This window comes from Cnephaeus nilssonii (assembly GCF_951640355.1).
Source record: "Cnephaeus nilssonii genome assembly, chromosome: 10".
In the NCBI taxonomy this organism is placed as follows: domain Eukaryota; kingdom Metazoa; phylum Chordata; class Mammalia; order Chiroptera; family Vespertilionidae; genus Cnephaeus; species Cnephaeus nilssonii.
Window position 1 is genome coordinate 30,732,991 of NC_137081.1, and position 71,207 is coordinate 30,804,197.

Consider the following 71,207-nt stretch of genomic DNA (forward strand, 5'->3'; position numbering starts at 1 on the left):
CCCGGACTGCCAGAGGGTGCAGGCCAGGCTGAGGGACCCCCCCGCTAGTGCACGAATTTCATGCACCAGGCCTCTAGTACTTTACAAAAAAAGTGTTCACCTAATATTTCCAGTACCAAACTGGCACCATACATAGTTATTATAATATCATTGACTCTATTTCCTATGCTGTATTTCATAGCCCCATGATAATTTTGTAACTACCAATTTGTACTTCTTAATCTCACATTTTTCTCCCAGTCCTTTATCCCCCACCCCTTCCTCTCTGGTAACCTTCAGTCTGTCCTCTGCATCTATGAATCTGTTTCTTTCCCCATTTTTAATTGGACTGTTTGGGTTTCTGTTGCTGAGTTAGAGGAGTTAGGGTTTTATTACAAATGATTTAGGGAATCATTGGAGAATGTTAAGCAGGGAAGTGATGTGACCTAATTTGGGTTTGTTTTGTTTTATTATTTGGTCACTTGGACTGTTGGGTGGAGAATGTTTTGAAGGAGAAGCGATTATAGATGGAGAGACTAGAGGCAGACTTTAAATGGAAAAATAACAGGACTTAGAAGGTGGATGCAGATTGACAGAAAGGCTTGTTTGGATTCTTTGGAAAACACAGCAGCATGAACAGGACACTAGCGGCATCAGAGACCGCCAGCTGCTCATCCCACCCGTTCCTCCTCCAGGATGTGGAGCTGAGTACATTCCCAGGCTCCCTTGGGACTCGAGTTGTGGTCATTGACCAAGTTCTAGCCAAAAGTAGTGGCCCTTCAAAAGTCCAGGCCCTTAAAGTCTGAACATTGGATCCTACTTGTTCTTTCCTGTCCACTCCCTGGATGAGGAGATTGTTAATGACCCAGAAGAGGATAGAGGCACAAAATGGAGGGGACCTGGGTCCCTACATGATCACATGGACGGCCATCTGACTGGCAACACTGATAGTAGGGAAGGGCACAGAGCTGGTTTGGTACAGTGGATGGAGCATCAGCCTGCAGTCTGAAGAGGCTGGGTTCTATTCCAGTCAAGGGCATATGCCCAGGTTGCAGGCCCAGTAGGGGGCGTGCAGGAGGCAGCCGATCAATGATTCTCTCTCATCATTGATGTTTCTATCCCTCTTTCCCTCTCCCTTCCTCTCTCTGAAATCAATAAAAATATATTTTAAAAAATAGAACCAGAGTTGTTTAATAATTATTCACCTTACTAACAATCAATGTTTTCTTACAGACCCTGGGAAACTAGAGGATGAAACAACGGGTCTCGATGGGCCCATTACTCAGAAAAGAAATACATTTTGAGAACAGATCAAGGACAGGACATGCTTTGATTTGGTCACTGTGTCTGGACCCTGACTCCCTCTGGACGTTTGCCTCAGGAATGCTAACCATTCTCTGGTCCCAGGAATGGGCTGAGCTGTTTGTAACATCAAAGAAGATTAGCCACCTTATTATCGGACTTTGAGCTCCTGAAGCCTGGACTGCAGGCACTACCCTCTCGGTTCCATGTTACACTTGCAGCTTGAAGCTGCATGTAGTTATCGTCTCCCTCATTCGTATATAATCAGCCCACTGATGAGGGGGATCAGAGCATAATTTCCAGGGTGACCGACTGCTCTCCCCATACTGCCAGCAATATTGAATTATTTTTTCATTTTTCTTGCCAGCAATATTGAAATAAACACTCATAAATGATTCAACCCTGTCTCCTGCTTAATTTGGCTTAAGTAGTGACAGGCAACCTCGGAACCATTGTGTCTGGTTTCAACACTGCTCTGAACTGTGTCATGAATGAGAAATACACTTTTACTCTGTTGAGCCACTATGACTGTGGGTCCATCTCTCTGAGGAGCTAGTTAACTTGAGACACTGGTGAAATAATGTTTTTGTATGGTATACATCACTACAGCTGTAAAACTAAGGAAGCAGCTCTTTGTTATTCATATGGAATGATCTCCAAGATAGCTTTAAATGAAAAAAAGCAAAGTACAGGGAAATGTGTATAACCTGTTAGTGTTTTGTGTAAAAAAATAGGTGGGAAAAATAATGTAAACATAATTCCTTGTTCATGCTCAACAGTGGAGGGATAAAAGAAACCAGTATACTGGCTACTTCCATACAGGGGAACAGAGGGCCAGGGGAGGGGTAGGAGACCTATCAATATGCACCTGCTGAATTTTGAATGTGAATGTGTTTCCTAACTTAAAATTTTGGTTTTAATTAGGAAATGAAAAGGAGTATGCCAGAGACGTGGGCATGTTCAGATACTGGTGGGAGCCAGTACAAACAAAAATCCCTAAAGTACAGGGAGATCGAGGATAGAGGAAAGCCCTGAAGAGCCGGGAAGAGCAGGGGATAGAGATGAGCACGGGGCAGGGACCTTCCAAGCACAGGAAGAAGGTACCTTAGGACAGGAAGGGAGGAGGCTGGAGGCGTGCAACCCCAGGTAAGTGTATAAATGCGAACAGGAAGGGAAGGTGAAAGGGTTCTTCTCAAACAGCTTTTATTTAGAAGGTGAAGTTACCGAATGAGAATGAGAGGAGTGGTAGATTTAACTTATAGGGGAGAATAAGGGATCATGTGGACAAGGGAACAGGGAAATGAAGACGTTCAGGGAGCAGTGAGAGCTGGGCCAAGACAGGAGGCATGTATTTAGAATCAGACCCCTCATAGCACCAGTCCCTCCCTTCCCCTCTCCCCCCCATCTTTCTCTTTGCTCAGTGGGGCTGATCCAGCGGAGCTTCTTCATGCTCATTAGTGGTTCCAGGACCTCTGCTGGGAGGCTGTCATCAGATATGATCTGTCTCTCCTTCCTGGGACAGCAGGGTTTCTCTGGCCTTCTCAGAACCTGGCAGGATGAAAGGGGGATCTCACCCCTGGAAATCAACCCTGTGGCTCATGTGAAGCCAAGAGAACTCACCTTGACGGGCAGAATCAAATAAATTCAGCCCTTGAAGTAAGTCACTCAGAAAGACAAATGCCAGATGATTTCTGTCATGTGGAATCTAGAAAATGAAATTAACAAGCAGAACAGAAACAGACTCATAGATACATTTTGACAGTTGCCAGAGGGGAGGGATTTCAGGTGATGGGTGAAAAAGGTGAAGGGATTAAGAAGTTTAAATTTAAAAAATAATAAATAAATAGTATAAATTGGTAGCTACAGAACAGTCAGAGATTGAAAGTATAGCACAGGGTCCTGGTTGGTGTGGCTCAGTTGGTTGGAGTGTCATCCTGTACACTGAAAGGTGGTGGGTTCGATCCCCGGTCTGGGCGTGTGTGGGAGGCAACCAATTGATGTTTCTTTCTCTCTCTCCTTTCCTTTCTCTAAATATTAATTTTTAAAAAATCTTTGAAGTACAGCTTAGGGAATATAGCCATTAATCCTATATAATAAAATGGTAATAGGCAAATCAAATGACAGAACGACTGGTCGGTGTGCTCCCATGGGGGTGGGGGGAAGTGGGGGGCAGGGTACAGAGGGGGGAGCGACTCTCAGCCAGAAGCTGGGCTGACAGCTGGGGAGTGCAGCTGCAGTGGCGGGATGTCCGACTGCTGGCTTAGGCCCTCTCCCCACAACCCACTCCCTAAGCCCGTGGTTGGCAAAATGCAGCTTGTGAGCCACATGCGGCTCTTTGACCACTTGAATGTGGCTCTTCCACAAAATACCACAGCCTGGCCTTGTCTATTTTGAAGAAGTGGCATTAGAAGAAGTTTAAGTTTAAAAAATTTGGCTCCCAAAAGAAATTTCAATCGTTGTACTGTTGGTATTTGGCTCTGTTGACTAATGAGTTTGCCGACCACTGCCCTAAGCCATCAGTCGGACGTCCCCCAAGGGCTCCCGGACTGTGAAAAAGGGCGCAGGCTGGGCTGAGGTACTGCGTCCCCACGCGCCCCCGCCCCCCTCCCAGTGCACAAATGTCGTGTAGAGGGCCTCTAGTATTGTAATAAATATGTATGGTTTCAGATGGATATTAGATTAGGGTGATTGTTGAGTTAGTTATAGAAATGTCTAATCACTGGGTTGCACACCTGAAACTAACATAATGTTGTAATCAACTATAATTGAAAAATAAAAAATTGATTTTAGAGAGAAAGAGAAAAACATCGACATGTTGCTTTACCCATCCATGCATTCACTGCCTGACTCCTGCATGTGCCCGGCCCCTGACCAAACCTGCAACCCTGGTGCATCAGGATGACACTCCAACCAACTGAGCTAACAGGCCAGGGCTAAAAAACTATTTTTTATGAAGCAGTTTTGAGTTTACTGGTGTGTGTTTTTAAATTGAATTTTTAGAAAGGGACAAATGCAGGGATAGAAACATCGATGTGCGAGACACAAATCGATTGGTTGCTTCCTGTATATGCCCTGATCGGGAATCAAACTGGCAACCTTCCAGCACAGACAACGCTCCAAACAGTTAAGCCATACTGGCCAGAAGTTAAAAAAAAATTTTTTTTAATATTATAGACTTTTGTAAAAAAACAACTGTCTTGAGCTTAGATGACTGGCAGATGTTTAGGATTTACTGTTATGTGGGGGAATGGGCGAGAGGGCAATAGAATTCAAAATGGTCCATACATAATACAGTCAAACCTCAGTTCCCGAATATCTCTCATCTTAAACAATACGGTTCTTGACCAAGTTGTTCACAGAAAAAATGTCTCAATTATAGACCAAAACTTCAGTTTTTGACCTGACAACCCTTTCCTGCTGATACCTCAGCATGACAAAATGCATCTGTCAGGCAACAAACAAAGGAGAGAATGCTTTTGTTTAGCACAATTTTAAAACATAGAGATTATCAAGAGTGCTAATGTTGCTAAAGGGTGTGAAAGTGATCACAAAACAACAACCACAGGTAATGGAATAGGTAGAAAAACTGTTGATTGGATAAAGGAAAAGCAGTTAGCTGGTGATAGCATTCCTAAGGCAGTGATATATGAAAAATTCATTTAAGGCTAGTAGGGGTTGGTTCCATAAATTTAAGAAAAGTATTTATTTATAGATTAAACAGTGCACTATATGTGTACTGTATATAAGAAAGGTTTGGCTCAGTGGATAGAGTGTAGGCCTGTAGACTGAAGGGTCTGGTTTGATTCCAGTCAAGGGCACGTACCTCAGTTGCAGGCTCCATCCCTGGCCCTTGTTGGGGGCTTGTGTGGGAGGCAACCAATCAATGTGTCTCTCTCACATTGATGTTTCTCTCTCTCCCCCCCTCTTCCACTCTCTCTAAAAATCAATGGGAGGTGAGGAATCACAAAACATCCAGGGAATCATTTGGGAATCTGGAACGATTAATTCAATTTACATTATTCCTAGTGGGGGAAAAAATGATTTGGTTTTGGAACAAATCGCTTCTCGAACAGCCTTCCGGAAAGAATTAAGTTCAAGAAACGAGGTATACTCAACCATATAAAATAATGCATAGAAAACTAAAAGAAAACATGCCTAAATATTTATAGGGCTTACCTCTGGTTGTTGAAATTGTAGGGTTTTCCCTTTATTCCCTTATATTATCCAAAAGTAAATAATATATACATATACACATGCATATATATATATGACTGCTATAATTAAACTGTTTATGTAGTTTCTGCAGCAATGAGCAGTCAAGTCCCAATTGTAGTTATGGGCCTTCTCCCTGGAAAAATGCTCATAAGCTCTTACACACATCAACATCCATTCTGCATCCCTTCAGGGTGGCCCCAATGCAAGGGCATGTCCATTTTTGCCTGTAGGAGGCAGAATGACTCCTGGGCCAGCCATGACTGTAAGCTGACCAATAATATTGAAATTTTAGCAGAAATGCGCAAATCCAAAATGGAAGCATCAATTAAGCCCATTGGCTATACCATACCAGCTTGATCCATGGAAGCAAGGTACTCTGACCTGAGCCCCACAATTGCAGCTGCAGGTCTGTGGTCCTTGGGGATAGGAATGCTCTAGGTATCTGAACATTCATTCTATCCAGCTGACTCTCTGGTTCACATCCTTGGCTCATGAGTGCCTTTAGGAAAATATGTGGCTACTTTTAGGGCAGAGGTTTATATACTTGTATAATTCTAGGGACCAGAAAGGCAAAGCATAGGAGAAATAAACTGCCAGGGTATAATCAAACTTTATTTTATGTTATAAGGTACAAACAAATGATGCCAGAGATTGTGCTTTAAGTTGACATTAGAAAAATGTAATTTGGAAATAGAAATAATTATTCAGGTTTTTTTTATTTTGTTACTCCTTAGGTTTGAAATCTAAATTTCACTGATGCCTATCAGTCAATGTCAGGTTGAGGACCTCTCGTAGCAATATGCAGGAGCAAATTCATCTTTGAATCTTTTAACTGGGAACAATAGTTTTATTTTGTGTCATATCAGAAAATAGTTGCTCACAAATATATGTACTTCCAAACATGGACAGAATCTTTGCACAATGGTTTTTATATTTAGGGTAACTATTCCCAAGATATTTGAAGAATTCTGGGATTCCAACATCATCGTATTTAGTTTTCAATATAGTGTTGTGCTGCAATTCAATAACCTCCATTTGTAGCTCTTCATTCACATTATTAATATTAATTGAGAAAGGTGAGCTGAACAGTATAAGTTCGTTTTCATAAAGTTTGAAATCAGAGAACCTTTTTTGAAATTCAGTCTTCAACTCTTTAATTTTGGGAATGTAGTTCAGTCCATCACTTTCATTTTCAGAAACTAGTCTCAGCGTTGGGAAGTGGACCAGATTGTTTCTTGCCAAATGAGTTTCCCAAAGACACAATTTTGCTAGGAAAGAGCGAACTGCATGGTACATTTGTGTAACCATCTGCGAATGCCCTTGCAGAGCGACATCCAACATGTTTACATAAGTCATAATGTCAACCAAAAAGGCTAGGTCTTTGACCCAATCTTTGTTACAAAGCTGAGGCACAGATTTTCCTTTAGAAGACATGAAAAAGTCAATTTCTTCCAACAGTTCAAAAAACTGCTTTAGCACCATACCACGGCTCAGCCACTTCAGTTCCAGGTATGACAGGTTTCCATACTGTGTGTCTAACTCACTGAACAAAGCACTGAACTTCCTGTGGGTCGAGCCATGGGAATGCAGCCAGGTTATGGTGTAAATTACTATGTCCATGACATGATCCATTTGTAACTTTTTAGCACAAAGGGATTCTTGGAGAAAGAGGCCATGCACAGATTTAAGTTCTATGTCTTTGCAAAGCCCTGACACTTTAGACTTAAGTTTTGTAACAAGTTGCTTCACACCAACCGTTGCAGAATTACCATCTGTGCTAACACTTACTAATTTTGACCAGTCTACATCAAATTTTCTAAGACTTTTCTCAATACATAAAAATAAGTCATTTCCTGATGTTGTGCCCGTCAGGGGTACCATGTCCAAAAGTTCCTCAGTCACATCAAAAGTTTCATCAACACCGCGAATAAATACAGCTAACTGGGGGGTGTTATTTATATAAATGCTTTCATGAGCTGCAATAGAGAAAGCCACAAATGATTTAGCTTTTTCTTGCAAGGTGTCCTGTAAGCTCTCAGTCACATTGGCAACATGCTGCTCAGCAATATTACCAGTGAGATTTATATTGGCAAACACTTGTCTCTGTTCAGGGCACAAAATTTCTGCAGCACTCAGTAGACATTCCTTTATAAACGCACCATCTGTAAGGGGTTTTGATGCTCGAGCAATTTTCTCACGTAACACGTAACTACATTTCATAGCAGCATCAGTTATTTTATTCACATTCAAAAGCAAATCATGTTCAAGTTTCAACCTTTTTTTCAGTTCACTGAGTTTTTTATCACGCATCTTTTCTGTATATCCAACAAGGTTCCTACTGTGGTTTGTTTCATAATGGCATCTTAGGTTATATTCTTTTGACACAGACAGACTCTCTTTGCATATTAAACACATAGGAACATTCTTTACCTCCACAAAGAAATAAGCTCTCTCCCATTTTTCTTGAAATGTGTGGCTTTCTTGTTCTATCTTTTGTTTTCCTATTTTTTGAAAGAGACAAATGCATAAGAAATGTTAAAATGTCATCTTTACTAATAGGGAAAAAAGTACTACTTTGGAAGAAAAAGTATTAACTATTTTTTCAGAGTGTAAGTGTGCTGTTCACTTGTTCAGAGTTAGGGAGAACTTAGAGAACGGTGGGGGCTGCACCAACAGCAAATGCCACAGTTAAGAGAAAACGGCTGCTTCTCTCCAGGTGGCTGCAGACAGGTAGGACTTCGGGCAGGTAGGGCTGCAGCCACAGGACGGCCAGATTTCCTGATGTAGCAAAAGAAGCTGGGAATCCCAATTTTTATGTGAAATGTCTTGATTTTTAAAAACATTCATAACAAATTGTATTGCTTTTTCCTATAAATGTTGTATAAGCCACCACGCTTACCCATCAGATTAGGGACACTGGCTTGGGGTCTCTGATTTAAACCTGACAACTTTTCTTAAAAAGAATTAAATGTCTGAAGAGAACTAAATATCAAATTCTGAAACCACAAGTTTGAGAGGTTGTTCAAACAGAAGCCTAAGGGTACCCAAAAAGGGGAACCAAACTGATGTATCTCCAAGTCCCATTTCTTTTTAATATATTTTTATTGAATGTTTAACATGTTTTTAGGAATGGAGAGGGAGAGAGAGAGAAACATAGATCAGCTGCCTTCTACATGCCTGCAACTGGAGATCGAGCCAGAAACCCAGGCATGTGCCCTGACTGGGAATCGAACTGGGGACCTCTTGGTGCATCAGATGATGCTCAGCCAAGAGCCACACCGGCCAGGCCTCAAAGAGCCATTTCTTTTACAGACATCAAGGTTGCAGTTAACTGGGACAATGCTCATTAGCTTGATATAATTATGAGGATGACTTACATATTTTTGATACAGAGAGAAAATTGTATTTAAAAGTGCCAAGTGCCCCTAACCTAATGCCAGCCCCTCCCTGGGAACCCCAGTGACATCCCTTATAAGTCTCCATCTACAGAGCTTTAGCATGCTTACCTCTCCAACTTCTGTTCTTCCTGGCTCTATCTTCTTGGCCTTGATTTTTCTCTCCAACATGCTCCAGAACTATGGCAAGCCCTCCAATTTCTGTTCCTTGCTTCTCTTCCAAGGTTCTCTCTGCATCAGCTTGTGACCTGAAGTCAATATAGGCAATCCTGCAGTTGTGGGGATGGGGTGGGGAGAGAGAACTGTCAACATTTAGTATTTGTATTTATGTCTTTTTAATTGGTAATACACACACGATTCAGAATGCAAAAAGGTAGATACCGTGAAGTCTTCCTGACACTCAATTTCTATCCTTAGAGATAATAAGCTGTACAAATAAAAGGAAATATACACATACTCTATTTTTTTTTATTATATATATTTTATTGATTTCAGAGAGGGAGAGGGAGAGACAGAAATATCAATGATGAGAATCACTGATTGGCTGCCTCCTGCACGTCCCCTACTGGGGGTCAAGCCTGCAACCCAGGACTGGGAATCAAACCTTGACCTCCTGGTTCATAAGTCGACACTCAACCACTGAGCCACACCAGCAGGGCCACATATTCTACTTAATTCACCCACTTAAAGTATGCAATGGTTTCTAGCATATTTACAGAATTATACAGTCATCACCATAATCTAATTTTAGAACATTTTCATCATCCGCAAAAGTATCCCTCAGCAGTCATTCTTCGTTCCCCCCACTCACTCCCATCCCCCAGCCACAGGCAACCACTACAATATTTTCCATAGATTTGCCTATTTTGGATATTTCATATAAATAGGATTATACAAACATGCAATCTTTTGTGTCTGGCTTCTTTCACTTAGCCTAATGTTTTTGAGTTTCATCCATGTTGTCATAGCATGTGTCAGTACTTCATCTCTTTTTATGACTGAATAATATTTCACTGTATGAAAGTACCACATTGTATTTATCTGTTCATCAGCTGTTGTACATTCTGGGTTGTTTACACTTTTTAGCTAGTATGAATAAATCTGATATGAACATTCATAGAAATGTGTAGTTATGTTTTTATTTCTTTTGGGTAGATACCTAATAGTAGGATTGCCAAACCATATGGCAACTGTATTTTTAACATTTTGAGAAACTGCAAAACTGTTTTCCAAAACAACTGCTCTATTTTGCATTCCCACCAGCAATGTATGAGGACTCCAATTTCTCCACATCCTTGCCCGAACTTGTTACTGTCTGCCTTTTTTATTATAGGCATTCCAGTGGGTGTGAAGTGGTATCACATCATGGTTTTGATTTGCATTTCCTTAATGACTAACGTTGAGCATCTTTTCATGTGCTTATTGGCCACTCGTGTATCTTATTTGAAGAAAAGTCCATTCAAATCTTTTTAAATTGGGTTTTTTTATTGATTTTACAGAGAGGGGGAGGGATAGTTAGAAACTTCAATGAGAAACATCAATTAGCTGCCTCCTGCACACCCTCTATTGGTGATCAAGCCTGCAACCAAGGTAATGCCCTTGACCAGAATAGAACCCGGGACCCTTTAGTCCACAGGCTGATGTTTATCCACTGAGCCAAACTGGCTAGGGCCGTGGTCGGCAAACTGTGGCTCGTGAGTCACATGCGGCTCTTTGGCCTCTTGAGTGTGGCTCTTCCACAAAATACCACGGCCTGGGCAAGTCTATTTTGAAGAAGTGGCGTTAGAAGAAGTTTAAGTTTAAAAAATTTGGCTCTCAAAAGAAATTTCAATCGTTGTACTGTTGATATTTGGCTCTGTTGACTAATGAGTTTGCCGACCACTGGTTGTCTTTTAATTTCTGAGTTGTATGAGTTCTTTCTATGTTCTGAATACAAGTTTCTTATCAGATACCTGATTTGCAATATTTTCTTCCAGTGTGTGGTTTCTTTTGACTTTTTGGATAGTATCCTTTGAAGTACAAATGTTTTTAATTTTTATAAAGCCTAACATCTCAATCTTCTGTTTTATTGTTTGTGCAATAATATCTTAACCAAGTATCACAAAGATTTACTCTTGTGTGTTTTTTCTAAGTTTTAACTCTTACCTTTAGATATTAGATATTAGATCCATTTTGAATTACTTTTATGATGTGTCCCCCATTGTGCTTTTTCTTTCTTTCTCTCTCTTTTTTTCTCCCATTATGTCTTTTTTAAAATGTTTTTATTGATTTTTAGAAAGATAGGAAGGGAAAGAGAGAGATAGAAACATCAATGAGAGAGAAACATCAACCAGCTGCCTCCTGAATACCCCCTACTGGAGACTGAGCCTGCAACCTAGGCATGTGCCCTGACTGTGAACTGAGCTGGCGATCTCCTTCCTGGTGCATAGAGAACACTCAACCAACTGAGCCACACCAGACAGGGCAGTAAGAATATTCTTGAAGAGAATGCACCACACTCATTTCTGACTTAGGCAATATGCTTTATTTCATATGGTCATGAATTTCTGGGCTTCTCTTAGCTCCCCTTTGTAAAAAATCTTCATATAAAGGAATTATTCTAAATATTTAAGTTTATCTAACTACAACTTAATTAAATAAAGTTAGAGAATTAATACAGCTTTTGGCAAGAATTTCTGTTTTGTTGTTGCTGACCATAAGCATGCAGAGTGCCCGCCAATCTCCTCACAGCAAACACTGCGAACAATTTGGGATTTCTGCTTTCAGACTTGTTTTCTAATTCTGCATGATTCTTTTCTAGAGATTATGTTCATCAGAATATACTGGCATAAATTGTTTTAGAGTACACCTACACAAACAAATTTAGCTCAAATGTGTCTGGAAACCTGATATTCAATTTTCATCTCACTGAAAATCCCTTCAAAGTACATTCTATTCCATCCATTCTAACTTCACCATATTCACCCTCTTACCCTATCAAAGCTTGGACACACGGTGATAATTTTCATTAACTGCTCACAATATAATTCTTTTTTTAATCCTCACCCCAGGATATTTTTCCCATTGATCTTTAGAGAGAGAATGGAAGGGAGAGAGAAGGGGGAGAGAAAGAGAAACATTGATGAGAGAGAGACACATCAACTAGCTGCTTCCCACATGCACCCGACCTGGGATCAAACCTGTAACCCAGGTACAAGCCCTCGACTAGGAATCAAACCTGTGACTATCCATCTGAAGGCCAACACTCTAACCACCGAGGCAAACTGGCCAGGGCTCACAATATAATTCTAACAGACCAATTTAATGTTCTGTTTTGGTACCTGCCCAGCAAGTCACAAAGTGTGTTATTTTACTGGAGCAAGCCCTGAAGAGTGAAGATAACCTATGAATGAATTCTTCCAATCTTCAATCTTGTCTTTGGTCGGTAAGTCTCCATTTCTCTATGATACCTCTCTATGATACCACCATAGTTTTCTACCAGGGTCTGGCTGTGCATCGTATGCCTTCTAATAACAAGGCTACTTAACTACTCTTTTGTTCTCTAAAATCAGACATCAATGATTTGGGAGAATGGAATGAAATTGTCACGTTTCGATCCAGTAGACATGTATTCTTTTCAGTACAAGGTACGAAACATACCTTTTACTTATCCCATCATTGCTCAGAAATCTGATTTGAAAAGCATCCTCAAACACTTCCTTTAGTTCATGCTCAGTGACCTTGCTAGGCAAGTTCTTGATCAAAAGTGTTTTGGCATTTCGATCTACATAAATAGAAAAGAATATTTTTAGTCTGTGTTTAGATCTCATAGGCATCAAAAGTTCTCTCCGAGAGAAAGAATATTTCACAAGAGTTGAAGAGAGGAAACAACAATGTATCATATTCCTTCAAATATTTGAACTAAACAAATATTTGAACATATAGGTTGGGCGAGGGCCTATGCTTCATGCTGGCTGTGAAAATACTGGACTGTGGTCTTGTTGGGGAAAAACCAGTACATAAACAATCCCATAATTACAAATTGTGCTAAGTGCCAGGAGGGAAAAGTAAAAGGGGAGATGAGAACATTTAGTGGAGAAGACATAGCCTCGTCTGGGGTAAGGGAAATGTTTCCGGATCTGAGGAAGTGACCTTTAAGCTGGATGGGCTGCAGGTAGCCAGGGCATGAGTCCTGCAGTGAATATGTGACAGAGAAGATAAGGTAGAAAAAGACAGACAGTAAGGTAAAGAACACTGTGACAGAGAAGGTGGGCCAGGCAGCTTGAGCACAGGGAATGAGAGCATGGCAGATCAAGTTGGTGCTGTGGAAGTAGGTGACCTGTCGGTAACTGAGGAGCATGGAATAAGACAGAAGATGATATTCCTGCCTGGTGCAGTCTTTTAGATAGGTATCTATAAACAAATTACCTTATTTGCATACCTTTCTTTGTTTCCTTTCCCTTTGGTTTCTTCAATTTAATTTCATACCCAAGGACCTTTGTCTCACTGAGTTCCAGGGCTTTTTCCTGATCGTCAACAGATTTAAAATTCACATAACCAAATCTCCTACAGAGAGAAAGAAGAAAGGAACACACACACACATACACACGTGTTAAATCAAGAGGCACAAGCCTTCTGGTTGGCTCATCACACTGGTGAATTAGTATCAAGTAAAAAGCAGTTGCCGAATTTACAATTTCAAACCAAGGTTCCACCAACTGGCAATATCAGTGCCAGGGAGTCCCCAGAGAATAGTGGTTCTCACCAGTGAGTTTGGCAATATCTGGGGACATTTTTGGCTGTTACAAGTGGGGCAGTGCTTCTATTACCTTGTGGGTAAAATCCAGGGAAGCTGCTAAACAGCCTACAATGAACTTGACAGCCCACCACACAAAGGTCAACCATGCCAAGGTTGAGAAGCCCTGTTCTAGAGCAAGGACTGGTTTTCTGTTTAATAACTGACCAAATTTAACCAAAAGCTATAGAAAACGAAGCTTAAAATGACAAGTTTTCGAACTTTTATTTTTAAGAAGCAGCCATCTGCATTTGTTTACAGGAACAAAAATATTATTCCTAATGTGGAATTGTTAACAAACTCAAGGGCTGTTACAGTAACAATTTTTTCTTAATACAAAAGGAATCCTTATTTACTGCAAATGCAACAATATTCCAAAACAGAGCTAACCAAAACTGGAAGAAGAGCCAGGGGACAGGCTCTGGAGCCGGAGTGCTGGGCTCAAATCTTGGCTCTGCCCCTTTCTCGCTGTGATACTGGGCATGCAGCATAACTTCTCTGTGCCTTAATCACCTCTTCTACGAAATGGGGATAATGACAATAATCACCACAGAGGACTGTCTTATGGAGTCAGTGAGTTACATAAATAAGAAACTAAGAGCAACACCTGGAACAGTGATCACCCAGCAAATGTTTACTAGTATGATTACCTTTCATTTCTACCTGAGAAATTCTGAGTTGTACAAAACATGCTTACACCTAAGACATATGCTTTTGATGAGAAAGAAGTGAGAAAAGATGAAATTCAACTCAGCAAAAAAGCAGAACTGATGCAACTATATTTACCACCAAAGCTGGGGGTTTTGTGATTAAATTTGTGACTTGGCTAAAATAATTCTAGGCAAATAACATTGCTCACAGTTGAAAAATCATGAAAATATGTTTCTGTAAAGACTTGGAAGATCTTGGGATTATTTTAATGATTTGTTTGGGAAAATTGGATAGTGAAGTTTAATCTTGTAAGTTTAATAAACAAGCCACTGAAGGGTTTTAAATACTCATTTTAAACTAAAAGAGACTGAGGTAAAATCCCACCAAAGGGCAAAGAGCAAGTAATAGAAAGATATGACAAAATGAAAGTCTAGTAACCCACCGTGAAACAGAAAGCGACTGGGACTCCTAAATTCTCCAGGGACAGTACGAGCTAGGCTGATAAACTCTTAACAACATTCTTAATTTACCGGTATTTACCTGGATGAGCTGACTCTGACACCAACAACTGTGAGTTCATTTTTAGCAAAAAATTCCCTGAGACCAGTTTTTAGTTCAGCAGCAGTTTTGTTGAAATTCAGGTTTCCAACAAACAGTTTGAAAGTTACAGGTGGTTCAGCTGCCATACAAAAAGGTAAAACAACAACAACACACACACAAGTCAAATAAGCAATTCAGAAAGAATGATGCTAAAAGAAAATTCATTCAAGACTGGTGTATTATAACACCAGGCGGCAATTAAAATCCCTGCTCATCGTTTAAGATTTGGTTTTCACCAAGATAAAATTCTCTATGTGTCCCTTATATTTTAAAACACAGGGAAGAGCCCTGGCCAGTGTTCTCAGTGATTAGAGCATTGGCTTGCACACCTGAAGGTCTCAGATTGGGTTCCCAGTCAAAGGCACATACCTGGGTTGCAGATTCGATCCCCACCCCTGGTCTCGGCTTGTGAGGGAGGCAATTAATCAGTGTGTCTCTCTCTCCCCCTCCCTCCCTCTCTCCCTCCCTTCCACTCTCTCTAAACAGCAATGGAAAAAATATCCTTGGGTGAGAATTAACAAAACAAAACAACACAGCAAAGGAGTTACCTTCTAATTTCTGTTTTTTGGTTTCAGGGGAAGTCTTCTGTTTGGCCATTTTCTTCTTCTGTTTATCAGGTGTTTTTTTAATATGATCTGTGGGCAAAAGCCAAAATATTGTATTTTTACTGATCTGTCTGTGCCACTAGTAAGTAAACTGGAAGCTCTTACACTGTCCACAAATATACCTGTTATGCCTATTCTTTACAAGACACATGGATTAGGTCTGGTCAAAATACTTTTAAAAGCATTTATATCGCTGATATTGGCCACCATTTAACATAGCCAATTTGGGTATTCTGACCCTCCTCCTCTCCCTCCTCCTCCTCATAGCCTTTGTCATCACAGTGGTTGTCCTGCTCATCCTCCTTGACCCCCACAGGAAAGGCTTTTCTCCCTCTGGACCACGGAGAATTCATAGCTTCTTTTTCAGAATCTAAATGAAAACCCACCCAATCAATTCCTGACACATATTCAAGTACCTCCTTTAAATAAAACTCATACCAATACACTTTAGAATCTAACTCAATTACCTTCCTCTTCCTCCACCTCCACCTCCACCTCCACCTCCACCTCATCTTCATCTTTATCCTCTTTGTCATCATTCTCTTCGTCTTCATTTTCTGTGCTCTTGGCCTTCACAGGAACAGCTTTTACAGGAACTTTCTTGCCTTTGGCTGGTGTAATCTCCATAGGTTCTTCTTCAGAGTCTGAAAGAGAAGCTACCTAGTAAAAACTCAAGAGAATTATCCCCAAACCAACATTAGTTCCAGATAAATCTAAAGGAAAATATACATAATACAACACGTGCTTAGCAGTTATAGCAAGAATTAACAGATTACTTGGAAGCAAAACCCTATATTATGAAAACTACTCATAGGATGTGCTGTGTTAAACATTTTATCAGGGGCAGGCAATCATTCATGGCTACCTCCCTAGTGAACAACCAGCACAGAGAATCCCTGGGAGGATTTTTATCTACCCCCATGGTGTCATGGAAGGAGTATGTTGGCATGTTGCCCACCCATCCCACAATCTCACCCCTAATGTACCTTGCAAACAAGAGCCCAAGGACTACCAGTAGAACGCCTTACCATCTTCTTTGTCATCATCCTCATCGTCCAAGAAAGGGGCAACAGCAGCAGCTTTCATCACTACTGGCTCAAATTCATCCTCATCCTCCTCTTCACTGTTGCCATCATCTTCCTCATCACCATCTTCCTTCTTGGCATTCTTGGCATTCCTTGCTCCCTTGTCTGGGGTGGCTGCTTCCTTCTTACCAGGAGTTGCTATGGCTTTGGCTGGTGTAATTGCTGCCTCTTTGCCAGGGGTGACAACTGCAAGTTTTTCTGTTGGAGAAACCATCACCTTCTTTCCTGGAGTTGTGGTAGCCTTCTTTCCTTTTTTCTGAGGAATGATAACCTCAAGATTAAATAAAAACAAACATGAGTCACTAGGCCGGCGTGGATCAGTTGTTGAGCATCGACCTACAAACCAGGAGGTCACAGTTTGATTCCAGGTCAGGACATATGCCCGGGCTGTGGGCTCAATCCCTAGTGGGAGGCATGCAGGAAGAAGCCGATCAATGATTCTCTCTAATCATTGATGTTTCTATGTCTCCCTCTCCTTTCCTCTCTGAAATCAATAAAAATATATTTTAAAACAAATAAACAAACATGAGTCTATTTTCAAACTCAAAAAGGGAGTATTGGTCCCTCATAAATGAGCACTAAATTCTGGCACTGCCTTCTGGTTCAAGACCACATGCATTAGATATATGCTAGCATGTTAAACTATAGCATCATGTTACATGTCCTTCTCTGTACCTCTGCGGTCACAATCCTCATTTTCAAGTAAAATGACTAATCATAATGAACCCTTCAAATACCTCTGGACCCATACCTGTTAGTTTCTATACCTCATACTCTAAGCCAGTGATGGCGAACCTATGACACGCGTGTCAGCACTGACACGCGTAGCCATTTCTGATGACACGCGGCCGCATGCCGAGGATGAAACATTTGCTGCTCCTGAGGTTGAAACATTTTCGAAATAATGACACACTACCCGAGTTATGCTCAGTTTTTTGGCAAAGTTTGACACACCAAGCTCAAAAGGTTGCCCATCACTGCTCTAAGCACTTCAGCTTGGAAGCAGCATACCCTAAATGCAGTCTGAAAATAGACTGTCTAGATCCCATCTGCTACTGTGTGGCTCTAGGAGAGTTTTTTAAAATATATTTTTATTGATTTCAGAGAGGAAGGGAGAGGGAGAGATAGAAACATCAATGAGAGAGAATCATTGATCAGCAGACTGGGGATCGAACCCACAACACAGGCATGCGCCCTTGACCGGAACTGAAGTCTGCAAGCATATGCTCTATCCACTAAGCCAAACCAGTTAGGGATAGGAGATTTTTTTTTTTTTAATATATTTTATTGATTCTTTACAGAGAGGAAGAGAGAGGGATAGAGAGTTAGAAACATCGATGAGAGAGAAACATCGATCAGCTGCCTCTTGCACAACCCCTACTGGGGATGTGCCCGCAACCAAGGTACATGCCCTTGACCGGAATCGAACCTGGGACCCTTCAGTCTGCAGGCCGACGCTCTATCCACTGAGCCACACCGGTTTCGGCTAGGAGATTTTTTTTAAAGCCTCGCCTTTTTTGCTCTTCTGAAAATGATAACATTACATGTTGTTTTGAGGATTATGAATTAATTTCTGTAACTAAGAGCTCTAACTGTTTAAGTGTTATTAAATCATTTGGGGAGGTGGTATAAAGTTCACTGAAAGCTCAGTATTAGGACCAGAGGTAAAATGAGTATCAAATAGGCTGGACAGTCCTTGCAAAATTAATACAAATTAGAGTGGGCAGTTAGCTTGATAAAAACATTATCTACATTCAAGTCACACTCAAAGCTACTTTTTGTTGACCACCAGTTTTATCAAGTTATGTGTTAAAATAAAACTTGTAGTTGTCTTTACAGTAAGCAACAGTAGCCAGGAGTACCAAAGTGTCATTGTCAGCACAAAGGGAGGTGGCGTTCCTCACTCCACATTAGAACACAGTGACTAGTGTTACAAGACTTGTACAAAGAGCAGAGACCTGCCCAGCCGGTGTAGCTCTGTGGTTGAGTGTCGCCCTATGAACCAGGAAGTCACAATTCCATTCCCAGTCAGGGCACATGCTCCAGTTGTGGACTTGATCCCCAGTAGGGGGAGTGCATATATATATTTTTAAAGAACAGAGACCTGCTTGGCAGCTAGGAAAGGAATCTGGTAAGGCTAACCTCAGACATGAATAGAATGCTCAGCACTGCCACACACAAGACAGCTAACTGTCCAGGCTGTTTCCTCATCTAGCATGTGGGGCTACCATGTTGAAAGTGGAAAAATGATTTAATATATCATCACACTAAGCCCTGTAAGAGGGCACATGAGGAAGAGGCTCCAGATCTTTTCTCTCAAGCTCAACCAAATATTTACCCTTATGGTATTTTGACAGGTCAATGAAGAGCTTGTGAAACACTCAACCATTACAACAGGACATATATGAAGGAATACAATCTTCCCTTTGCCAGCATTTTCAGACATACAACACGACTGTATATGACTCTGCATTAAATTGTACATAATTACCTCTTCTCCACTGCTTTCATCTTCTTCATCTGACATTTCCTCATCGTCACTATCTTCTTCTACCTCCTTTGGAGAAGAAGCCATTTTCTTGGGATCACCTTGATTTTTACCAGCCTAAGACAGACAATTATTAGCACATTACACCTCCCACATTTCAGGCCACTCACATTTTGCCTGCAGTCATCTCCCTTTCTCAGAATCCACTTTTCATTCTGTTAAACATTACAAATAAGATAAACCAATCTTAGGTAAAAAGGTAATTTTAGCCCTTGCTTGTTTGGCTCAGTGGCTAGAACATTGGGTCCCCGGTTCAATTCTGGTCTAGGGCACATACCTCGGTTGCAGGGCCTGGGCCCTGGTTTGGGGCCCATGCAGGAGGCAACCAATGGCTGTGTTTCTCTCACATTGATATTTCTGTCTTCCCTTCTCTTTAAAAATTAATGGAAAAATACCCTTGTGTGACGATTAAAAATAAAATAAAAAACAATTTCAAATAAATGATCTCCCTCCTCCTATTGCCTTCATTTAGCACACCTGTTTTAAAAATTATACTTCCTTGCCGAAACCAGTTTGGCTCAGTGGATAGAGCGTTGGTCTGTGGACTGAAAGGTCCCAGGTTCGATTCCAGTCAAGGGCATGTACATTGGTTGCGGGCACGTCCCAGTAGGGGATGTGCAGGAGGCAGCTGGTCGATGTTTCTCTCTCATCGATGTTTCTAGCTTTCTATCCCTCTCCCTTCCTCTCTGTAAAATATCAATAAAAAATATATTTAAAAAAATTATACTTCCAACCCTCGGTGGTTTGGCTCAGTGGACAGAGCCTCTGGTCCTCGATGGGATTCCCAGTCAGGGCACGGGCCTGGGTAACAGGCTCCCATCCCCAGTGGGGGCGTGCAGGAGGCAGCTGATCAATGATTCTCTCTCATCATTGATGTTTCTCTCCCTCTCCCTTCCTCTCTGAAATCAGTAAAAAACAAAGAAAACCTTAAAAAAGCCTTCAGTAAATTCTGGCACCTTATCCCACCCCTCTCCTCTGAACTTAAGTTAGGGCAATTTTAAAGAACAATCATGTCTTAACCTAACTAGACTTCAAAAATGAAGAAATCCGGCTGCTCCCCACCTCGTGGAACGACCTGCGGAGCCCGGCCCACGTGGCGGGCCACCCAAGGCACGTGCCCCGCTCCCTCCTGTCCCAGGAGTTTGGCCTCATCGCTCCACCCCAAGGCCCAGCGCCTCCTCCCCACGCTCAGTCCCGACGTCTTTCCCCGCCGCACCAACCACCCGCAACACCTGCCGAAGCTCTTCACCTCGCTACCAAGTACCCCAAAAAACGCAAGACCTCCGCGCTAATCACGCGAGACTTTCCGCAGCACGACGCCCTCGAATGCGCCAGGGATGGCGCGCAGACCCTCCTCCTCGCGGCGCCCCGCGCGCGTTCCTCAGGAAACGGGCCTCGACGTTCGTGCTTACGCGAGGAAGGCCTCTTATCTTTGTGGGTTACAACGGAGGCGTGTGTGGCGGGTGAGTGGGGCAGACGAGCCTAGAGGCACCGAACAACGTCAAGGGGGCCGCTGCTACGGAAGATTCTGGCGCGTGTGTTTCGCTACCAGCTCGAGTTCGAGCCTGAGGCGAAAGATCATCTTTGGAAAGTCGACGTCTGTGCCTTCGTCACTCCATTTCAACCAACCAGAGTTCGCGCTTATTCCATGAGCCAATCGCGGACGTTGTGGGGCGGGGCCTGGAGTGGGCTGGCCGAGGCCGCCGGAAGAGAGGGTGGAGATTCCGTTTCTGGGTCGGGCCGGAGAGCGGAGGAAAAGGGGTGGGGAGCAGGGGTCCGCTTTGTGCGAGGCCGGCGCAGATGGGGTGGTGGGCGCACGGCTACTGAAGTGCCCCTCCGCGGCCGGTGCTTGCGGAGCCTGCGCCTTGGGACGGACATTTTTGGCGCCGCGTATGCCGGTCTTGGGGGCCGTGGATATTGGCCCTCCCTCTCCTGTTCCCGCATGTGTCGGGTTCCTGTCGACTGGGGCTGAGGGCCTTGACATCCCCGTCCTTCACTCCACGCCCAGCCTCCCCGCTGCTATGGAGAAAGGAATTCGCACCCGTTTCCCTGCTGATGAGCCCAAGAGACCTAAGTTCACAACGCCAGAGTGGGAGGCTCACCTTAGCCCCAGGCCAGAAAATCCCCGGTCGGCAGGTGCTGAGAGCTTTTAATAAAGGCAGTCACGTTGATGGAGAGAGAAATACGTGAATCTTTATTGCAAACTTAAAAACATTTTATTGTGAATATTTTCAAATATACATTAAGTAGAGAAATTTAAAAATGAATCCTCTTTTACCCATCACCCAGCTTCAAAACCAGTATTTTTAAAAATATATCTTTATTGATTTCAGAGAGGAAGGGAGAAACATCAATGATGAGAATCATTGATTGGCTGCCTCCTGCACGCCCCCTACTGGGGACTGAGGGTGCAACCCAGACCCAAATCAAACCTTGGACCCTTCAACCCACAGGCTGACTCTTTATCCACTGAGCCAAACCAACTTGGGCAAAACTTCAATATTTTTGCCATTCTTTTCTCAACTATTCCCTGCCCCACTTTTACCTCCTCACCCCTTCCCTTTCCCCCTCCCCCTTCTCCTTTTCGCTTGAGTATTTTAATGTGAATCCCAAGCATCCTATCATTTTGCCTGTAAATACTTCATAGTGTACCTCTACAGCAGTGGTTCTCAACCTTTCTAATGCCACGACCCTTTAATACAGTTCCTCATGTTGTGGTGACCCCCAACCATAAAATTATTTTCGTTGCTACTTCATAACTGTAATTTTGCTACTGTTATGAATCGTAATGTAAATATCTGTGTTTTCCGATGGTCTTAGGCGACCTCTGTGAAAGGGTCGTTCGACCCCCAAAGGGGTCGTAACCCACAGGTTGAGAACCGCTGCTCTACAGGATATTGGCCTTGACATCTGTTCCTAAACAGCCCCAGTTGTCCTGCTCTGCCCTGTGCAGGAACTTGAAAGAGGGTGAGGCCTGTGCTGAAGAGGTTTAGACTGTCAGAAGAATGTACATGTTTCTAGGATCAAATACCTTAAATCTGTTCTCATCTTTCTCGATTCTCAAAAAAAAAAAGTTTTAAAAACAGTGAGAGAAAGAATTCGAATGATTACTAAGTATTACAGACTGTTGTGTGGGGCTTTAAAAAAAATAAATGAAAATATCTGCTTATCTTAGATTTTTAAAAACTGTGGTAAATACACAACAAAATTTATCACCTTAACCATTTAAGCATACAGTTGAATATTGTCTGAGCATGTTCACATTGCTGTGCAACCAGAAGGGGGGGCATGGGAGGTGGTGCGTAGGGAGGTCAGGGAGGGAGAGGGGGTGGGGTGGTGAGGGTGTACTGTAGACAGTAATTTCCGCCTTGGTAATCTGAGGGTGTCAGTGGGTTTCATTACAGCAGTGACTTACGCACACTCGCAGAAAATGCAGCTAAAGAGTCAAAGGGTGGCACTTAGAACATCGGGGCCCCTTTCATTTTGCAGGGAGGGGATCAAGGCCTGGAAAGGTGAGGTGATATGCTTAATGCTACACAGCAAGGTGGCAACAGGGCCAAGACTGGATGCAGGTCCCCTGGATCCCTGCCACCCTACAGTGCCACTAGGGGAGATCCCAGAGCAGAATAAGCTGACTGGGCCAGGGAGGGGTCAGGGAGGAGGAGGGTCCCAGGTGCAGGCCATGAGCTAGAAAGGGACAGGAAATGGGAGGAAAGGTAGAGCCTTCGGAAAACATTTTGGAAACTGGCAGGAGTGTGGATGTCCCCAAACGAAGGTGTGCTGTGCCAGTTAAGCGACTATGATGTTCCTGCAGGGAAGGACTTTAACTGGAGGCCTCGGGGCCTAGAGGGTAATCTTATATCCCTTCTAGTACACGGTGGGGGCAGGAGTCACTGAGGTGCCTGCAGTGGGGACAGGGCATAAAGGGGACAGGCATGAAGACATCACCGAAGAGGAGGAGGGCAGGTGTGACTGCAGGTGGCCCTCTGGTGCCTCCCGGTGGAGCTGCTTTGAGGCTCCTCTATGGAGGGCGGGGTCAGTCTCTTGCTTCAGGGCCATAGTTCTCAGCCAGAGGGTGGGCCCTGTGGCCCAGGGAGCCCATGTCACACAGGGTGCTGCCCGTGGTCACCCTGCTGAGGCTGTGGGAGCTGTGACATCGTCGGTGGCCACGGCACCGGGTTCCCAAGCACAGGGCTTCCCGGAAGGTGTCCTGGAAGCGGCTGGACATGAGGCTGTAGAGCACGGGGTTGACAGCTGAGCTGAGATAGAAGAAGACGCCAGAGATGACGTGTACGTACGTATAGGCCAGGTTCAGGCACTCGGTCCAGTGGGACACGAAGCTCCACATGAGGCGTTCGATGTGGAACGGGGCCCAGCAGATGCCAAACACCAGGACCAGCACAACTGTGGGGGCAGAGAAGGGAGTCTGGGTGCCGCTCCAGTTTGGTCTGCTCATTCTCCCCTCCCCTCCTATTCCACAGGCTACCCATGCCCACTGTCCATCCGGAAGTTTGCCTGCCCTTTCAGAGAGGCTGCTCTCACTACTGTCACTGAGTGGGCAGTGGGTATGTGCCCTGCCCCTTGGCACAGGCCACTGGGCCAGGCGTGGACACTTGAGTCGGGCCCAGCCTGACTATCTCACCATGGAGCTTGGAACTAGGTGACTATAAGCTCTGGACACGAAGCCCCAGCGTGATGCAGAGTGTGCGGCTAAGGCCCACCCCTGGGTGCCCACTCAGGGACAATGCTTACTGATGAGTAAGCAGAGAGAAGCAGAAGAATGGGGCCCGTGCTCAGAAGCAGTAGATGGAGGTTAAGGGGCCAGAGAAACGCAAGATAAACACAAACACCTCCCCTTGTCTGCCTTGGCCCCAGAGCCTACCCAGCCCCAGCCACCAGCTCTCCAAGGCCCAGCTGAATATCCTGCCCTGTACAAACTGCCCGTTACTTGAGATCCCATCCCCCATCATCCAGAAAAAAAACACAGGACAGGTTGGCCAAGCCCTCACTCTTTCTCCCCAGCTTCCTTCCAGACCTAGTCTTAACCAGCCATGACCTTCTTGGGTCTCTGTCCCCGGGTCTGCCTTGAATTTTTTTTAAAATATATATTTTTATTGATTTCAGTGAAGAAGGGAGTGGGGGAGAGAGAGAGAAACATCAATGATGAGAGATAATCATTGATTGGCTGCCTCCTGCACGCCCCCTACTGGGGATCAAGCCCACAACCGGGGCTTGTGCCCCTGACCAGAATCCAACCCCAGACCTTTCAGTCCACAAGTCGACACTGCCCACGCTCTATCCACTGAGCAAAACCAGCTAGGGCTGCCTTGATTTTTGTTTCTTATTTCTTGTGTTTGTTTAGCTGACTATCTTTCCCCTGTAGTGTCAGCCCAGTGTGGTTTTGCTTATAATCCCAGATTTCACTGTCCCCAGCACACAGCCTGCTGCTCAGTAGGCCTTCAGAAAGTGAAGGTGGGGGAAGGGAGGGATGGAAGGAGAGAAGAAAGCCAGAGTTCCAGGCTAGCAACCAAGGTGGCTTTAAGGAAACATCTTCCCCAGGGTGAGAACCATCCCAGCTGAGCAGACTCAGACCTGGACCCTGTGATCTGGAGGAGACTGAGGCAGGAGCGGTGGGGGGGGAGGGGGCGGGAAGGGGCCAGTTGGTCTGTAGTACAGGCTTTATAGTGCAGAGCTGGGAAGCAAGCAAGGAACTCTAGGGGATGACAAGTGATACCACACTCTGGAACACCACACCCAGGGCCGGGGCTTGGGGTGGGCTTCTCTCTGGGAATGGGGCAGTCCTCAGTTAGCTGCCTGTAATCCCATGGCTTTGACCAAGGCCTCACCAGCCTGTGCTGCCCTGGCTCACCCCATCTGCCTGATTCAGGCCCTGCTAAGGTGGGATGAGATGCGATGGAAATCAATGACTGTCTTAGTATCAGTTTGTCTTGCTTCCCCAGGGCCACTGTTTTTGCAAAAGAGCCAGGTCTAGAGCACAGTAACATCTAGAATCTCAACCCCAGCTGCATGCCCTGGCTGGCCCCAGTCCACACTTCTGCCCTGATTCTCCTGTGCTCGGACCCTCACAAATACCCCTCCTGACAATCCTCTTTTAGACAATGATCACTCCTGCGGTCCCCAGGAAACTGCAAACATAGATGGAAGAAATTCATCATCTTGCATATGCAGATCCTCCCAGATCCCCCCATATGGTTCTGTGGGAGTAGTCACTTCAGCAGCCTGTCATTCTGGCCCAGGGATGGGCCATGATCTAACCCCACCAATCAGAATCCTTTCCTGGAACTTTTCAATAGCCACTAAGGAAAGAGAACGGTTCCTCAGGAAAGCCTTTGGCCATGCCTTCCAGTGATGTAGGGAAGGACAGAGCCAAGATGTGTTTAGGAGCCAAGATGAGAGACCTGGAGGGTCCAGATGACATGAACAGCTCTGTTATCCTGGAGCCCAGCCTGCCCTGCCCTGTCTGTGGTTTGGGTCCGTGAGCTTCATGTGTGTGCCACCTGTGCATTTGAACAGCGCCCGACTTTAAAATGGTTTAATGCTCTACTGTTGCTGTCCTGACAATCTTAATTTTTTAACAAGAAACCTGAATTTTCATTTTGTACTGCGCCCTGCAAATTATGTAGCTGATCCTGCCAGAAGCCATTAGCATTTGCCTTTGGTGTTAGTTTCTAACACAGTATGCATGCATGCATTTGTGTATGTGCACCTGTGCGTACACACACACGGAGGGGTATGTGATTCCAAGCCTTACACTCATAAACTCAGATGCAGCACCTCCCCCAGGCCCTGGAAGCCCCAGACTCATACGCACTGTCTCAATCAGCCCCCTTTCCCAGCAGCAACACTTACACAGCATCTTGGTCACCTGTGTCCGACCTTTATCCTGTAGTTGCTGGACCCTGCTCTTGGGCCCCTGCCTGAGCAGCAGCAGCCTCTCACTCCGCAGCCGCAGCCCAATGAGCAGGTAGAGCACGCTGATGGTGGCCATGGGCAGGCAGAAGAAGAGCAGAGCTGTGGTCTGCATGAGTAGGTTGTAGAAGGCCCTTGAGCGGACCACCATACACACAGCCGAGTCGGGCACTATACCCCGGCAGGGCACATCCAGCTGCTGGATGCCATGCAGGCTGGTGTTGGGCAGAGAGCAGAGTACGGCAAGGCTCCAGATAGCCCCAAGCACCCGGCGAACACGGGCTTGGGTCATCACAGACCTGGCCTGCAGTGGGTGCACCACGGCCACGTAGCGCTCCACACTCAGGGCGGTGACATTGAGCACAGAGGCCAGGCAGACTGTCTCAAAGAGCAGCGTGCGGAAGTAGCAGCCACCAGCACCCAGCAGGGAGGGGTAGTTACACCACTTCTCATAGAGCTCCAGGGGCATGCCTAGGAGCAGCACCAGCAGGTCCGATACGGCGAGGCTGAAGAGGTAGTAGTTGGTGGGCGTGCGCATGGCCTTGTAGCAAAGGATGACCATGCAGGTTAGCCCGTTGCCCACGGTGCCCACCACAAAGATCAACAGGTATGTGACACAAATGGGTAGGAACAGCTCCGTCTTCTGGAGCCCCAGATACTTGAGTCTCAGCTCCTGATCAGTGAGGTTCAAATCCTCAGGTTCAAAGAGCCCCCACGCCCTACTGCCATTGCAGGGCATCGGGCTCCTTGCACCCCTGGGGGACATGTCTCCAGGGAAGATGGAACAATTGAGGCAGAAAGGAACCTGTGGAACAGAATACAGAGACACTCAGAAAAGTCACTTAGGGAACCCTGGCTGTTGTAATTCATTAAACCAAAGGTGCCATTATTTATATACTGCTGAGAAGGAAGTCTGTCTTCCATTGTAAGATGCATTACAACTGCAGAGATGGTGAAAATGTACATCTTACCCTAGCCGGTTTGGCTCAGCAGTTAGAGCGTCACCCATGGACTGAAAGGTCTCAGGTTCAATTTCGGTCAAGGGCACGTATCTCTGTTGCAGACTCGATCCCGGAGGCAACCAATCGATGCGTCTCTCTCACATCAATGTTTCTCTCTGTGTCTCTCCCCATTTCTTCCACTCGCTCTTAAAAAAAAAAAATCAATAGAAAAAATATCCTCGGGTGAGGATTAACCAAAATTAAATAAATAAAAGTACATCTTCAAAATGATAAAGCCCTAGCTGGTGTGGCTCAGTTGGTTGAGGGTTGTCCCATGCCCCGCCGGTTTGATTCCCAATCACAGGGCACATACCCAGGTTGTGGATTCGATTCCTGTTGGGATGTGTACGGGAGGCAACTGATTGATGTTTCTCTCACATTGATGTTCCTCTCTCTCTAAAATCAATAAACATATTTTTACAAAAGATAAAAAGTGGACTTCAGTTTGAAATTTCTCAATCTATTGAAACCTTGGCTAAATGGTGAATCCTCTTGAACATGGGCTTTGCCATCAGCAGTTTTCCCTTGAATCTCTCCACTTTCAAGCCACAGACTTTGAGACAGGTACTCAGTTTGGGCATCTGTAAAATGGGCAATGTGCGGTATCACGTGGTCTTGAAGAACAAGGACTCAGTAGGCAACTGCTTGGGTTCAAACCCAGCCTCCCCAGTCCCTGTGTGACCATTTGCCTGGTAACCTCTCTGCAGCTGTTCCCTTATTAGGAGGATTGAGAGAGTTTAATCCATGAAAGAGGCCTGCCTGACACACAGATGCCAGATTTGTCAGCACCTGACTGAGGGGACTGAGTTACAGAGGGGGCTGAGTCACTGAAAGGACCCAGGGCTAAAAGATGGTAATGCTGATCCAAAAGTTAGTTCTTTATTGTTGTAATCCTCACTGAAGGACTGAGGATATTTTTCCCATTGATTTTTAGAGAGAGTGAAAGGGAGGGAGGAGAGGGGGAGAGGAGAGAGAGAGAGAGAGAGAGAGAGAGAGAGAGAGAGAGGTTGGTTGCCTCCCACACGTACCCCGACCGGGGTGGGAGTGGGTGGCGGGGATCAAACCTGCAACCTAGGTACCTGCTTTTGACTGAAAATCAAATCTGAGACCCTCTGGTGCATCGGCCGACATTCTAACCACTGAGCAATGCTGGCCATTGCCAAAAGTCCATTCTTATTTCTGTTTTCCATCACCTAAACTATTAGAAGTTGAAATATTTGACACCCTTAACTGCCAGTTCTAGGGTTCCCTCTCCTCTCTCGGGCTGCCCATCTCTGCCAGTCCACCATATACAGTGATTAAGAACCAAGGCCAGCCGAAACCGGTTTGGCTCGGTGGATAGAGCGTCGGCCTGCGGACTGAAGGGTCCCAGGTTCGATTCCGGTCAAGGGCATGTGCCTTGGTTGCGGGCACGTCCCCAGTAGGGAGTGTGCAGGAGGCAGCTGATCGATGTTTCTCTCTCATCGATGTTTCTGGCTCTCTCTCCCTCTCTCTTCCTCTCTGTAAAAAATCAATAAAATATATTAAAAAAAAAAAAAAAAAAAGAACCAAGGCCATGGTGTTAAACAAACTGTCCTGGGATCAAATGTCAGCTCTGTCACACTGTCGCGGTTACCTCCCCTTACTGTGCCTCAGTGTCCTCACCTGTGAAATGGGGGTGTCAGTAGAGCCTACCTTATAGTTTCTGTGAAGATTAAATGAGAGACTACACAAAGTTCTCAGGGGTGCTCCTGGGACATTCTGGGTGCGCAGTTTCAGTGCCCAGTAACATGACCCTGCTCCCCACATGGAAAGGGAAGGCAGTCCGGGGGAGGGAGGTAGCAGCCCCAGACTGTCCTCCGGAGCCTGTTCCCCAAGCCCACCCCCACCATCAACCCTCCCCGCCAGCAACTGGATTTTCAGGCCGGTTCCCGGATCTTCTCCCTATTCCTTCAGCCCCATTTCCTCTCTTCAGTCACGGGCTTGGGCCTCAGGTAGCCCACATACCCGCGCAACCACCTTTCAACTACTTTCTTTTCCAGGTCCTTTGCTCTCCCAGACCCAGGCATTCTTCTTCCTTTTCTCTTCCTTTCTTTCCTTTTCTTCCCTTTTCTTTCTTTCTTTCTTTTTTTTTTTTTTTTTTTTTTACTACAGTAAGGTAGTAAACTGGGTCATAGGGTCGGTCCCCCAGGCATTCTTAATCAGAGTATCTTCCTCCTCCCCAAATAAAATCCCCCAGCCTCCCTGCCCCCCCCACACATGATCCCCGCATCTTGGGATCCTGGTGCATTTCCATCCACTCAAGCGCAGCCTCTGCCTCCCCCTACCCGGCTGGGCGGCAGGCGCGGGGATGAGCTGGACCAGCGCAGCGCAGACCCAGGTTCCAGGGAGGCTCCCTACACCACTGGGAAGGGTCGCCCCGCGGCGCGCGTGGCCTGCCATAAGGCAAATAACCCGCGAGTCCCCCGGAGATGGGGCGCCCCCACAGGACCCTCAGACCTCTACCACCCGGGAGGACCCAGTCCGCGCTCCTCCCGCCTCTTCTTGCCCAAGCCCCACGCCCCGTCCAGCCACAGCGCTCTTGCCCGCTCCGGCATCCCGCTCACCTACCATGCCGTCTGCGGCCGTGAGCTCCAGGGGCGGGAGCACACCCGACCGGCAGCTGCGGCGCCCGGAGAGAGCGGACTGGCAGCCTGGACAACTGTGGGCGCCGGCCCACCAACAGCCCGCCCCGTCGCCCCGTCGCCCCGCCTGTCGGTGGCCGGGGTGCCCCGTCCAGGACCGCCACCAGAGGGCAGGGCCGCCCCCCGCAGCCCGCCCACCCCCCGCTGAATCCAGACACACTCATCTGGGGCCACCCACTCACCCACCTAAACCATACCACTGTGTTTCCAAGCGTTTGACGGGGCGCTTTCAGGCGCACCTTTCTCTCTCCGAACCCTCACAACAACCCGTTTTCCAGAGAGATGAAGTCTCAGTGATTTGGGTCTCACTCGCTGTCGGCCGCCCTGCAACGAAACGTGCTGACCTTTAGCATAACTCCTTCCAGCCCCACCTCCTCCTCCCCCACATTTCAGAGGAGCCTCCAAGGACATCCCACTGGCCCCTCGGGAGTCAGTGAGACTCCAAGGGTCCCATCCTGCCTCCCAGGCTTCACACCAGCCTCTTTTCTTTTTTTTCAGCCTCTTTTTTCTTCCTCCATCCCAGGCCCAGGACAGCAGTCTCCACCCTTCTCCCTTGAGGTCCTCCAGCCCGAGTCCAGGTCCTCAGCCCTCCCAGGATTACTGCGGGAACCTCCCTTCTCCCTCCAGTCGTGTTCCCACAGCCCAGTTTTCCTGAACCCCCAACGCAGCCATTCTGCTCGAAACCTTCCGTAGGTCCTTCCTTCTGAAAAAGAACACAAGTCTAACCTGATGTTGGACCTCCCTGGCTCCCACTTGCCTTGCTGGGCCCCTCACTAAATCCTATCACCCTCAAGACCCTTCCACTCAGATGTCCCCCAGGCCCCTCTCATCTGATTGCAGGATGTCCACAGGGAAGGAGGGAACTGTCGGTAGGGAAGAGCCACGAATGCCGGGACCCCAGCCTCCTCCTGCTCCCACAAACTGGACACATGTAAACCCAGCAGGGAGCACCTTCCCTGCTCGCTCCCTCCTCTGACCAGCTCCTAAGCTGGAAGTTATTTCAGCTAAGGAGCGTAACATCAGGAACTTGCAAGGGGGCCTAGAATTGTGGGCCTCACAGGCTAAAATGCTGGCTCCTGGGCCTCCTCTCAGGGTCTGATTCACTTCGTCTGGGCGAGGTCACGGATGCCTTCCTGAGAGCCCCAGGCCCCAGAATCACACTCTGAGAAGCACTGGGAGGGGTTAAGTACAAAGCCCCAGGACCCAGAAAGGGTGCTGGTGAGCTGTGGGAATGGAAAGAGACTCAGCACCTCTGTTCCGTAGAATGTACTAACCACTGTTACCACTATTGTGAGCATGCAACGAGATGGAGTGTGAAGATTAGCACAGGGCTGGCATGTGGTCAGCACTCAAGAAAGTTGGGTGGGATTATCTCCATTTAGTGACAACTGGAAACAAGACCTTCCCCCAGATTTTCTCTGTCCTGCCCCCCAACCCCATGAGACTGACCTTGGAAACTGGGAGTTAGGCCCTCTCAAAGCCTCCGTCGCCTGCCTTCCCAGGAACTGCACATATAAACATAGCTCTAGGCACAGGGAGGTTTCAGGCATGCAGGGGCAGATGGTCTCCAAGTCCTGGGAGTAAAGGATTCTGCAGTTTCCCAGAGAGTTAACTACCAAGCCCCAGATGAGTGAGTCCAGTGTACCCTTCAAGACCAGGGCTTCAAAAATCTATAATAATAAAAGCGTAACATGCTAATTAGACCAGACAGCCTAACGACCTTCTGGACGTCATTCCAGAGTCCTTCTGGATGAAGCCTATGCGGCAGGGGCCAAGGCAAAGGTGGTTAGGGGAGATCAGGCAGGCAGGAAGAGTGGTTAAGGGCGATCAGGCAGGCAGGCAGGCGAGCAGTTAGGAGCCAGCAGTCCCAGATTGTGAGAGGGTGCAGGCTGGGCTGAGGGAGCCCCCTCCCTGTCCCCTCTTCCCCCCCTGGCGTGCACGGATTTCATAACCCGGCCTCTAGTAAATAAAATAAAATAAGACTAGGGCTGCTATCGCCTTAACTGGTTTGGCTCAGTGGATAAAGCGTCGGCCTGGAGACTGAAGGGTCCCGGGTTCGATTCTGGTCAAGGGCATGTACCTTGGTTGCCGGCACATCTCTAGTAGAGGGTGTGCAGGAGGCAGCTGATTGACGTTTCTCTCTCATCGATGTTTCTAACTCTCTAACCCTCTCCCTTCCTCTCTGTAAAAAAAAAATCAATAAAATATATATTTTTTAAAAAAAGACTAGGGCTGCTATCATATCAGATGAGCAATGAGGGGCAGGCAGCGTGGCTGGGAAACATGGGGTCACAGACAACACTTAGCATGTGATTAGTGTTGTCGACCCCGCCCCCATCACTGGAGCACACACACTCACACTCACACTTTTTTAAATTAGATAATTCTTATAGGCTCCCGGGAACCTGTGGAGTTTTTAATGACAAAATACACTCCAGAAAAATTCTGTAAGAATAGTACCAAGGACTTCTTGTCCTGAACCACAAACTCTGAGCGGCCTGAAACTCACTGTAGACCCTTTGGAAGTGCTTGGAGCCCAGGAAATGATGGAGAAGGCCCTCTTCTCTACCTCACAGAAGCAGAAGGGCTCCCACTGGTCAGGAATTCCTACAGCTGGCTGCATCACTCACAGCATCAGCAGCCATCAAAGACCACGTGGAGCTAAAGGTAGCCCCCCTAAAGGAGAACCCCATGGCCATTCATGGTTGTAGCACTGTCCAGAGGGCCCTGTGTGCCCTGGCCTCTGGGCCTGAGCTCAAGACCACCATAGCAGCATGTCCCATCAGAACCCGATGACACCCTGCTGCCTCCCTACTCTGTCCTGAGGTGGCTTCCCCAGGGCCATGCCCATGGAGGGCGGAGGGGGGGGACACTCACAGGGCGGAGGCCTGGAGTAAACACATCCCAAGTTTTCTGGGTGTATACCTCAATCTCCTGGGCTGGTGGGCATCTACTCAGACTAAGGGCCAACTCCCCACGCAGCAAATCTGCCAAGGGAGGGCTGCTGGGACCTCCGGGAGCAGTTTGGGGTACCTCCCAGGTGCTAGAGCAGACTACACTAGCCCCACAGCTTCTCCTCACCCTGCTGACTCCTGTGCTTTTCCCCGGGGAGCAGTGTTGGTACCCAGTTTGCACTGGAATATTCGGTAAAAGTTCAAGAGTTCCCTAGTTGGAGCTTCGTGCCCTTTAAGGGATCACAGGGTGGGGGTGCAGCTGAGATGAGTTCCCAGAGACGGAAGTTTTATTGTTTTCATTCTTGGGAGACAGAGACATTGATTTGATCTTCCACTTATTTATGAATTCATTGGTTGTGTTTTACATGTGCCCTGACCAGATTAAGCCCTTAACCTTGACGTATTGGGATGACACTCTAACTAACTGAGCCACCAGGCCCAGCCTGGATAGTTTTCATATAAACGAGAACAGGTGCAAGTCTCAGAAACTTGGTACATTTCTGAACAAAAGGGAGTGATTGTTAATCTTTTTCTTCAAGGCAGTGAGAGAAAATAACCTAAAGGTTTCTTTATCTCCTGGGAAGAGGGGGTTTAGAGAGAGAAACGGAAGGACAAGGAGGCTATGATTGGTGGTCAGGCCCATTTGTATACAGATGCCGGCAGTCAGTCCTTGTCCTCCTGTGGGTGATCTCATTAGGATCATGCCTTCCGGCAACTCATGTTCCCAGAAAGCTCTGGAGTCTGTTTGGGTGGAGGCACTATAAACAAGGTTGGGATGAGCAGCTTGAACTGAGCAGGCCTTTATTAGGGCAAGACCGTTCTGTCAGGCTAAACCCAACCTCAAAGGGCCCCCAAAGACCCAGGAGGACCCCGGCCACACCCTGCTCCAGGCCGCTCTTTCCCTGAGCAGTCACTTCTGAGCAGGAAGGGAGCAAAGGCCTCCTCTGTGGTGAGGGAGAGAGTCTGCAGCCAGAGTAAGGATAGGTAGTGTGACTTTGAGCAAGCGCCTTCCCCCCTCCCACCTCAGCTTCCTCATCTGTAGAATGGGGACGTGTATCCTCCTCACAGCGTTGATAAGAGGGGAACCAGCTGAGGTTGGTCCAGCGGTGGGCCCTAGGTCAGTGTGAGGCCCAAGGCCCTGCGGAGGGGCAGCCTCGCTAGGGGCGTCAGATTCTGATGTTGACAGCGGTTTTCTCTCGTGGGTAGACTAGGGTGGGAAGAGGGAAGGTAATGCTTTTTGTTTTCAGTTAAAATTTTTTTCAACAGTCAACATTTGTTCCTTCTATAATAATTACACGTGTAAGTGCGTAGTTTCTTCATTTTAAAAGGCAGTTTCTTGTTTAATTCTGGTGGCTTGTCCCTGGCCAGCCCTTTCTTCAGATCATCCACAGGGTCAGGCTTTGTCTGGGCAGAACCTTCCGAAGGTGGCGTGGGAAAACTTGGACACAGAGGTGTGTCCCTGTCACCTCCAGCCAGCCACATGCCCGCGTGCACCCAAGGCCCCCTCCATATGGCTGCCATTTTTGTCATCCGATTATTATACTCCCTGCTGTGTCACCCCTACCACACACCTAGGACCCCCAGGCCCAGTGTGAGGAGGGAAGGGCCGCACACAACCCACTTCCCTCCCAGATCTTGGCTGCCACGCCCAGCATGGGTACTTCCTGGTTGAGACCTCTGGCCAGGAAGTTGGGCCCAGATTACGTTCCCTGTGTGACCCCTATGTGGGGGCAGTACCCCACCCCCAACAGTGCAGGTCTGTGGGCACTAACCAGACCTCAATATTGTTTCAGTTCACCCCCAAGGAAGGCACCATCCTCCCATTTCTCAGAGAAGGGAGTGCAGCTGGCACCCACTTCCCCTGCAAAGCCCTGCTCTTTTTCTTTTTTTTTTTTAATATATTTTATTGATTTTTTTACAGAGAGGAAGGGAGAGAGATAGAGAGTTAGAAACATTGATGAGAGAGAAACATCGATCAGCTGCCTCCTGCACACTCCCTACTGGGGATGTGCCCGCAACCAAGGTACATGCCCTGGACCGGAATCGAACCCGGGACCTTTCAGTCCGCAGGCCAACGCTCTATCCACTGAGCCAAACCGGTTTCGGCCAAAGCCCTGCTCTTGACCTGCTGACTGACCACACACCCACTGAATGACCTAAGACAGCACAGCCCTGGCTGCATCCCCCTCTGCCCCAACTGCCTGTGGAGCTGCGGGGCCTCATTTCTCTCACCCATCAAGTGGGGGTAGCCATCTTTTGCCTGTTGGTGTGAGGATAAAATTAGATAATTCTTTTTTTAAATTAGATAATTCTTATAGGCTCCCGGGAACCTGTGGAGTTTTTAATGACAAAATACACTCCAGAAAAATTCTGTAAGAATAGTACCAAGGACTTCTTGTCCTGAACCATTTGAGAGTAAGTTGCTGACCTGAAGCCCAGGCTCCCTGAATACTTCAGTCTTTCCTGCAAATGGGGATCCTCTCCTCTGTCACCACAAGGCAGACATCAACATGGGAGGCATCACTGCCCGCTGATCTGCAGACCCTTCAAGTTCCGCCAGTTGTCCCAATCTGGAACAGTTCCCTGGTCTGCCCTTGACTTTCATGACCTTGAAATTATTTAAGATTATAGGCCAATTATTTTATAGGGTTTCTCTTCATTATGGTTTGTCGAATGTTTCCTAATAACCGATTCGGGTTACACATTTTGGGCAGGAGTATCACGGGAAGGGGGGGGGTGTCTTGTCCACTGCATCCTGGGAGGTAGCACGAAGCTTCTATTTGTCCCCTTACTGAAGATGGTGACTTTATTCCCTTGATTGAGAGGGCATCTGCCAGGCTTCTCCTCCAGACACTTTTGGGATTAATATGTATTTTGTGGGGAGGTACTTTGAGGTGATGTGTATATGTCCCATTTCTCACCAAGTTCTTACCCATTAACTTTAGCATCCATTTATGATTCTTGGAGGAATTAATTATTACTGTGATGGTTGCCAAATGGTATTCTAATTCTATCATTCCTTCATTTGACATTGTACTATAAGGAAAAATTTCTTGCTTTCACTATTTATTTATATCCATGTGGACTTGGAATTTCTTATTTTAGTCAATGGATAATAATTCATTATCATTATTCATGTTGATGTTCAAATTATCCCAGATTTGACCAGTGGTAACCCCTTCAAGCTAGCTCCTGCATCCTTTTCATACATCCTTACCATGTATATTTCTTACATAATAAGATGTTCCAGGCCTCAATGTATTGCCTTGGGACCAGCCTGGAATCAGCCATTTTCCAAGGAACTCTGGTTCCTTTTTTTTTTCTTCATCTTTCTCCTATTGTGGCACCTGTAGCAGGGCAGCAGTCCAAGGCCCACTAGAAGGAGGGATTTCCACATTGGCCGTGGGACAGTGGCTCTATTGGTGAGCAGAACTAGGGAATATATATCTGTATGTACCCAACCTCCCAGATAGAGGGAAACAGGCTCCCTCACTGTGGATGGGAATTACATTTCTGAAATACAAGTGTAACAGTAGCTACCAAAATATAGAAGTTCATCCCTTTGACCCTGCAACTTTACCTCTAGAAATTTATGGAAAATAGTAACTCAAATGCAGAGATGAGTGTAAGAAGACTCATCTTTGTAATAATGAAAAATTGGAGACAACCTCAACCTAAATATTTTGTCTTAACTCCTAAAAGCAGTGTCCTGCACGCTCCCAGAACCTTCTGTCTGAAGGACCAAATAATTGACTGCTAATTGGCTTCCCCCAGGGCTGTTAGCTCCCCAGCACTTCCAGGATGTGTCTGTACAAGAGTCCAGAGAATGTCCTTCCACAAAGCGAGAGATGATAGGCATGAGCCTGAGTTGGGACCCTTCCTCCCCAGCTGCAGGTGAAATCAGAGTCAGGGCAAGGAGAGGAGACATGGGCCCCAGAGGATCCTGCTAACTCCATGAAAAGGGACTCCATCAAAAGGAAATGAGCAACCTAAATGATGAGACACACACACTAAGAAGCACTGGGCATGCACGTGAGAGGGGGAGGCTGACCCACACATGCTGTCCTGGAAAGGCATATAAGCAAGATAAGTTGCCAAGAGAAACCTGTAAGGAACATAGCAACAGGGAGGGTTGGCTCCCCAAGCATGTAAATTACTGGGTGGGCTTATGCATGGAAAATGGTTGTAGAACACTTGTCAAATGGGCAACAGTGGTCGATTCTAGAGACTTTCACTCTCTAAAAAATAAAATTTTGGCCCAGCCAGCGTGGCTCAGTGGTTGAGTATCAACCTGTGAACCAGATCTGTGAACCAGAAGATCACAGTATTATTCCCAGTCAGGACACATGCCCAACTTTCGGGCTCAATCCCCAGTAGGGGGCATGCAGGAAGCATTGATGTTTCTATCCCTCCTTCCCTCTCCCTTCCTCTCTCTGAAATCAATAAAAACATATTTTAAAAAATAAATTTTTGTGTTGTTTGCATTTTCAACAATCAATATTTATTGGTTTTGTAATCATAAAGCAAAAAAAAAAAAAATCAACTGAGTAAGTAAAGAAGAAGACCTGGGAAATCTGCTGATACCACTGTTGATCAACTAAGGGGGGAGCAGATAAGAACTAGAGCAGAGTCCCACAGGACATGAAAGAGACCAAAGGGCATGTTCAACAGGAGAGAGGATGGAGATTGGTGTCACGACAAGTGTTAGGGGGTGGTGGGTCTTTCAGCAAGGAAGGGGATACCGGAGACATGATGTGGGACAGGTTTGATCACTGTAGCAGGCAAGGTAGGTTCCCTGGCCATGTCTCCTGTGGACATCTGCAAATATGGCTCATACAGGCTAACAGCCCTCTCTCTCTCTCTCTCTCTCTCTCTCTCTCTCTCTCTCTCTCTCTCTCTCCCTCTGCCTGCAGGTATTCTTTAGCATGACAGGGCCTTCAGTATATTCTGGTTTAGACCAAAAGTACCAAGGACTTAACACCCCAGGAGCTACCCTCCTACTAAGAGATGGGAGTGGTTGGATAAGTTTCCCATGTAGCAGGCAGCTTCCAAGAAGCCACCTCAGCCCAGTCAAGTCCTCAGATTATTCCAGCCTCATGAGAGACCCTGAGCCAGAACCACCAGGCCCAGCTGCTTCTGGGTTCTTGACCCTCAAAAACAATATGATGTAATAAATATTTGCTGTTTTAAGCTGCTAGGTTTTGGGGTAATTTGTTATGAAACAACAGCTAACTAATAGTCTCATATATTCCTGGTAGTGATGTAAAATGATGTAGCCACTTAGGAAAAACAGTTTGGTAGTTCCTCAAATGGTTAAATATAGAGTGACCATATGATCCAGCAATTATATACTTAAGATACATACCTATTGGAAATTAAAACTTATGTTCACATAAAAACTTGTATACATGACCTGGCAGGGTGGCTCAGTTGGTTGGAGCCTTATGCTGTACACCAAAGGGTTGCAGGTTTGATTCCCAGTCAAGACACATAATGAGGTTGCAGGTTCAATCCCTGGTCAGGCGCATATGGGAGGCAACCAATTGATGTTTCTCTCACATCAATGTTTTTTTCTCTCCCTTCCTCTCTCTAAAATTAAATAAAAACATATCCTCGGGTGAAAATTTAAAAAAACAAACACTTGCATGCAAATGTTTATAATAGCATTTTTTAAATATAATAGTCAAAAGATAGAAACAACCCAAATCTTCATTAAGGGACAAATGGAGAAACAAAATGCAGTCATTCATACAATGAAACCATCCTATATAATAAAGAGCTAATATGCTAATTAGACCAGATGGCGGAATGACCTTCCTCCGGAACGACCTTCCTCCGGAACGACCTTCCAGAATGACCAATGGGCAGGGCCATGAGGGCTGCAGAATTTCATGCATCAGGCCTATAGTTTTATACAAGGAACTTGAGTATCCGTGGATTTTGGTATATCCACAGCACTCCTGGAACCAATCCCCCATGATACCGAGGAACAAATGTAGTTAAGTTTTGGGGAGTTGAAAGCTATACTTGGATTTTCAACTGTATGGGGGATCGGTGCCCATAACCCCCACATTGTTTAAAGGTCAACTGTAGATTCGTGATTGCTTAGACTGAGGTGGGGTGTGGTGGATAAGATTGATAGTTAAAAGGTATGGGATTTGTTTTTTTAGAGGTGATGAAAATCTTCTAATATTGGCCAAGGGGATAATAGCACATATCTGTGAATATACTAAAAACCACTGAATTGTACACTTTTAGTGGGTAATTTGTATGGTATGTGAATTATCTATATATATAAAGGCTAATATGCTAAGTGTATGACTGTCCAACCAATCGCTATGATGCGCACTGACCACCAGGGGGAAGACACTCAACACAGGAGCTGCCATGATGCGCACTGGCTGGCACCACGGACCTGGCACCAACAAACCAACACTCAGCTTCACCTAAGTGGGACACAGGTCCAGCCACCACCCCAGAGCCACACCCTACCAATTCGCTGCCAATGCTGCCAAGACCCCATGGCGCCGAATGCGGACCACAGCCCAGCCCAGAAACGGTAACTGTGGGAGCCAGATGAAGCAACACCCGGTTTCCTTTCCCTAGTTACTAGCCTCCTTGGCGTTTCTTCAGCCCAGGAACTTGACTTACTTTATAGCCAGATGCAAACATTTTACACTTTAACCAAATATTTGTGAAGTGTTTTTCCGTGCCTCATCTCATTTGATCCTCACAGAAGTCCTGGAGTAGGTAGATAGGAGATTTGGTAGAATACTATTTTCTTTTCATTAGCCGGAAAACGGAGATTTAGGAAGTTTAGAAACTTGACACGACTGAAAAGAAGTAAGAAATGGTGGACCTTGAAAATGACTTCAGGTTTTCTCACTGTGCAGAGTATAATCAAACACTGCTGCAGTTAAATATTTTACCCTTTGTTCTCCCTGCATGATCTACAATAATAATCTGCTTTGTGTTGATATTTACTGCTGTGTTGCTGACAATTACCTGAAAGAGAAGTTGGGGTGCTTCACTGGGCTGGAAAAAGTTTAGCTAAATCAGAAAGCAGGTCTAATTAAGCAAGTTTATCTATATATATAAAAGGCTAAGTTGACTCGCACATGCGCAATACATATAAAGCTCTCGCTGGTGCCAATTGCACACGTGTGTTTTGATCTGTCATTGTTGATCGTGAACTTGGTTGACACTTCTATTATAGAGGAAGGGTGACTAGCGATATTAAAATATTTCTTCTAATTAATTTCCTTTCAATGTGCACAAATCCGTGCACCAGGCCTCTAGTATCTTAATAAAACTGTTTTAAACACAGATACACCACAGCTTCCTTGCCCCTAGGTGGTAACTCTGAGGCATGTTTCATTCTCTCAGAAGGTCCCAGTGGGACTGAACCCATTTCCCAAGGCCAAAGCTTGCCCATTAATATGAACTTTCTTTCCTTTCCTGTCTGCTTTGTCTCTTTTCTCCACCCTATGCTTTCTGGGATCACATCTCAAATAAACAACTGCACCCAATTCTCGTCTCGAGGTTTGTTTTTTAAGAAACCCAAACTAAAGCAATTGTCTTCTTTGGGTTGGGAGTCAAGTTCACCTGGCATGGGGCTGATTCTAAGTCCGGTCAGTAGAGAACCCATCTGGGGAGACTGTGTTCACCAACCAACTGTCTAGGGTGAAAGCTTGAACCAAAGTCCAGAATACCATGGAGCTGGCCTCAGTCTTCCCAGCATGCCTGGCATGAGCCTGGGGTAGTTTGCATACACGCTAACCACCCCCCCACACACACTTTCAGGCCTGGGAACTGTGGTAGGGACCATTGAACAGTCCAGGCCTGTCACTGCCCTTTACCCTACAGTCAGGCTGTATGGGACATGTTCATTTCCCCTTTGTCTTATTTTGCCTGTCTCCTGTGGTTGGGTTTCATCTGACCACACAAACCACCAAGACAGAGAAGCAGGAGGTTATAGAGGGCTATGAGGGTAGAGTTCAGCAGACTCTGTGGGAAGGGTCAGACCCTTTGACTGTGAACTTGACATATCTGATTAATGGAAGGCAAAGATTACATAGCCAAGACGTGAAGTGAGTGAGCCAGGAACACCCTTTGAGGCCTGTCAGGGAAGGGGGTCAGCGGGAGAGGCATCTCCTGCCCAGGGAGGCCCAGGTCACTTAGGCCACGAACCTCACCGTCTGAGCACAGGCTGAGAGTCAGAGGGGAGAAGTTTGGGCTGGACCCAGCTTCTCACACCACCTCCAGACCCGGATTGAGAAATGGATGCTCAGAACTTGATTTTTCCACAATTTCAGGCTGCTCAGCCTCAGCCAAATGCCTTCATTTTCAAGTAAAGGATAGTTGGTGGATTTAATGCCCGCAACTCTCACGCCTAGGATTGCCCAGAGCAACAGGACAAAAGAGCCTAGGTTAGCTCAAAGATTTCATAAGTTGGCCTAGAATAAAAACTTTTTATTTTTTCTATATTTTACTGTGATAGTTTTATGTGTCAACTCAATGGAAGGCAGGCCTGAGAGGTACCAAGCTAGGCTACAGTGCCCAGTTACTTATTCAAATACTAACATAAATGCTGTCCTGAGCCCTAACTGTTTTTCTCAGTGGTTAGAGCATCAGCCCGAGGACTGAAGGGTCTTGGGTTCGATTCTGGTCAAGGGCACATACCTCAGTTTCGGGCTCCATCCCCAGCTCTGGTCAGGGTGCAAGTGGGAGGCAACCAATTGATGTGTCTCTCTCACATTGATGTTTCTCTCTCTGTCTCTCCCCCCTCCCTTCCACTCTATCTAAAAATCAATGGAAAGAATATCCTCAGGTGAGGATTAACAAAAACAAACAAGCAAAAAACCAGAAAGATAAATGCTGCTGTGAAGGTATTTTGCACAAGTGGTTTACATCCACAAGGAGTTTATTACCCTCATAATGTGTGGGCCTTATCCAATCAGGTGAAGGCTTTAAGAGCAAAACCTGAGTTCCTTCCAGAGCAGAGCTTCTGCCTCAAGACAAATCATCAACTCCTACCTGAGTCCAGCCTGCCAGCCTACCCTATAGATTTCAGATTTGCCAGAGTGGCTAGGCGGGGCGGGACGCCTGCTATGAGGGGGAGAGTGGGGGACGGAGGGCGGGGGGCAGAGGGAGCTACAGGAGTGGTGCTCCGCCCAGAGCGAAGACTGAAGGTGGCGGCCAGAGGGAAGGCCTGGTGCCAGCAGCCAGGGGAAGGAAGGCCTATTGCACGAATCTCTTCATGCAACAATGGGCCTCTAGCGTAATTATAGGTATAGATAGATGAGATGATAGAGATAGAGATAGAGATAGAGATAGAGATAGAGATAGAGATAGATCTATTGATTTATCTATTGATTCAGTTTTTCTGGAGAGCCTTGTCGGATGCACCTACCCTCAGTGGAAGGCAGGCCTAAGAAGTGCTAAGTGGCATGAGTGTCCCTCTCAGGGGAGACAATCCTCGAGGTCACAGAGAAACATGTGGGGCATTTGCTGAAATGTGTACTATTGCCCTGCATCCTACTGTTGGTTCAACTGAAATGGCCAGACATCCAAGAATAACCTTCATAAAGCTATCCCAATGCTGTAAACAGAAAATTGCAAAAACCACTCAAAGGACTCATGAAGCACAGTTCTCATAGTCAGCTCCCATATAAATCAAACCAGATCACGCCACTGCCCTGCCAAAAATCCCCCCAAGGCTCTTGGAATAATCCCAATTTTGTTTTAAATGTAAATAAATTCTTTATTATTTAAAGTATTACATGGTCTCCTTTTTCACCCATTGACTTCTCCCTGGCCACCCCCACCCCGTAGCACATCCCCTCAGCCCCCTACTGTTTGCTCAGTGGTTATGCTCAGTGGTTATCCCCTCAGCCCCCTACTGTGTCCATTGGTTATGCTCATAATAATCCCAAATTTAATTCAGCCTGTAGCCCAGCCCTGCCCACCTCTGCTCAGCTTCCCCTTCCCTGAGCTCCACCAAACCACTCTGCCACCTCGGGGCCTTTGCACGTGCTGTTTGCTCTGCTGGGAATCCCTTTCCCTGCTTCTTTGCTTAGCACCTTCTCGTACTTCAGGGTTCTAAGATAGTTTCCTGACCACACATTCTGACACGCACCACCACCCCCTCAGTGAAATCTTCTACTAAATCCCATTTATCACAGTCTGGAATGATTTTATTTGTTTGTTTTGTTTATTGTCGGCCCCCCTGCTCTGGTCTGGAAGTTCCAGGAGAATGTGCCCTCTCATTCTCTTTATAATAAAACCCTAATATGCAAATCAACCGAACTGCGGAACAACACAGGAGCTGCCCCCAGCCCACAGGCCCCAACCGGAAGTGGGGGGGGGCAGGGCTGGCGAGTGGGCGGCACCAGGCCAGCCAAGGTGGGTGCCAGTAGGAGCTCCCTGATTGACCCGCTGGTTGCCCCACAGATTAGCCCTGATCGCCAGCCAGGCATAGGGATCCTACCCATGCATGAATTTTGTGCACTGGGCCTCTAGTATTAAATAAAAGAATGATTCCTTAGCTCCTAAGCTCATTCATATTTGGGCCAGCTCCCTCCCCATTTCCCACAGTACCCTGGGCCTACCCCATCATGTCCCTTGGTGATGGACAGTAGTAAAGCATGACATTCAACTGTCCAGCAGTGTGGACCCCTGACTGGAGGGTAGAGGAAGGACTTGGTTACCCTGTATGGGGTTGCGCCTCAAGAAGAATGTGCCACTGAACTAAAAGGAACTGACCTGAGCCCTGAATGACGGGGAAAGAGGATTCCAGGGGAGGGAACAGCAAGGGGAAGGTCTGGAAGGGGGAGCATCTCCAGGAACTGGTTAGAAGCCAGAGCACCTCCCACTATGAGCCAGGAGGAGGGTGGCATGAGCTGAGGGCAGAAAGGGGGGCAGGGCCCAAGAGCAGACTCTGAGATCCATGGAAGGGTCTTCACCAGGGAAATGACAGGGTCCGGTTCATACATTGAAAATTCAGAGATTGTTTCTGGCTGAGGAAGTGGGGAACAGGCACAGTAGGGAGACTTATTTTTTACTGTAGTATCAGCTACACTGCTAGCATTTTTTTTGGAAAAAATTATGTACATGTATTGCCTTAAAATTTAAACAAGTAATCATCTGGATGCTAAGCAGAGCCTGGACTGTAAGAGACCGGAGGGAATTTTGGTTGGTACCCAGGACAGACTGCAGGCTGACCACCTAGTGACCATTCTCCTCTCTCCCTCTTTCCTCACTGACAGATCCTAGTTTCTTTGTTTTCCCAAGTGACCATTTATACAGCATGTGTCCAGCCAAATGATGTTTCTCAACTAGGGGGTGCTATTGAGTAGAAGATGTTGAGTGGGAGTTAAGGAAAAATTCTTTAAAAGAGAAACAGAGAACTGACAAGGACCATTTTTACCCTCTTCTTAGCCTCTCCCGCCTATTTCCTTTCTGGGATATAGCTGTGATGTCTGGAGCTCCAGCAGCCACCATGGACCCTGAAGTAAACTGTAAGCTGCAAGTCACCACATATGAAGACCAGAGCTGAAAAGCAGAGGAAGTATAAGTCTCTAGTGATGTTATGGAACTTCTAGACCAGCCCTGCACACAACAGAAGTTTATTACTCTTTCCATTTACATGTTTGTCACAGGTTTCTATAGAGCGGCAAGAGGAGTCTTCTCATGTGTCATTCATGGACTGATGCTGATGGAGTAACCATCTTCTTAAACATCACTCTGTCAGAGTTCTGGAGGGTATCCGACAATTAAATATTTAGCCTAGAAGTCACTCAAATCACTCTACTCATTGGCCAAAACTAGTCACATGGCCCCATCAAATCAGTTATAAGGGGGCCAGGAAATGTGATACTGCCAAGTGCCCAGAAGGCAGGGAGCCAGAAACAGATGGAGGAATCATCACTGAGATATCAAATAGAGGTCAAGATTTGGAGGACATGTGTGTGCATGGTGACAGCTGGGTGGGGAGGACTGTGGATGGCTGAGGGGAGAGGGGAGTCATAATTCTGGCTCCACAGGAATGGTTTTAAAAGGCAGCCATGAGAACAAAATGAAATGAATGAGGATACTCTACAAAGATAGACACTGTTACCAAATGGGATGGCATGACCTGAACAAACAGCTGATGTCTAGACTGGATGAAGTCTGGACCATCACCCTCAGGCTCCACCATCCTGAATTTGCCCTCCTCTGTGAGCCCCCCCCCCCCCCGCCACCCCCCCGCCTCCCGAGTAACCCAGTCCCTCCATAGCTTCACTGGGTCCCCATGTTGGAGGATCCTTGACTTCCAGCAAGCAGGGCCTTCATCGTCTCCAGGGAACACAGACCCAACAGGGGCCTCCAGCAGACATCCGAGCCCCCACGTAGCAGGTGTCCAGGAGCACCTGGCTTCAGGCGGGGAAGAGCAGGGAAGTCACCCGCCTGCTGTGTTTCCAGGATATTGCACTGGGGGGCGCAAGTGGTTCGCCCAGAAACTTCCCTGGGAGGGGTAGTCCTAGAGGTGTTCCACCTGACCCAGGTGCCCCTTTCTCCCCATAACCGGGGATCCTTTCCCTAAGCCTTCGGACCCCAGATCTTCCCCTTCTCCCGTAGAAGCCCTCTGACTCACATTCTTCCTCATTCTGACCCCAGATTCTCCAAGGTGCACATCTCTCCATCTGTGGACCAGGGATCCCCCACGAACCAAGGATCCAAGGGGCTCCATGATCACTGTCCTGAGCCTAGCAGTGGTGCAGTGGGTAGGTGGGGTCCCCTGAAGCTGGGAGAAGCAGGGGTAGTGTCTCCATGAGCGCTCACCGGTATCCAGCAGGTAGTCACTGAAGCCGGTGGGAGAGGCACAGGGCACAGGCACCTTCCTGCCTCCCGGGAGGAGGGAGTGAGGCCGGCTAATGGAGCCCAGTTGTCAATCTTCTTCTTCTTTTTTAAGTTATTTAGGGAGAGGGAGAGGGAGATAGAAACATCAATGATGAGAGAGAATCATTGAGTGGCTGCCTCCTGCACACCCCACAGTGGGGATCAAACCAGCAACCGGGCATATGCCCTGAGTGGAATTGAACTGGGACCTCCTGGTTCATAGGTGGACGCTCAACCACTGAGCCACGCCAGCTGGGTGTCCAGCTGGGTGTCCACCTAATTGCTGGCTGCAACCTCAGAGTTTCTGAGCCAGCAGGGCTGCGGTGAGGCCTAAGCATGTGAATCTCTAACAAGTTCCCAGATGAGGCAGAAGCTGCTGGTGAGGACCGCACTTTGAGAAAGATGGTGCAGAAGTTCGGGTCCTGGTTTCCAGCATCCAGTATCCTGATGACAAGCGCAAGTCTGCCCCCTGCTGGCCAAAGAAATCGCTTCTTCAGCTTCAATTTCTTCTGTTAGATAAATACTACTAATATACTAGTATTTACCTACCGAGGTGTTTGTGGCGATTAAATGAAGACAATTTGGGTAAATTCTTTAGCACAATTCCTGGCACATATTAAGAATGGGGGAAAGTTCTTTTCCAAGTGGTTGAGGTGTAGAAATTTAGCTGGAAGGCTGCTACTGTTTCAGGGGTAGGGAGGTTTATAAACCTTAAAGAATTATTTGACTTTAAAAAGCATGTACCTGTGCAACCATGGTTAAAATTAAATTTTAGTTAAAAAATTATGTAAGATTTAATATCATTCAAAAAGAGAAGTTAAAAGTAGCTTAATAGTTTAAACCTGAAAACACCTGGAGACAATCATGTTCTAGTTCCCAATTGTTCGCTCTTTCTCTTCCTGGAAGATTATACAACCCCGCTCACCTGCGCTGCCTCCAGGGGGCACTATTTCCTGCCCCACTGGCTTTGCCCTTGACCTCCTGACTGCCTTTGCCAATGGCTTGTGTATGAACATGGTTTGTGGCACCTCAAGCTGAAACTTTTTTTTAAGCTTTGTCTTTTTTGTTAGTTTGTTAATCCTAACCTGATAATATTTTTTCATTGATTTTTAGAGAGAGTAGAAGAGAGAGGAAAAGATAGAGAGAAGCATCCATGTGAGAGAAACACAATGATTGGTTGCCTCCTGCATGAGCCCTGACCAGGACCTGGGCTGGCCAGGGAGGAGCCTGCAACAAAGGTAGTGCCCTAGACCAGAATCGAACCTGGGACCCTTTGGTCTGCAGGCTGATGTCCTATCTCCTGAGCCAAACCAGCTAGGGCTCAAGCTGAAACTTTAAGAGATATTGATTATTTCCACCTGCTCACTTGCTCTTAACCTCTGCCACAAGATTGACATGTCTCCAGTTGGGGCTGTTTCTTGACTTGTATTGTAGAAGGAAGAAGAATTACAGCCACAGGTGACCCACAGCCAAAAGGAGCTAAGCCACAAGAAACCTGTGACAGAAATATAGGGTGTCCCCCCAAATATATACACACACTTTGAAAAATTATAAAGGCAGTTTTTATTAAAATGCATTTCATTTTCAAAATTGAGCTAACAGCTTTTAAATTGTGTATAAATTTTGGGGATACAACTATTTAAGACGGGCAAGAAATGAGCCTTTAGGGTTGTGAGCTACTGAGATGTTGAGATATGTTGTTACTGCAGCTACACCCAGTGAACACAGACTAAAAAATACCCTACAATAGGTGACTGGCCGTATAATGTACCTTTATGGTGGGAATGCAGCTATCAAATTTAAAGTTATGTTTTAAATGATATTAAATTTAAATTTATACTTATATGTATGCACCTATTAAACTGCTATTTAAGGACATAGGAAATTGCTTTAAAAATATGTGTTTTTTAACATATTTTTATTAATTTCAGAGAGGAAGGGAGAGGAGGAGAAAGATAGAAACATCAATGATGAGAGAGAATCACTGATTGGCTGCTGCCTGGATGCCCCTACTGGGGATCAAGCCTACAACCTGGGCATGTGCCCTTGACTGAAATTGAACCCGGAACCCTTCAGTCCACAGTCTGATGCTCTATCCACTGAGCCAAACCGGCTAGGGTGCTCAAAATATTTTAAATAAGTGAACAAAACTGAAAGTACAGTGGGATCCCAATTTTTCAAATAAAAATATATCTTGTAAATATTGATTGAGGTAAGTTGGGTGGTAATTTTACCTAAAAAAAAAAATGGATTGTGGGGAAGACCCTTAAATGTTAACTGGTTATATCAAGGTGGTAAATTTAGGGAGGGTGGTTATTCTCATTTATACTCATCTATAATTTCCAACTTGTCTAAAATAACCATATCATGATTTTGTAACTTAGCAAAATGGTTATACAAGTATCCTATCTAATAAAGAGGGAATATGCTAATGGACTGTCACTCTGTCACAAAGATGGCTGCATCCACAGCTGAAGCCAAGTTCCCATAAGGAGCCTTAACAAGCAATCAGCAGGGACTTGAGGCTACGCCCTCCCCTTCTCCCATAGGGCTTGACAGGGGACCTCAGGCCACGCCCCTGCCCTGGCATCAGGCTGGGGCACCTTAGGCCATGCCCCCGACCCTGGCGCCAGGCCAAGGGACTTGAGGCCATGCCCCCACCCGGCAGGGCTTGACGGGGGACCTCAAGGTGCACTTCCCATCCTGGTGCTGGGCTAGGGGACCTCAGGCTGCTCCCCCCGCCCCAGTGCCAGGCCGGGGGACCTGAGACCACACCCCCCGCCCAGCGGGGCTTGACGGGGGACCTCAGGCTGTGACCCCCGCCCCAGCATCAGGCCAGGGGACCTGAGGCTGTGCCCCCCTGCCTGGCTGGACTTGATAGGGGACCTCAAGCCATGCCCCCAACCCAGCGGGGCTTGACAGAGGACCTCAATGTGCACCCCCAGTGCTGGGTCAGGGGACCTCAGGCTGTGCCCCACACCCCAGCACCGGGCCAGGGCACCTGAGGCTGCGCCCCCCCTGTCTGAATGGGCTTGACAGGGGACCTCAGGTCACTCCCCCCACCTGGCGGGGCTTGACAGGGGACCTCAAGGTGCACCCCCAGTGCTGGGTCGGGGCAACTCAGGCTGTGCCCCCTGCCCAGTGGGGCTTGATGGGGAACCTGAAGCTGCACCCTACTGTCAGTGGGGCTTGACGGGGGACCTGAGGCTATACCCCCTCCCAGTGCCAGGCTGAGGGACCTGAGGCTGCGCCCCCCCCACACCTGGCAGGGCTTAATGGAGGACCTCAAGGCACGCCCCCCGACCCCAGTCTGGGCTGGGGGACCTCGGGCCATGCCCCCTGTCCTGGCACTGGGCCAGGGGACCTGAGGCTACATCCCCTGCCCAGCAGGGCTTGACAAGGGTGGGACTGGCCAGGTCTGGATCTAGCCCAATGGGGGCGGGGGCCGGCCGGGTCTGGGTCTCACGCGATTATGAGGCGCATGTGGGTGGGCGGGGACTTGACTCTGGGTCCCGTGGTGTGCCCCAGACTCTGACAGGAGGAAGATTTTCATATACTTTTTTTTAAATTTCTTTATTGATTAAGGTATCACATATTTGTCCTCATCCCCCCTATTCCAATCCCAAACTCCTCCCCATGTATGCCCCCACCCCCCTGTTGTCTGTGACCACTGGTTAGGCTTATATGCATGCATACAAGTCCTTTGGTTAATCTCTCCCCCTTTCCCCCATTCTCCCCTACCTTCCCTCTGAAGTTTGACAGTCTTATCAATGCTTCCCTTTCTCCGGGTCTGTTTTTGTTCATCAGTTTATGTTGTTCATTATTTCTCCTCGATGAGTGAGATCATGTGATACAAGAAATACACTTATAAGAACCAAAAATGAGACAAGCAATAATGGTTATGCTGGGAGGCAAATGAATCAGTCTGTAGTGAGTTTCATTCTGGGCCAACAGTTCTTTTGAGTCCCAATTTCAAAGTCGAACAGTTCCTTATGTGTAAATGTCAGCAATTATATTTCACTTCTGGATGGTGGACAAATGGTGGTAATGCAGGTCTGACCCTCTCTGGTTTGGTCCTGGGCAACCTGCAACGACACACAGCTGCTGACTGCTAGTATGGCAAGGCCACATCAGCGTCTTCCATCTCTGGACTGTTTCTCTTCTGTCTTCATGGCTGGAGCAGTCCTGTCAATTCCTCTCTGTTGCAGGAATCCACACGGTCTTGGAGTTGTTTTCTGAAAATACACAAACATATTCTCGACCAAAAGTTAATAAAGGAATATTTTCTATAAATTTGACTTTGGATCCTTTTTCATTTTTTGCCCAAACGATTTTCCTTTGGCTTGTTTTGACACCATATGTGTTTTTCATGGGTGTCTTGTTGTTAGCATTACAAATGAAAGTTAATTTTCTAAAGTAAAAATTTTCTAGATGTAATTTACTTACAGGATATTTTTCCTTACATGATATTCTTCTACTATCCCTCCTTTTTTTATTTAAATATTAGGAGGCTTTTGGAAATTTTATAATGTAGTCTTGATAGCTTTTAAATTTTAATTTTTTGCACTAAAATATGACTGTTTTAGGTTCATTACATGTTACATAATTTTACCATGAGATGAACTACCAATAATAATTTTAGTTAACAGCCAAAACCGGTTTGGCTCAGTGGATAGAGCATCGGCCTGTGGACTGAAAGGTCCCAGGTTCGATTCCGGTCAAGGGCATGTACCTTGGTTGCAGGCACATCCCCAGTAGGAGGTGTGCAGGAGGCAGCTGATCGATGTCTCTCTCTCATCGATGTTTCTAACTCTCTATCCCTCTCCCTTCCTCTCAGTAAGAAATCAATAAAATATATTAAAAAAAAATTTTAGTTAACACTTTATGAACAGCTTTTTCTCCAGTACAATTAATTTTTCTAGAATATTCACTTATTTCAATTAGCCAATTTAAGTTAGTCTGAAAACTTGACTACTATTTTACTGTCAAATTTAATACTCTAATAACAATCTTATTTTACCCTGTAAATATTAGTGGAAAGGATTATTTGCCTTCGGACTGAAGGGTCCCAGGTTCGATTCCGGTCAAGGGCATGTACCTTGGTTGCAGGCACATCCCCAGTAGGGGGCGTGCAGGAGGCAGCTGATCGATGTTTCTCTCTCATCGATGTTTCTAACTCTCTCTCCCTCTCCCTTCCTCTCTGTAAAAAAAAACAACCAATAAAATATATTTTTAAAAAAACTAAAAAAAAAAACGCACTTCTCCACACCATGGGTACAAGACAACTCAAACAAGTCTTGTTACAGTGAGAGGGCAGCTGCTGTCGGCCAAGTCTCTGTCTGCTACCCAGGTCCCAATTTGATTTTTTTTTTCCGGGCCCTGAGCATTCCTGGTACTAGGTTGGATTTAGGTATCAAAAACCCACTTCTGTCCTAACCGGTTTGGCTCAGTGGATAGAGCATCGGCCTTCGGACTGAAGGGTCCCAGGTTCGATTCCGGTCAAGGGCATGTACCTTGGTTGCAGGCACATCCCCAGTAGGGGGCGTGCAGGAGGCAGCTGATTGATGTTTATCTCTCATCGATGTTTCTAACTCTCTCTCCCTCTCCCTTCCTCTCTGTAAAAAAAACCCCAATAAAATATATTTTTAAAAAAACACAACAAAAAAACGCACTTCTCCACACCATGGGTACAAGACAACTCAAACAAGTCTTGTTACAGTGAGAGGGCAGCTGCTGTCGGCCAAGTCTCTGTCTGCTACCCGGGTCCCAATTTGATTTTTTTTTCCCGGGTCCCAATTTGATCTGGGCATGGGAAGCGAAGCAGCCATGGGGGCAGTAGACCTCCCTCAGAAGGGGTGAGGGTTCATGCCCCTGCAAAGTTGGGGGGGTGAGGGTCTGTGCCCCACCTCTGTTGACCCCCAAGTTCTCTACTGATGGCCCCTCTGTGACTGTGCCTTTCTTAGGTTATTCCTTCCCTGAGGAATCTTACCCATCTATGGCTAACCAGCCATCCTCCGGGGCCAAGCAGGGTGATGTGAGGTTCAGTTCTGTCTCCTTGGTAGCCTATGTCCCCATGGCCTCCATGCCCAGTACCTGCCTTGGGATCCCCTCGCCTGCTGGCAACGCCCTGGCACTAATCACATATCTTGGGGAACCCAGGTTTCTTCTCCAGGGAAGACCCAGCTCACCCCACTGGGCAAGAGACAGATCCATGGTACCAGCCACCATGAGGCTTCAACCTCGGCTTGAACAGAAAGCTCAGGCAACAGCTGTGGGCAATTGGATTGAGAGAAGAGGGGCCAATATAGAATGCTCAGATGCCTTCCCAGGGCGCCCTCTACACAGTCATATACATTTTTACTAATTTTCTTTCATCTCTGACACTTCTATTATAGAGAAAGGGCAAATAGCAATATTAAATTATTTTCTCTAATTAATCCCCTTTTAATGTGCACGAATTTCGTGCACCAGGCCACTAGTGTTTAAAATAATCAATAGCTGATGGCAATGTGGAAGGCAGGGAGCCCTGGGAAGGCAGCAGGGTCCAGGGTCCCAGTAGGTCCTGATGGGGGATGGTCTCCTTATACCAGGCATCCTAGGCACAGCCATAAATCTAGCAGCTAAGGTCCTATGAGAATATGTGTGACTTAAAAAAAAAAAAGATTAATTGGCTTCAAATATAAAAATTAAAGTATAATTCCTGGGTTAATAAATGTTAATAAAAGTTAAGAACTGTTGCCCTAGATGGTTTGGCTTGGTGGATATGTGTAGCTTTGTGGGGGGAGCGGGGGAGGGAGGTATGGATCACAAACCTCCTCCTCACCCTGTGACATGGGGTCTGGGTCTAAGCCCAGACCCTGAGAAGGATCAGCTGTCTACAGAGCCAGGAGGCTGAATGAAGGGTGGCACCCTCCTGCAATTCCAAATAATCAGCACTGGAGGGCAGCAGAGAGCTAGGTCAGGCTGGGAGGGCACGTGGGAGCTGTCTGCACATCCACTGCTCTCCCCCAACCCCCCATCTCTGAAGACCCTTAACCACCAAGACAGTCACTTCAGCTTGGTTTTCAGAAGATAGTGTCATTTCTCAAAAGGAAATTGCTTTGCAAGTAAAACCTAAGTGTTCACCACGTCCTTCCCATGGACTATTCAAGATAGCTCAGTTTTTACATGTTTAACACGTTCTATCATTTAAAATGTGTTTTCAATTTCAGTCTATGGGACTGGCTTAATAAAGCTCACATCCTATATTCATCATGCTGATGTCTTTAAGTCTTAAAGTTTAAGAGGATAGAAAACTTTAGAAGCAAGACTGGTGGCAAAGATTGCTTCTTCATAGAACTGAGGTTACCAGTAACTTTGGTACAAAGACACCCTGAGAAAACTATTCCGTATAAATCAGTGATAGTCACAGGTCTCTTTTGAAATGCCTTAGCTACTATTGAACACCTCAAAACTTGATAATTTAAAGAAACTATTATTATTATTATTATTATTATTATTATTATTTGGGCTGGGCTCAGCTGGTTGATTCTTCCGCTAGTCTACCTGGCTGCAGTAGGGGGACTGGATGGTCCAAGTCCCTGATAGCCCCGCTCACATGCCTGGCTTTTGGCTAGGGTGGTGAGGGCAACTGGGCCACATGGATCTCATTACCCAGCAGGCCAACCTTTGTCGCTTGGCAGCTGGGTTCCAAAAGGAACAAGAGGAGCCAAGCCCCCGTGCACAAACACTTTTTAGGTCTCTGCTTGAGTCATATTTCCTACTGTCCCCTGCACCAAAGCAAGTCACATGGCCAAGCCCTGATTCAGGGGGTAGAGAACATAGATTCCATCTTTTGACAGGAGGAGCTTTAAGAAATATGCTCTTTCTTCTCTCCTCTTGTTACTGAGAGCATCCTTATATAGGGCATCCTTATACTACCCATACCCTATACTCCTGAGATTAAATTCTACATTTACCCCAGGTGTGTCTGGGGGAAAACCAATCCCCCAGAAAATCAATATGCAGTAAGGGGCTAAATTGTGTTCAACAAAATTCATATGTTGAAACTCTAACCCCAGTATGACTATATTTTGAGATAGGCTTTTTTTTTTTAAATTGTTTTTTTACAGAGAGGAAGGTAGAGGGCTAGAGAGTTAGAAATATCAATGAGAGAGAAACGTCGATCAGCTTCCTCCTGCACACCTCCCACCGGGGATGTGCCGGCAACCAAGGTACATGCCCTTGACCAGAATCGAACCTGGGACCTTTCAGTCCGCAGGCCGACGTTCTATCCACTGAGCAAAACCAGTCAGGGCTTGAGATAGGCTTTTAAGGAGACAATCAGATTAAATGAGGCCAGATTCATAGGACCCTAATCCAATAAAATCCATACTTATAAGAAGATGAAGAGATATCAGAGTTCCTGAGTTCCCTCCCACCACCCCTCCCCCTCTCCAGATATGCACAGAGAAGAGGCCATGTGAGAACACAATGAGAAGGTGGGTATCTGCAAGCCAGTAAAAGAAGTCTCACCAGACATCAATTCTCCCAATACCTTGATCTCAGACTTGCAGCCCCTAGAACTGTAGAAAATGTCTGTTGTACCACCCAGTCTGTGATATTCTATTATGGCAGCCCAAGCTGACTAATACAAAAGGGATTCTTGGTTAAATAAGTTTGGGAAATGCATGTTCAATACTCATCCTCCACCCTTGGAAATTCATAAAGCTCTGTGGCCTATTACAGACTCTGAGAGCCATAGCAGGTTTGGCTCAGTGTAAAGAGCGTCAACCTGTGGACTGAAGGGTCCCGGGTTCGATTCAGGTGAAGGGCACGTACCTCGATTGCAGGCTCCCAGCCCTGGTTGGGGTGTATGTGGGAGCCACACAACATTGATGTTTCTCTCTCTGTCTCTGCCTCTCCAGTCCACTCTCTCTGAAAAATCAATGGGGAAATATCCTCAAAATAAAAACACACACACAAAAAGAAAAATATATATATCCTCAGGTGAGGATAAAAAAAAAAGACTCTGAAAAGTTCTTGAACAAAGAAACCTATAGTTTGACACAGTGTTTCCCAATTTTATTCCAATATGAGGTCCTTTGCCAGCACCTCTGATCACCATCAGAAGCTATATTCACTTCTAGTGCTGATGTAACAAACAACCCAAACTTGATGGCCTTATTCTCTCACAGTCTGGAGACCAGATGTCAGAAATCAAGACGGTGGCAGGATTGGCTCCTCTGGAGCTCTGAGGGAGAACCCTCTGCCTCCTTCCTCTCTTCTGGTGGTTGCCGACAACCCACGGTGTCCTGGGCTTGTAGATGCATCATTGATTCCCACCTCTGCCTCCATCTTCACAAGACCTTCCCTTCCGTGTCTCATTCTCAACTCCCTCCTCTTTCTCTTATTAGGACCCCAGTCATCAGATTCAGGGCCCACCCTACAAGATGACCTCATCTGACCATCCTTCACTTAATTACACCTGCAAAGACCCTTATTCCAAATAGGTCACATTCTAAGGTTGCAGGTTGACATGTCTTTTGGGGACCATAACAGCATTCACTGCAGAAGCCAAAGGACACCCAAGGTGCTGGCTGAGTGTGGACACAGAGCAGGGTGAGTGGGACTCCTCTAGGCGTGTGCAAGCTCAGGGTCCATCCCCTCCAAGGGACACACTGGGAAGAGCACTCTCCTGTCAGCAATGCTGGATCCACAAACCCTCCTTTCCTGAACTCCTTGCTGACCATCCCCCATGATCACATTCCTGTTTGGGGCAGGTCAGGACTTACTGTTCTACTCATTCAAAACCTGAACTGGACTTTCTGACCCTGTTCTTTCTGCTCTGTCCTGGAAGATAAGGCCTGAATTTCTGGAAACAGTTGCAAAAACTGATGCTCAGCCATTGTAGCAATGTGGTAGGAAGGCTCTTACAGCGCTGTGCTTCTAGAGGCTTCCTCCTCAAGTCTTCTCAAAGCTCTGCTTCCTCCTTCCTCCAGGCCTCTCTCCTGCCCAGAACACTGCCCCACCCTCTCAGCCTCCAGGAGGAAGTAAGACCTCCTCCCTCCAGGACCAGCCTGAGTGTTCTTACTGTTGGCACTTTTTAAAAAATATATCTTTTTTATTGATTTCAGAGAGGAGAGTGAGAAATAGAAACATCAATGATGAGAGAGAATCATTGATCAGCTGCCTCCTGCACGCCCCCTACTGGGGATGGAGCCCGCAACCCTGGCATGTGTCCTTAACCAGAAATGAACCTGGGACCCTTCAGTCTGCAGGCCGACGCTCTATCCACTGAGCCAAACCAGCTAGGGCCTATTGGCACTTCTTGCTACTCTGGTGTCTTCCACCTGGATTGCATCCCTGCTCACCCACCCCTACCGCCGCTCCACACTCTGCTTGCCTACAAGCCACCCGGCAAGTGGGTTTCAAGGATCTGCAGGTCCCTGGAATGCAAATAACCAGAGATGGCTCATATCGTAGAGGTGGGGCTCAGGGAATGCATGTGTGTGCATTATTTCTGGGGAGGGGTCCATATCTTTCATCACTTCTCCAAATGGTTCTTCCTGACTTAAAGCGGCTAAAAACCACTAGTTTAGAACTATGGCTCAGTGAGTAACTCTCTCTTAGAGCAGTAACCCCAGGGAAACCCCTCTTCCCACTCCTTCTGAGCTGAGGGGCCCCAATCCTGGGAGACACAGGCATTTCAAAGGGGTCACCATCCACAGGATGCCCCAGGGATGGAACAAAGCTGGCTCCATGCAGAGTCACAGCACCCCACCCCATCCCACTGCCACCCTGTAGATGACTAGCAGATCCCTGGGCCTGGGAGAGAGCTGGGGAGCCTGAGGGCAAAACCCTGTGACCTCCCTGTACCCCGTGGCTTGGCTCCCGGCTGGCCAGGATGCTGGCTAGACATCCTGGATCTTGCCACTGCACACTGCTGTGATTGTGCATTTGGCCCACTGGGCTGTGTTGTGACAACAGACTGATGACCTGTCTCTCAAACTGGATAATAAATTTTTTTTCGAGCAGGCACCTATCTTTAACTTCTTTAAAATTCTATTTGAGGCCCAATCCGGCTCAAGAGCACTGCATCCGTCTGCCAGGGTTGCCATTACAGGTACCACAGACTGGGGGCTGAAACAGCAGAACTGTACTTTCCCACAGTTCTGGAGGCAGGAGGCAGAAATCAAGATGTTGGAGGGGTTCGTTCCTTCTGAGGGCTGTGAGGGAAGGAGCTGTTCCTGGCCTCTCCCCTCGGTTTATAGACATTTATGTGTGTTTGTGTCCAAACTGCCTCTTCTTGAAAGGACACCAGTCACACTGCATTAGGGCCCACACCAATGGCCTCATTCTAACTCAATTAGAATTTAAAGGCCCAGTCTCCAAATACAGTCACATTCTGAGATACTGGGGATTAGGATGTCAACACGTGCCTTTTAAGGGGACACACTTCAGACACCCAGGAGTAAATGAGAAGGATGGGTGGGGGGACATGCCGCAGGCAGAGGGATCATGGTTTGATTTCCGCCCTCTCAAGGCTGGTCTGCACCAGAGCCCCTCAGAGCCCCCTCAGGCCACTGCACAGCCACCAGCCAGGCCTCTGAGGGGCCTGGGGTGGCCCGCCCCTCCTCCCTGGCCTTCAGGCAGTCCCACTCTGGCCCTGAGTCCTCTCCTAGCAGTTGGCAAGCCAGACCTAAGGGCCAGGAGAAACTAGGTGGGCCCTGGAGATGGGGATGTCCTGAGGCCTGGGCAGCCCTGGGGGTGTGTATGTGGTGTGTGTGTGGGGGGGGGGGGGGCTGATGCACCCCTTTGTTTTAGGGATGGATGTGGGAGGGGTGGTCTCTCAGTTCAGTTGCCTTCCCACTGCGGAGTGGGCGTTTGGGTGGCCCCAGGAATCCTATTTGCATGCAGAGCACAGGCTTCTGGGAGGTTAGAAAGAAGGAATTTATTTTAACTTGCAAATTAGTTCTAATACTTAAAGTAATACCTACTCATTGTTGAAAGAAAAAACTTGCCCGTGATCCACCACAACTAGAAATCTCTGACTCTGGCTACTCATTATTTAATGGTATCCTGTGCTTTTACCTTTTAGGATCTTCTCTTAATGCAAGCAATAAATGTTACTGTAAACAATTAATTAGAAAATACAGTTTGCCAAAGAAAACAATTTTAAGTCACTTATAATACCACTACCTACAGATAGTTTATTTTTAAATCATATATTTCTTTGACTGCTAATACATTTGAATATTTTCCTTTGTTTATTAGTTATTTAGATTTCTTGGATGAATGGTCTGTTCTCATCTTTTGCATATTGTGTTACTGGGTAACTAATGGTGTCTGGTCCATCACTTGGAAGATACACACACACACACACACACACACACACATATATATATATATATATATATATATATATATATATATATATATATAAACTAATATGCAAATAGACCTAACGGTGGAACAAACGAACAACCGGTCGCTATGATGTGTGCAGACCACCAGGGGGCATGTGCGGAACATGACGGGCATTGGCTGCAGCAGGATGGTGGAGCAGGTGAGCGGGGGCGCCAGACCAAGGTGGGGTGCGGGTCACTGTCATGGAGGCGAGCCTCTGGTGGTTACTGAAAATTCTTTGCTCCCACACACTCCGCCCTCCTGTGTGCTGCGGTCCCAACTGGCGCTCACACCCACTGCTGGCGCAGGGCCCCAATCACTTCATGCCATCGGCAGATGCAAGTGGGGCCGGCTCTGTCAGCATGTGGGAGCAGCGGAGGTGGGAGCAGGAGAAGGCTGCCCGGCAGACAGGAGCCCAGGGGCCCTGGTGGGAGGGGCTGAGCAGGGGGGGGGTGCAGAGTCAGAGGCCCACAGTTCCTTTCAAGGTGCACGAATTCGTGCACTGGGCCCCTAGTATGTATATAGTATTAACTCAGTTGTATTTGTAGCAAATATATTTTTCCCAGTTTGTGGTTTGCTCTTAAAATTTTTAGAGCATTTTTTTTTATCTCTATTTTCTCCTTCAGAATTTTTTTACTGGCTTTAAAGCTTAGAAAGTACTTCTTCACAAAATCAAATATTTTTTTTTTAGTTTGCCTTTGATCCCCTCTCTCTGCATTTACCTCTTTAAAAACTGAAAGTGAAAGTTAGAAACTAACTTAGTGTTTTTCCAAATACTTAACCAATTGTCCCAGCACCATTTTGTAACTCAGCCCTCCACTAGCTCTGTAGCTGTGTCCCCAAAGACAGTCGTCTGCTCCAAGCCAATGTCTAGGAGATACACACACACACACACACACACACACACACACACACACACACACAAAACCTGTAGTCCCCTGACTGCCAGCGCTTACCCAAAAGTACTAGCAAATAAGGTATGATTTCTGATGTGTGGAGAAGGTAAGGGGTGTACCCTGGAGACCTCAACACAAACAACTTAAAAATTCCCTCTGATATTTCTATTCTCCCCAAGCCTCACCTGCTGCATCCCCAGGGAAGCCTGACCCTCCCTCTCAGCACAGCTGCCTTGCTGCCCCCCTCTAACTCGGCCTTCATTTCCCAGAACCCTGCCCCCTCTCCAGTGGAACAATTGGGCTGTAGGCCCCTGGCCCAAACCCAGCTCTTTCCAAACAAAGGCCCTCGGGCTAATGGCATCTGCCTCCTTAGAAAGCTGGGTAGCAACTTCCTTGTCACTTGAGAATGCCTTTGGGGTCTCAGCCCCACCCCCTGGGGCTGATTATCCTGTTTCTTGCAAACAAACCCAGTGATGTTCTAGGTGGAATTCTCATACCATCTGCTAATGGCACCTAGGTTACTCTCGCTCCTTGTGCCTTGAACTTGCAGGAAGGGGAGTTCTGGGAAGAAGGAGAACCTGGAGACCCTCTTACAGAGCTGATGTGCAGAGAGGCTGCCCTGGGAGCCCAGAGCTGAGATGGAGCATCCTGAGGAGCAGCCAGCCAAAGACTGGGGAGCCCAGGGGCCAATTGACTAGATTGGTTTATAGCTCTCTGCTCATTAGTGTAGACTGGGGGAGAAATGACCATCTTTGCTGCTTCAAATGGTGAGCCCTGTAGTGCTTAGTCTGGAGATAGCTTCAGCTGCTTTAGCTGAGCACCATTGAGGCTATTGAGAAATCTGAGGGTCCGGAGGCCGTGAACCCTGACACTGAAGCTTTGCCATCGGCTGAGTCCCAGGCAGTGACCGAGGGGGGTTTGATAGACTGCTCAAGAGACCTGTAGGCTCCACCGGTCCCGCCCTCCCCAGGAAGCAGTGTGACCTGCTTGCCTGGCGCCCCCACGGTGGCCCTGGGGAGAAGGCATCTGGACTCAAGTCTGTACACAGCCTGTGAGGAGAACGCCTACATGCGCTCCATGACCAGCTTGCTGGGAGGGGGCGAGGGGTCCATCAGCTCCCTGGCAGACATCCTGGTCTGGTCTGAGGCCACCATGAGCATGGCCACGGGCCTCCTGGCCTCGGGACACAGCTCCGTACAGACCTGCTGCACAGCCCAGGGCCCAGCCTGTGCTCGGTCTCCAGCATCCTGGGGAATGCCAGGTCGGCCTTCTCCTCCGGGCTGGTAGCCGGGACTGGCTAGGTCCTTCGCTCTGTCAACCGCATGCTGGAGAGGACGGAGCAGAGGACTGTAGAAGGCATTCGCTCAGCCGTGTGTTACATGACCAGCCAACTCACCCACTCTGGCCTCAACTATGACTAGACCCTGCACAGCAAGCCCCCAAAGGACTGGCTCAGCAGCCTCCTGAGACCCTGGGACACTCATGCCCTGCCCCCTTGCCCCTGCCAGCCTGCGATAGCTCTCCCCAGACCAAGCTGGTTTCTGCGGTGGGCACTGGGCGGAGGGACAGGAGCGGGCTAGGGTGTCCGGAAACAGAAAGGGGTCCCCTGAGGGCTTCCCGGGTGGTCCCATTCAGGGGCTGGAGCCAAAGTGCAGAAATGAACGAGCCGGGCAGCGGTGGGGGCCAGGAGTAGAGGTCTCAGACCTGCAAAAACTGATCCTGGTGAAACCTCCAACCGGGTAAGTGTGCTCCTGAGGAAGGGGGCTGACCCTCCCCAGGCCTCCTGGCCTCGGAGGCTGGGGCTCTCTGCGAGGGCCTGCGGACACGGAGCCAGACCAACGTGGGCTGAAACCCCAGCGCCACTGCTGGCCCTGGGCCAGTCATTTCACCTCTGAAGCTCCGACTGCCCTCTGCAGGACGGATAACGAACCACACCACGAAGATGTTATGAGACATAAGGGAAACCATGCAGGTCCTAACACATGGGGTCTGGCACTTGATGCGCTCGAACATTTCAGCTGTCACTACGATATCCTCTAGCGGGCCAGGGACACGGTGGGAACAGGGATCTAGGTAGGGTGACCAGCCGTCCCAGTTTGCCTGGGACTAAGAGGTTCCTGGGAGGTGAGACTTTCAGGTTTAAAAGCAGGAAAACCCCAGGCAAACCAGGACAAGTGGGTCACCCTAGACCCAGGTCTGTTTATGTGTTTTTACTCTTGTCTGTGACGCTGTCCTCCTTGGGAAGGCAGCCGCCTGCTTTGGAAATCCACCAGCCCTCTGGCTGGATACAGTATCACACTGGTCACGTGACTTGGTGAGTGAAGCTCCTACTGGACATGAGCCCCACTCCTGCCCTTGGCCCGGTGCCTTAGGCAGGTCACACCCCGCACTCCTTCGTGCTGCAGCCCTGGACGCGGAGTCATTCACTCCTCACTTCTAGCAGCGTCTCCAAATGTGTTTGCCCTACACAGTGTCTCTCAGATTGTGAATTAACTGCTAACATTTAAAAACCCAGAATGCTTATATAAACATATAAATTTCTGCTTCTCTTTAAAAATCCAGGGGCCTTGCCCTAGCCGGTTTGGCTCAGTAAATAGAGCGTCGGCCTGCAGACTTGAAAGGTCCTGGGTTCGAGTCCGGACAAGGGCACATGCCTGGGTTGCGGGCTTGATCCCCAGCAGGGGACATGCAGGAGACAGCCGATCAATGATTCTCTCTCATCATTGATATTTCTATCTCTCTCTCTCCCTCTCCATTCCTCTCTGAAATCAATAAAAATATATATTTTTTAAAAAATCTAGGGGCCTTATTACTTCAGAGCAACTGGCAGGTGAGCTGCCCACTTTAAGAGAGACCTACCTGGCCTGCATCAGTGACTGATGTCACCTGCCGGCCCCCAGAGGTGCATATTTGCCACTCCTACCCTGCAGATGGCTCGCGAGGAAATCTAATACCAAGCCCCAAGGGGAGGGGTACCAGGTGAACCAGGTGTGTCTACCGTTTTCCTCGAGCAGCTGCCACTTGCTGTAGGTGAGCCGCGAACTGTTTCCATGCAGTGAAAGCAAAGGTTCAGAGGAAGGAGGATGTCAATTCAGCTCCCAGTGATCAAGGCCCCTTGGAGAAGCAATTGAATCAGACCTAGAAAGAGAGGAGAGGTGGGGTCCCCGACAGAGGCCAAAGGAAGGAAAGCTGATGCGGATGTGACGGGTACTTGGTGGGGGCGGGTAGTTCAGCAGTTCAACCTGGGCTGAGCCCAGAGCAGAGAATGGGCGATAAAGCTGCCAGTGTAGGCCCCAAAGGCTGTCAATAAAAAATTCTGAGCCAGGTAAATGCCACTATGTGCCAGCTACTACTAGACACTGGAACGTCAAAGGTAACCAACAGTTCAGAAGGGACAGAAACCAGCCCTGACTGGGTGAAGGGATTAGCTGACTAGCACAACGGCCAAGTGTGGGTGTGGCCGGGCCCAGGGTTCAGCCTTGTCCTCAGGGTTCTATCTTTCCAGCTCCAACACCCTCCCCCCCCCACCCCACCCCCCCACTCCAGTCTGTGCTGGCTGGCTCCATTCTCAGGTGGCTCAGCCACCTTCTTGGAAAGAGAGGCCCTTGTTCCCACTGGCTCTGGCAGGAGAGTCTTGGGGGAGGGTCCTACAGGGCCTGGCTTGGCTCCCATGCTCTCTCCTGAACCAAGCACTGAGGCCACGGGAATGGGCTATCTGGCCTGGGCCTCACGCCTACCTCTGGAGTCAGGGTCAGCCAAGAATCGGGGGATCCCCACAGGACATGTGTTAAAGCTGGAAGAGTTGTAAAGAGTACGGCCTTGGGGCCCAGGCACCTTGAATCCTGGCTCTACCTCGTACTAGCTGTGTTACTTTTATCTCCTTGTGCCTCAGTTTCCTCATCTGTAAAGTGACAATGATAGCACCTACTGCATTGGGCTGTTGTGAGGATTATGCGAGTTCATGAGTCATGTGCTTGGAGCCGTGACTGGCCCTAGTTGAGTGCTATGTGTTAGTGAGCATTGTCATTATTGTGGCAGAGGGTGCTATAGAGCTCTGTGCCAAGGGCTGACTTTCCTGCTTGCTTCCAGCCTTCCTCTTTGCTTCGGGATAAACAGTTGTGTTGGCCAATCTGCTTGGCAACACATCTTCTCTGCAGGTGGGACCCCCCCAGGCATCTGGGTACCAGTGTACTCGGGGAGAAGGTCAGAGCTGCACACTCAGAGGAGTCCAACACGGAGAGAAGTGGGCACACCCCAGTTCTGGAAAAGGCCGGAAGACATGAGCTTGGGGATAGACCCCTCCCCAGGCAAGAGGGAGCAGTTCATAGACACAGGAGCAGTCAGCAAGCAGGAGTCACCACGGGCATATGGACCACCTTGGCAGATGGATAAAATTTGAAGAAGGGGAGCACTATTGGGGAGAGGCAGTGCGTAGGCACAGACGGTGGTGTTTAAGGGGGAAAACAACCCAGCTGCCGTGGCTCAGTGGTTGAGTGTCGACCTATGAACCAGGAGGTCACAGTTTGATACTCAGTTAGGGCACATGCCTGGGTTGTGGACCTGATGATCCCCAGTGTGAGGCGTGCAGGAGGCAGCCGATCAACGATTCTCTCTCATCATTGAGGTTTCTATCTCGCTCTCCCTTTCCCTTCCTCTCTGAAATCAATAAAAATATACTTAAAAAGAAAAGGGGGAAACAATGAGCAGTCAGAATAACAGGGTGGCTGTATGTAGGGTACTCTTTCGTGTTGAGAACTGAGGCATGACAAAGTTACAAATTCACCCCAACAAAGCTGGCCCCTTCTCACTGCTGCTCCTCTATACAACAGGGTTCCCACCGACAAACACCCATCTTTCTCTAGGAGAGACAGCCATCTTTCTGGGCGGGTCTTCTGCCCCTGGGAGATTGGCCAGAAAGCAGAGGATCTGCTTAAAGGAACATTTAGGCTGGGCCAAGAGCCAGCGGGCAGGCACAGTAGCCTAACATCTGAGCCCAGCAGGGGCTTGGCTAAGAGAAGGGCACCGACAAGTCCTGGCAGATGGCAGCAGGGACTTGGTGCCCCCCCCCCCCCCGCCCAGGGTGGATTGTCCCCTTCATTGAAGGACCGGTTCCCGCAGCTGCTATGAGCACCATCAGCGGACAGCTTTCAGTGCCAGCCCCTTCAAAGCACCGCCTGGCCCAAGGTCACGCCCTCCTGGGTGGCCCGATCCAGTGACTGGTCTGTGAGGGAGTGTAAGGCCCGACTGTCCTGGGCCAGCTTGGAACAACTCCAGCTCCAGCTCTAGAGCTCCTGGGGAGCTGATGGGAGTGATGTGGGGTCTGCAGGGCAGTCTCCCTCCCCCTCCACACACTCGGCTTTCTCCTGGCTGAGAGCCTGTGTTCAGGAAAAACCAACCTGTGACTAGAGACTGCTGTTTTCCACCATCTGAGATGGGTATTGAGGAGTGGGATCCACAAATTCAAATGATCTTTAAAGTTCGAAAGTTTTGCCCTGGCCGGGTAGTTTAGTTGGTTAGAGCATTGTCCCATGCACCAAAATGGTTTTAGGTTCAATTCCCAGTCAGGGCACATACTAGGTTTCAGGTTTGATCCCTGGTCGGGGCACATATGGGAGGCAACTGATGGATGTTTCTCTCACATCGATGTTTCTCTCTCTCCTGTCCTCCCTTCCTCTCTTAACACATAACCTCCGGTGAGGATTTAAAAAAAAAAAAAAGTTTGACCCCGCTGGTGTGGCTCAGTGGTTGAGCATCAATCGATGAACCAGGACGTCATTGGTGCGATTCCCAGTCAGGGCACATGCCCAGGTTGCAGGCTCGACCCCTGGTTGGGGGCTGTGCAGGAGACAGCTGATCGATAATTCTCTCTCATCATTGATGTTTCTATCTCTCTTTCCCTCTCCCTTCCACTCTGAAATCAATGAAAAAAAAATTTAAGTTGGAAGATTATTTTTAAAAAAGAATCTCTTTTTTTGTAAGAATAGTTAGAAATTTGAGGCCACTTTTAATATGGTAAGAAAAAATAAAAATAAATCTGTCAGTGTTTTGACTTGTTTTGTAAGGACAATATTCTTGTTTAGTCTATGGCCACTAGGCTAATTGGTTAGTCACCACAGGACTACAGTCAAGTTTATAGGTTTGGCTGGTTGATGCACAGGTTCTATCCCGGAAAGTGTCTCCTGAAGAAAGTGATCATAGATAAGGACAGTCCCCCAGGGGATGTGATAAAGTGTAAAGGTAAACTTAAGTACACATTTAAATATTTAAATGCAAAACTGGACCCTCTCTGGGCTAAGAGAAAGCCCTGTTTCTTAGGCCTCCTGGATCTTGAGCTTTGAATCCCCTAAGGGAGCAGAGGACGCCCTCTGCTGGAGAGAGGCATCACTAGCCTGCACCAAGGAGGGCCCCAGACTATTTGAGGTTAATCTCTGAAGAGAAGTGAGTTCAATAAAAACTGTTTCTTTACTCACAACACTTCCAACACTAAATGTGTGAGTTTTTCACACCAAACAATTCTTCAGTTCTCTGTGGGTGTCCTGCAATTCAATTCTGACACTAACCACCTCGGGTCAGTACAGACCCCACAGGTTAAGTCCCATAAGACTGCATCACTAAAGATGCCATCACTAAAGGTGGGTCCCCAGGTTACCCACACGTCTGTCTGACTTGGCTACAAAATCAGGGATTCCCATGACTTCCTCCTCAGGTTGGATAATTTGCTATAACAGCTCACAGAATTCAGGGAAACACATTACTCACTATTGCCAGTTTATTATAAAGGGTATTATAAAGGATATAAATGAGCAGCCAGATGAAAAAGTACATCAGGCAAGGTCCAGAAGGGTCCAGAGCACAAGAGTTTCTGTCTCCATGGAGTTGGGGGGCCACAGCTTCCTGGTATAGGGATCCATTCAACAACCCAGAAGCAATCTGAACCTTGTGGTTTAGGGTTGTTATGGAAGTTTCATTATGCAGGCATGATTGGTTAAAGTAAAGCATTGGCCATTGGTGATTAACTCAATCTCCAGCCTCCTCTCCCCAGAGGTGTGTGTGTGTGTGTGTGTGGCGGGAGGGGAAGGGGGGTGGGCGGGACTAAAAGTTCCAATGCTCTAATCTCAAGGTTGGTTCCTCTGGCGAGCAGCCCCCATCTTCCAAGAGTCATTCCTACCACTCAGGAAATTACACGGGTGTTAGAAACTGTGCCAGGAACCAAGGGGGCAGAAACCAATATATATTTGTTACATCACCGGGCTTCAGAATAAACCTGAGATGCCACCAGTTGAGCTGACTCACTCAGGTGGGAAATGTGTTCAGAATCTCTGAGGAACAAAGCCAGACGGGCAGAAGGGCACAGACTGTCCAACTGGACTTGCTGCCAGAGCCCAACACCATGGCATAGTTTGCATAACAGTGCCCCGACCTCAGACCACAGCAGGCTCAGGGGCCTCCAGGAAGGACCTAGCCATGGCAGAGTCTGTAAAGGGCAGGGCTTGGCTGAGGGGTCTCTGGACGGGCAGTATCCATTGAACCTCCACTGGCCCATCCTGTGGAGTCCTCCTCAAGTGGACACTGTGGTCCTAGATGAGGGCCTTACTGTCTCCAAACCTCCGTCTCTTCATCTATAAAATAGGTCTCCCATTCCCTCACAGGGATGCTGTGATCAATAATGTACACTAAAAACAAACAAACAACATTGAACAGTTGGCATGTGACAAGTGACAGGTGTGCTTTTATTTTTTCTTCCTTGGGGTGTTCTGCTTTGTGGAAATCGCTTAGTTGGAACTGACAGAAACGCAACATGAAGTAACTTACTTAGGCACTAATAGATGGATGGGCTGGGCAGAGAAGGGCTAGGAAGAACCTGGCTTTGGAGATGCCTGATGTCAGGGACTCCAAGCTGTAAGGACTGTCTCCATTGCTTGTGCCCACTACCTACCATGGCAACTCTGCCTCTTGAGAAATAGAGCGAAGAAATATAATGGAGTCACCATAGTCAAGTTGCTCAATTACTAAAATCAAGTAGGTTGAAGCCTGAGGAAATGATTCTATTCTTGCTTTAGCTAGCCTGGGAACTTAAGTTTTTGAACTTTCCAGTCCTGTGCGAATGCCTCGATATACATCAGACCTCCAGATAACCCTCCGATTACCCCTGAAGGACTGAGGAAGAATGTTCAGGTATCCAGACCTCCTGACATCCAGGATGCAGACAATCGGTCATCTAAAGAATTATCATCTCCAACCAATCCAGAGGAGAAGAATGCAGGACTAATTCTTCTCAAGAATGTGCTTTTTACTGTAAGAGCCCTCAGCTTTTCTTTCTTCTTTGAAACACTGGGTATTGTCCAGTTGTTTCTGGTATGCAAACCTTAAGACCTTTGAATAAACCTTTATCATTTATTTCTAGCTGAAGCCTCCAGAGCCTTTTTGGGTTTATTCAGCATTCTCCTCCAGGTTTCTGCTCCTGCAGGGAACATGGCTCCTGGAGGCTCCAAGCCCACACGCTCACATTTCCAGGACTAAGAAGAAAAACCTGTTTCCCTGCTCCAGTCTGATAAATGCCAAGTGTAAGGATCTGGTTGGCCCGGTCTGGTACGCTTTCCTTTAACCATGTGCTTTAGAAAGATCTGAGGCATTCTTAGGTGTACTCCCACAACTCTGTGGATTAAAAAATTCCTCTGCATCTCTGAATTTTAAGTATTAACCAATGAGGAAATAGGATTCACCTAAAACACCTGGTTTCATTTCTGACCTCCTGTATTTTTATGAGTACTTGTTAAAATAGAGTGTTTGATGAAGAAAATCACCTCCCACAGATGGCCTTCACCACAGTGAACTTGAACAAGACAAGCAGGGTCCTCTTAGCAAGAGGAGGTGGTCATTATTACCCTGGTCAAAGTTGGGTAAGTTGAGGTAGGGCAGGGCACAATGGCAGATTACTGCTGGCCCCTGCATGAAACTCTGGACCTTGTCTCCTAGCCTGGGCTTTGGGATTCAGCAATGGTGAGAAACAGAGCTGGGCAGGAGAAGGAATAACCTAATAACGAGGCCCACTCCAGAAACTTGGGCCGGTGGTCAGACAGGCCCCCACTCCCCCTCTCCACTCCCAGGACCACAGCTGGCTCCCAAGACTGTTAGGGGCAGAAATAGAATATTGGGGACCAGCCTCAATTATAATAAGGAATATTAACCATGCTCTGTTATCCATGATGGTCTGTTCTGATTAGAGGAAGCATATTCTAACCTGGCTGAGTCTTGTACGCCCTGGGACATGAGAGCTAACATTGGAATGCAGTCCATCCTCCTGTCCCGAGAACCACCTATCATTATGGAGAGATTTACAAACTTGTGGCTGAAACAATCTAATCCAGGAGGCACCTACTCTTTACAACCCCCAGCCCCTATTGTCTGTAATCTGGTCCCAGGTTGCCCAGAGACACCCGCCCTCCTGCAATGCCCCCCCCACCCCACCCCCGCCAGCCCCTATGACTTTTAACCTGTAATAATTATCCCGAGCCTCCTTTCCCATGCCTGTAATTCCTACTTCCCCACGTAATCTTTGCCCTTCTACCCAATATAGTAAGCAGCTGGCTTATGGTGGGGTGCAGAGATTTTTATGGATGACCTGCTGCTCTCCCATGCTGTCGGCATTATTGGAATAAACACTCATCTTTGATTCAACCCTGTCTCTGTTTAATTGGCTCAAGTAGTGACAGGGAGACCCAACGCCTTGGTGGTCCGATTATAAGACCACAACCCCGGGATGTGGATGTCACCGCACAGACGCCAGGGGAAGGCACAGGAGTGAAGAAGGGCTCCAGGGATGGGGGCAGAGGGGCATGAGCAGAGCCCAGCGTTCCCACCTCCAAGAAAGGTGTCCAAGCGGCAGATTTCCTGGGCGACTGAGCGGGGACGAAAACGCCCCATGTGGTCTCTGCTCCTTGCTACTGGGGCAGGAGTCCAGGTTGGGGCCTGGCGAGAAACTAGGCTGGGACAGAAAGCAGGGTGACAGCGAACAAAGGCCTCTCTCTGGGAGAGAAATCCCGGCCGGTTGCAGGCTGCTCGGGGACCACCTCGGGCCCTTGCCCACCGGCCCGAGGCCTGGTGGCGCCGTCTCCTCCGTTGGGGTTTCCTTCCTCGCAGGGTGGAGCCCCGCGGGGATCCGGGTGGCAGCTCCAGCGCGGGACGAGGGCGCGGCCCGCGGGCGAGGGGCGGCGAGGAGGGCGCGGCCAGGCTAAGGCTGGGGCAGCACCGCCTCGCCCCGCGGTCTCCACGTCCCGCGACCTCAGCCCGCGGGCGGGGGGAGCGGGTGGGAGAGTCTGTGCCGGTTGCTACGCAACGGCCCGGTGACGTCAGGCAATTGAGTTTGGTTCCCAAGGTAACTGGCCCGGCAGCTGGGCCGGGAACTATTTGCGTCTGTCCCCAGAGGGGCCGCGGAGCCTCCGGGGTCTGGCGCAGCTGAGGAAGCGCTCCTGGCCCGCGGGCAGGGAGGACGGAACACAGAGGCCCTTTCAGCTCCCGGAGGCCGGCCGCCCGGGCGGGGCGGGGCGGGGCGGGTCTGAGCGCGACCCGACAGCGCCCCTCCTCCGCTCCCTGCCGCCGCGGTTTTCTCCCCGATCCTGGGGAGGCCCCTGGAGGGCCAGGCTTTGTCCTGCTTATAAGCGCTCTCCTGGGTAAACCCCTTGGAAAGGGGGCGTCTGTCTGCAGCAACCCGCCCCGAACCCTCACTGGCACACAATAGGTACTCAGCCCGGCCTTCCCAGGGGATTGGCTACCCTTTCAGAATTGCCATATGACTCCAGCGCTGAGAAGCCCTTGTCAGATTCTGATCTTGAGCACCTCCGTACCTGTCCTTCGTGCCCTGGTCAGCAGATCAGCTCCATAATTTGGGGAGCACAATGCAAAAATAAAATGAGAGGCTCCTTGTTCGAAAATGACCCGGGGGGGAGGGGTGTAAAAAATGACAGCGGGACAATGTAGGAAACAGGCCCAGCCCTGCCCACTGAGGGTGAACTGCAGGAGTAAAAGTGACAAGTACATGGGTAAACGGAGGCAAGTGGCATCAGTCACAGAAAAAGAGGATAAGGCTCAAACCCAGAGTGGAAGAAGGTGAGGGACAAGACACAACAGGATTAAGAAGACAATCAGGTGTGCAAAGGCAAAGCAATGACCTAAATTTGGGCCTGAGAGCTGGCCCAGCCCCACCTGGGCATTCCTCAGGACTCAGGGTGCTGTAACTGGGTCCTCCCACCTAATGGCACCTGTCGGAGCAACGGAGCAACATCCAAGCCTCTCACCATCTGTTTCGGAGGAGCTGCCACCACTTCCCCCCAGTCCAATGGCCGGGCAGGCTGGACTCAAGAGACACAGAGATCTGGGCCCAGCCCAGTATTGGCATCCAGACCAGCTAGGTGCCTGCCCAGAAGCCAGGGCATGCTCTGCCTATCCTGCCTCAGGGAGGCATCTGCCCCAACCCTGTAAACCTAGCATCTCTTGTCAACAGTCTGACAGCTGACCACGGGCTGAGGGCGGGAGTCATGTGGCCTCTTTGAAAGAGAGGCCTAGAGCTGGCTTTCTCCTGGCAGGGCAGCTCCTGAGCCTGACTCATAGTTGGGAAAAACCTCCATCCCTCTGAGTGAAGCAGAGACTCTGTGATCCCTGTTTCACATGCAGAACCTGTTCAAGGATGCACCAAGGTTCCCCAGTCTCTCCGAGACGATCCTGGGGAACTAGCCCTGGGCCAGGAACCAGAGCTGGTGAGCAGAACCAGCTACCTAATTTGTCGGGCCCAGTGCATAGTGAAAATATAAGGTCCCTTGCTCAAAATGTATTAAGAATATCAAGCCCTAACTGGTTTGGCTCAGTGGATAGAGCGTCGGCCTGCAGACTAAAAGGTCCCAGGTTCGATTCCAGTCAAGGGCATGTACCTTGGTTGCGGGCACATCCCCAGTGGGAGGTGTGCAGGAGGCAGCTGATCGGTGTTTCTCTCTCATCGATGTTTCTAATTCTCTATTCCTCTCCCTTCCTCTCTGTAAAAAATCAATAAAATATATATATTTTAAAAAAGAATATCAAGAAAATGACAGCAAAGCCTTAAGCCAATCATGGGGCTCTATGCCACTGCCCAGGTTGCATGCATGAAGCCAACCCAGCTGGTGAATCTCATACACTAAGCAAGCCTCCTTCCTGGGCACAGTCCACCTGTCCCCTCTCTCAGGGTCCATCTGTTGGTCTCTCCCCCACACTGCTGCTGGCTAGTTCCTAACCATTCAACACAATCTGCGGATGGGGGGAGGGTGTCCTCAGAGAGGTCCAGCAGACACCACTGGGGGGATGCCCAGTGCTT

General features: G+C 47.6%; 2 protein-coding genes and 1 pseudogene across 8 annotated transcripts; 1 reads left to right on the forward strand and 2 right to left on the reverse strand.

Moving 5' to 3' along the window:
- Positions 1-6,087: 6,087 nt before the first annotated feature.
- On the reverse strand, positions 6,088-20,818 carry LOC307106619 (general transcription factor II-I repeat domain-containing protein 2-like). 6 transcript variants are annotated; one of them, XM_079783212.1, is made up of 10 exons: positions 20,567-20,811; positions 19,098-19,211; positions 16,550-16,877; positions 15,989-16,165; positions 15,465-15,551; positions 14,857-14,995; positions 13,312-13,436; positions 12,531-12,654; positions 9,003-9,160; positions 6,088-7,997 (listed from the first exon to the last, which is right to left on the reverse strand). In XM_079783212.1, exons 2-10 carry the CDS (start codon positions 19,179-19,181, stop codon positions 6,325-6,327), a joined length of 2,895 nt encoding a protein of 964 aa, XP_079639338.1. In that variant the 5' UTR covers positions 19,182-19,211; positions 20,567-20,811; the 3' UTR covers positions 6,088-6,324. The 6 variants fall into 6 exon arrangements, 5 of the variants coding, with proteins under 5 accessions (XP_079639338.1, XP_079639337.1, XP_079639336.1 ...); XM_079783211.1 differs by having other exon boundaries at positions 20,436-20,811; XM_079783210.1 differs by having other exon boundaries at positions 20,404-20,811.
- A 2,372-nt stretch (positions 20,819-23,190) lies between these two features.
- On the reverse strand, positions 23,191-26,850 carry NMUR1 (neuromedin U receptor 1; the record flags this gene model as incomplete). Its single annotated transcript, XM_079782718.1, has 2 exons — positions 23,191-23,558; positions 26,025-26,850. 2 exons carry the CDS (start codon positions 26,848-26,850, stop codon positions 23,191-23,193), a joined length of 1,194 nt encoding a protein of 397 aa, XP_079638844.1.
- Positions 26,851-56,029: 29,179 nt separating this feature from the next.
- Positions 56,030-60,285, forward strand: LOC307106562 (testis-expressed protein 44-like; annotated as a pseudogene). Its single transcript has 2 exons — positions 56,030-56,047; positions 59,678-60,285. The product of its transcript is annotated as a testis-expressed protein 44-like (transcript).
- Positions 60,286-71,207: the final 10,922 nt, after the last annotated feature.

Excerpts from the sequence above, each read along its gene's own strand:
- LOC307106619 (XM_079783212.1), bottom strand. The coding sequence starts at position 19,181 with ATGGCTTCTTCTCCAAAGGAGGTAGAAGAAGATAGTGACGATGAGGAA. Across the intron at positions 16,166-16,549 it reads GGATGATGACAAAGAAGATG|ACTCTGAAGAAGAACCTATG; the intron begins GTAAGGCGTTCT and ends CTTCTCTTTCAG. Across the intron at positions 14,996-15,464 it reads CAAAAAACAGAAATTAGAAG|CTGAACCACCTGTAACTTTC; the intron begins GTAACTCCTTTG and ends TTTGTATGGCAG.